We start from the raw sequence: 51,952 nt of genomic DNA, 5'->3' as shown, positions 1-51,952 counted from the left end.
TATTTTCATAATTTTATCAATAGAGACGAGTGAATATTCCTTAATCTCTAGTTCGAATTTTAAATAGAATTAATATTATTCGAATATTATATCCATATAATGAAATGTAATATGAAATCTGATTTTCTGATTAGTGACTTGTTCGTATTTTATAAATATTTTAACGAACTTTTCTTGTCAATAACTAAAATTCGCTTTCAACTTCGAAATGGTACTGGAATGTAACCAGTATTTACTGGATAAATTTTCTACCTTGTTATCTTCTCGTTAACAAGTTTCCATAATAATATAAATTCCAGTTATTCACTTAATTATGAAAATGGAATTTAACTTTTATTACTTGATATATACATAAATATATTTTATGTAACGCGCGATTTAATAGAGTATATATGCATTATTTATAAAAATATTATAGATACATATGAATTTTTAAAATATTCTTTCAATATTTTAACATTCTATATTGAATAATATTCTTTTGAAATATATAGAATTTTGTAAAATCCAATTCATGTATATATAGTTAAAAATAGAAGCGAAGATTTTATCTGTCCACTTTTTTTTATTAAATCTGCTTCCTGGTATTTCATTCAATTTGATATATATATATATATATTTAAATCAATTTTTTGAATATTTTATATGAATATAATATTAAAAATTAATTCAAATTGAGAAGGGAAAATATTTAAAATTTAGTTTAATATAGAGTCAGAATTCATTTTTAATGTTAAATTGTTTTTTCATTACTTTTACTGCAATAAAAATAAGTTTCTGAAACCCTATTTTTATGTATTTAAATTTGTTAATTGTCGACAAAAATTTTTGTTTTATTTTAAGACAGCTTTTATAACTTTAACAAAAAAAATTTCCTCCACGAGGCGAGGAAGCAAAGTATTAAAAGAATATTAAAATATTTGAAAATATTTGTAATATGGTTTAAAATTCTTTAAAGTAAAATATAAAAAAGATTTTATTGATAATTTATAAGTAAACATCTCATATATGTGAAGAACAAATTTACATTGTTAGAAAATGGTGTTTGTTCATTTGTATTTTCTTTGGTTTATTCAAACCAAAAATATATTCGAGGTTTCTCTTCTTGGTGACATCTTAAGTAGTTTAGGTCAATCTGACCTACTTCCTCTATTCCGTCTGTGTATGGTTGACTGCTTTTGTTTGTTCTACTGTTAGCTTGGTCGGGTAACGTCTAGGGACGTGACAAATTAGTAAATTGGAAGTCTTTACTCAAGAACTGTATATAAAATTCTTTTAAAATTACCCCCCCAAAAAAAGTAACCAATCCCATTAATTTTTCATTAAATATTTTTACCACTGGAAAATAGAATTAAATTCTCATTAGTTTGTTACAATATATATATACACACACGTGATATTGAATTTAATTATAATCAATGAATTTCATGATGTAATGTGCGTTAAATTTTCTGAAATTACTATATACAAGTGGAATAGTCATGTTTTATTTGCTTACTCCGCAATTCTCCAACAAGTTGAGTTTTAGTTGTACACCATTTCAAGGAATTACTGTTTCAGTTTGATATTCGAAATTAATTAATTTAATAGTTTAGATACTTGGACGAATTTCATATTGATTTTGTTGTATTTTTATTACTGGGAAGAAATTTTATTTTATTTATTTTAAATTATTACTTTATATTTATCTTTTACAAAAAATTAAATAAAGATAAATTTTTAATGGAAACTGAGAAAAACAGAGAGAAATTATAATTTATTTATTTTTGTTCTGAATTTTTTTAAAGAAGAAATTTTATTTTATTTATTTATTTCAAAGTATTTATTATTATTATTTTCTTTAATTATCTTTTACAAAAATTTAAATAAAGAAAAATTTTAAACAAAAACTGAAAAAAATAGAAACAAATTATAATTTATTTCTTTTTGTTCTCAATTTTTTAAAATAAGCTTTGTTTTAAATATACTAAAAATGGAATAATGAAAATGTTGTCACGGCAGTTTATTTTCCATTTTTTATCGTAAATAAACCACTGGGTTTTTTATTCATTAAAAATAAAATAATATTATTGTACCTACAATTTTAAATAACGAAATTCAGTTTTTTTTTTAATCCCAGAATAAATGAGATTTGTCAATTTTTTTTTATATACATTTATCCGAGCTGTATTTTTTTCAATTTTGTTTCACGTTGAAAGAAGTTAGTCACGAGGTAAAATATGCTAGAGGAAATTTTTTTTTTTTATTTTCACAAAAATATTTTACATACATATGCGCAACATTTATAACATTTGCCGAGATTTGATAAGATTGTAGTGTTTAAGGATTCACAATTTTATGTACAAAAAATTTTTTTTTTGCGTATATATATTTTTCAAGCGTAGATGCATTGAAAACTTTCAAGAACTGACAAAATGAAAGAAAAATTGTCAGAGATATCATATATATAAATATATATATATATATATATAGGGAAGGAAGATTATGTTACTTCCATCTGAACTCAATTTTCCCAGGAACTATATATTTTTCTGAGTATAGCAAACTTGATATTACAGAATGCACTTTAACAATTTTTCAATGAAAAAATTTTTTATATATGTAAAAATTTGAAGAATTTTTAATTTAACTATGGAATTGAAATTTTAATTAGATTTATGATTTTCAATTACTTTGATTTTGAAATAATTTAATTTTGTTTCAATTTCATTGTTTAATTATTTTGAATAATATGGAAATATATATTTTTCGTTATCTTTATTGTGTCTACAAGTTCGATAGTAAGTTTTGAAAATTCCCCTCGACACAAGTTATAATTTATTAGTTAAGAATTTAAATTTAAACGATTCAATTTGGATGTTTTCCAATTTGGAATAGGGCCAACTTACAAAAAGGGTGCCAGTGCTGAAAGTCTTATAAATTTTTGTAAAATTTTTGATTTTTCAAGCATTCAAATCCAATTGTTTTTGAAATTTTAATATTGTTATCTTCTTTTTTTTCCACCCATGTGAATATCATTTTGTGGATTTTTATTTTTAAACAAAAACATTTTTTTTTCAATTTAAAAGCTTTCAACGAGAATTTCACTAGAATTGATTCTATTTATTTTTGGCATGAAAAAGAATATCTATTATTTAAACTCGTTCTAATTTTATTTGTATTTTTTTTTACTCTTTATATATTTATTTGATCATTTATAAAAAATTACATTTTTTAAATTTACTATTTTTAATATTTATACTATTTTGTTTTACATTTCCTTAATGGATTTTTCATTTGTAATAATAATATTTATTTAATGAGATTTTACGAATAAAAATATTCCGAGAAAAGTATGTGTTATAATAAAATAATGTGTATTATTTATAAAGTTAAATTTAAAATGAAAAGAGTAAGGGAGAAAGTACAATTTTTAAAGGTAAAATTTCATGAAGGATGAATGTTGATGTCATTTGAGCTTTACGTAGCGTTTCAGGAAAAAATATCTACTGCCTCGAAGGCTTGTTTATATATATTTTTTTAATGTCAGGATTTTCATAATAATTTCTTTTTTTTTCTAACAAACAAAATGGCAAACGTTGAATAAAAAAAAAAAATATTTCATAAATATGTGAAAAAAAATTTCAGTAATTTTATATAAAAGAAAAAATAATTCACAAAAATATTTCTTTTAATCTTTGCGTTGCTTACAAGGATACATTTTTTGCGATCCTTCTTTATATGGAGTAGGAAAATAAATATTTTTTTTTAAAATCATAATTAACATTTAAGCTTTGTGGTTTAATGAGAACATTCTTTTCATGAGAGTCTAGTTAACAGGGGGTTTTCGTTTTTTTTTTCTTCTAAAGAGTGCTTCAAACTTGTCAAAACTTTCATATTGCATTTGAAATTTTATTTTCATTTCTATATTACATCTCGAAACAATTCGTAATTTTAATTTTTTCGTTCTTGATTTTTATTTGATTGAATTGTATATAATTTTTATTTAATCGAATTTTATATTTACTTATTTAATTAAAATTAAAATTAAAATTAAAATTAAAATTAAAATTAATTCCAATGAAAATAAAAAATAAAAATTCGATTAAATAAATGTTTTCTTATACATAGAAATTAATGTTTTTTGTAAGGTTCGTTTTTGCTATAAAAATAAAGAGCGTTGTTTTAGTTTTTCTATTCTACCAATTTATCCTTTTTTTTAATAAAATTATTGTCCTTTATTGATAAAGTCAGAGAGAGTTCTGAAAATAAAGGTGAAATTCTCTGGTAGTTAGGATAAGTGTAAAGCCGGTTAGGCTTTTTCATATCTCTTTATTGGAGGACTTGCGTGATAACCAATTACCATTTTCGTCGGTCTTAGGAAGGGTCCGACATTGACTGTACATTTTATCGTATATTCACTGCTTTTTATGCAAATTGCAAACGACGAGACTATAGAGAGATAGAGAGAGAGGGAGAGAGAAAAAAAAGTGAGTTGGTTAACTATAAAATTTGGTAGACGATTCGGTTACATAACTCGAGTTATATATTCTCAACGGTTTCTCATATTTATTATGATAATTTGAATTTTTGAGATTTTAAAACTAATTTTCTCCACCCACAGTATTCGCAGGCTTCGTATTTTAGACTAAAAATTATGCAAAAATTTTAAATTCTAATAAATTACTCAAATCAGACTTCAAAAAAAAAAATTTTTAATGAAATTTTAAGAATTTATTTAGAAATTTGGCCTATTTAATTAAAATTTTCCTTAGTTCGATTCTGAAATATTCGAAATAAATTTTCTTGGTAATATTGATATATAAATTTAATTAAAATAAAAAAAACGAATTTTTTTTTGGAATGTAAATCGACTGTATTCGAAAAAGACATTAGCGCATCTTTGCAAATTTAAATTGTATAGTGATAACTTTCAAAATCGACTGCTTTATTAAATTTCTTGTGAAAATCAATTATAAGGAACGCTATATCATTTTCAAAATGGTCCTTTATGTAGAGTTGAATTTTAGAAGGGTAGGAAGCATGAAAATTGGCAATTTATTTGTAATTTGATTTCTAGTTTATGTAAAGGTCGACTTTGAAAAGCCAATGTTTAATTCAAAATTTTTGGAATTATTTTTTAAATAATTTTTTTTTCACAAATAATAATAATAATTTTATAAATGTTTTTGTATTTTTAAAAAATAATAATTTAATATTTATCTTAATAGATTTTTTCTCATTTTCCATTATTAACTGTTATGGATTTTTAATTTTTAAAAATTGAGAAGAATTTTATACAATATCATAACACTTGTTTCGAATCGAAAGTAACGACTAGACGTATAAGATTGGACCAATATTGGGAGTGAACAGAGTATCTACATACCAAACTTGAACCAATATTGGTCCAACATTGGCGACTAATATTGACAACATATGGAAATTTCCCACTGGGCAAAATTGTTTTATAATTCTCCTTTGTAGTTTCAGTGTTAATATATATATATATGATGAACTTTCACCACATTTATCGGGTTTTCATATATGAAAATTTAAAATACTAAACTAGTTTCTATTTTGACTATATTTTTTTTCTCTTTCGTTTACAAATGAATTGTAGATATCTCAAAAAAAAAGAAATAAAAAAAATTGAAGTATTTCCTCGACATTTTTCCAATATTTTTATTTTCTAAGAATATTTGCATTTCGAATCATGAATGTGTATATGCATTTTAAAGCATCAATAATCGAGCAATGTCCAATATTGTTACAATGATGGAAATGTTGGGAAAATAGTTCATACATATAAACATGTTGCCTTTTATACATTTTATGGTGAAGTAAAGTTAAAAGGTTTCCTTTTCAAATCAAGAATCTGTAGATTTCAATTATAGTTAAAATTTTGATTTATTCGATATTTCGATTTAATGATATTTTTTTTCCTACTTTGAAATAAGAATTTCAATTTTCGTTTTGTAGAATTTTTGGGACGCATGATTATCCCATAAAAATTATTAGTTAAAAATTAAAAATTTACTTCCTGAGTAAATTCCTCCTTAGTTATTAATTTTATTTAATTAAAAGTCAATTTTAAACTGATTTCAAAAAGCAATATCTATTAATTCGATATAGTAACTTGTTATTAAATCGAGAGTATAATGAATAAATCCGTTTCTAACTAACGCATCAAATATAAATATCAAATTGAATTTCAAAATTCAAATGAACTTATGACATATCTATTATATTAAATTTTCTATATTGATGTCAATATGTCGTCAATATTAACAAAATTATTAATTCAGAGGAATAATATATGCAAATAAAATATCAAATGATAATAATAATTTTAATATCTATACCAAATTTGTTAATACACTGAAAAAAAATAAAAGTTTCAATTAATCAATTCTTTGACTATTATCAAATAAATATTTATTTATATTAAATATTAAAATATTAATTATTATTGTTAAATTAATTTCACATCCGTCATTTATTGTATTGTTAATTAATTTTTACGAGACCTTTAAACGGAAAACTAGTGTTTAAAATTTTTTAAAGAAATTTATTGTATTATTATTATTATTATTATTATTATTATTATTATTAATTACTGAAAATGAACCTGTTTAGAAAGACTAAAAATTTAGGTTATATTCTACACTGTGATATTTTCATATTGCTAGTACTACAGAATCTTATAAATTATATAAAATATTGAAAAAAGAAAAACAATGCATGAAGAAGAAATTCCTTGAATGTGATTAGTGCGACGTATTAGATTTAGTGGCTAAAAGCAAGTGTTTCATACTAGATGATGAATAATTGGGGAAAATATATGAGGAAACAGGGAATTAATATTTATCTATGTAATTATTTCTTTGTCCACGATAATTTACATTAATCTCGAACTCAAAGTGAACCTGACTGGGTTCAATTTGAAACATTTCACTAAAATAAATTTCAGTTTTTTCTGTGAAATAAATTTTTTTTTTTAAGTGTAATAATATTGATAAAATTATTTTGGTTTATTGATTAAATTTTCTAATGAGTTAAAATGTATTTAAGTTTGACAAAACTGTGGGGAAGAAATAGTTTATTATTATTATTTACGTACTTTATATAAGTTTTGCATTATACTTGTAAATTCATTTAGTTAATATTCAAGCCACGCTTTGATATTTCTATTTCCATGACAAACTTCCGGTAATAATGCATATTTCAGGAAAAAGTTTAAGTTTCGTATTTATTAATTTTACTATTCCTTAGAAATTTCATTTTATAATATTTTTTTAATTAATCACTATTTCTGAAATTTGTAAAAAAATTAACTTTTTTTTATAAAAAATTGATACAATTATATGCTAATTATAATTATGCATTCTATATCAGAAATTTACCTTTAAAAATGAGCTAAATCCCTCTAAAGCATTTTATTATTTTTACTATCAGTTTAGCGAGAAAAAAAGTATTATCTCTCTCTTTTGTATGTAACAAAATTGAGTTCTTTTTTTTTAAAGTATTAAAAACAGAAGATTCAAGAAGTTCTTTTTCTTGAAAACTCAATTTTTATGAAACAGTTTTTCCTTTTTTATAACGTTCTTGAACCTCGTTTATAGTACTTATAAAAATTTCCATATCAATAAATTCCCAATGTGAATATTATGTTTTTCTCTTGACGGGAAAATAATGTTTCAGGAAAAGGATCCTATTTCAATATAAATATTGAATATATTCTGTTTGTAAAAGAGTTTTTCAAAGTTAAATTATAGATGAATCGTATATATGTTCTCTTTTCTCTTAGGAATTAAATATGGAATTTCTTCTTCTTCTTCTTCTTTTTTTTTCCTTGTGACAATGTTTGAAATTTGCACATTTTATGAGAGTATTCATTTTGCATCAGTGTTAAGCGATAATTAATTATTCTCTGGTAGAATGATATAATTTTTCTTCATTCAACCCTTTTAATCTTCGCGAGGAGCTTTGGACTCGTCTACTTAATTTACTGCAAACTACACAAAAGAAGGGCTTTAACCCTAAAGTGGTATGCAAATTAAAAACACAGAAACTCCTAGAAACTGTCACTGTGATTGCTGGGGTAAAAATAAAGAAAAAAAAAGAGAAAGAAGAAGAAGAAGAAGGAAAGAGCCGCGCAGGAGGGACTTGAAATTGGGAGAACAGAGCTTGGTTATTATTAAATGGGGAAAAAGGAGACTGAAGAGAAATGTTAAGATTTCATCTTGGATTACATTTTTGAACAAAAGTTTCTATTCCTTTTTATATTAAATAATTTAAAAATATTTATACATTTTTTTCTTTTAATAACAAAAAAAAAAAATTATTAATTGAATAATTCATTGAATTTGTTGATCAATTTTGTATGTATTTTGAATATGAAATGTCGCGAATTGCGTTGAACATTAAAATTTATGTATTCTCGGGCTTTAGCCCCTAATTTTGAATCCCGGAAACGTGTACAAATCCTCTAAAGAACTTCCTCCAATTAGGAAACTTTCCACAACCAACCCTTCATTCCATTTCGTTTATTTGAATGCTTTTTGCGACGAATCTTTTGATATACATACATATATATATGAAAGCGTAAATGTGGTGGGCGCAAGGCTGTGAGATTCAATACTTGAAAAGCGTTCCGATCAAACTGCTGTTAGGTATATAGTGATAATTTGTCTGCCGTGGCAGAAAATCAATGTCGATCTGTCAGTGGCCAGGTTTCCTATCGTCTACGTCGTCCATAACTTGGGGAAAAGTATTCCCTTTGCCATTTCCCTTATCAAATTTTCCTTCTATCAATAATCTCTTCTTCTCAAGTCATTGAAAAGAAAAAAAAAAATTCTCTCCTGTGAGAAAAAAAAAAGTTATGGCCAATTTTCAACATAATTTCATTACTAATTTCGATTTCGATAAATTTTTTCTATATTATTAAAATTGAAAAAATTAGTTAGAAAAATATTTAAATTTCTATTTTCAATTGAAATAGTTAAATAAACATTTCAAGTTTTAAAAAAAATTCACTTTTATGTATACGTAATTTACAATTTACAAATTTTGTTTACTTTAAAATTTTTTTTTAAAGAAAATCTAAAAATATTTAACAACGTCTCTGAAAAACAATAAACAGAATGTAGAATGAAAACTTGAATTGTATAATGAGCGGTATTGAGAAAGCAATTTGTGGTATTGAAGCAATTCGTGACAAAAGTTTTAATTAAAAGGTCCTTTATTATTTACTTGGTGAATTTCTGTCTTTGTCATACAATGATGATAGTAAATTTGTTATTCTCAAGTTGACATTTCAACATCAGAGAATAATAAATTATGCGCAATTTATCACTGCCTCGTTATATTTGCCTAATGATATACGCATTTTGCTCAATTGAGTGAGTTTTTTGTGAATCTTTGCTCATGACTAGTTTTATTCACGTTAAATTGTGAGTAAACACTGCCGGTTACCTAATTAATTCCCATCGATCGATTCCTTTCACGTTTATATATATATAAATTTTCATGCAAACATTCATTTTTTCCCAATCTAAACATTTGATATATTGTATAACCAATAATGTTGCCTTCAATTTAATGTGGAAATATTTTCATTAATAACGAAAATTGCAAATGAATAGCGTTATACTTTTAATTATCACTTCATCTGTTTGCAATGCTCGATTTTTAATTATAAATCATACATACTTTTTTTTAATGAAAGAAAAAATATTTTTTTTTTAAATTTAAATAACTCATAATATGCAATGAGAAAAAATTATATTCAATTTAAATACGAATCTAATTTTAAATGATTTTTTTTTGTTTAATCCGAAAAAAATTCAAAATTCTGACGTTTTCTACAATTTTGGTATTTAGAATCGTGTTCAGCAGACAAAAATACATTGGAAACGACTACGATGTCAAAAATAATTAAAAATTATAATTTTGGGTCTCTATCCCCCACTTTTCTCAAAATATTATGGGGCATTCTACGTCAGTGGAAGACCCCTTCTGTCCAAAAATGGTTTTAACGGAAAAAGGTCTAATAGAGTTTAAAATTTAAGGAATTATGTCTACTTTTAAGTGCAAAGTAGCACAATTCAAAATGGCGGAATCAATATGGCGGACTATAGAAAAAAAATCAAAAAAAAGTATGCAAATATGCTTAAATAATTTTTCTTCGGAGATTTCTGGATCGATAAATACGAATTTAACATCAAAATTCAATATGGCGGATCTAATATGGCGGCTAAATTAGAAAATTCTTTAAATCTCGGCCGCTTTAATTGAGACTTGTTACTTGAGGGTTTTTGGGACCGCTGATTATGAATTTAAAGTTAGATTTTCAAAATTCAAAATGTCGGATCCAATATGGCTGATAAAGAAAAAAAAATTTTTCAAAAAACGAACGGATTTAATTAATATTTATTACTCGTTTTTTAATCCTATTTATATGTTTTAATATTTTTTCAGCGATTCTGAATATATTTAAGCATAAAGTTTGAGTAAGTTTCACGCAAAAAACAAGTATTATTTGAAAAAAGACACTTAGCAATATTTTATCCATTATTTTAAAAATATGACTTCGAATTCATAATAATTCAGTGACCCCAAAAAACTCCTAAGTAAAGACTTTAAAGCGAAATGGTTTGTTGTTTTAAAAAAAATTGTCCACCATTTTGAATTATCAAAATCTGACTTTCAATTCATAATCAGCGGCCACAAAAACCCCCAAATAACAAGTTTCAATTAAATCGGCCGTGATTTAAAGAATTTTCTAATTTGGTCGCCATATTGAATTTTGAAGTTAAATTCGTATTTATCGATCCAAAAAACTTACAAGAAAAATTATTTAAGCATATTTGCATATTTTCTTACATTTTTCTTTTAAATTACGTTTAATTTTCAAACGTTTATTAAAATTTTCTACATATAGGAAAAAAAATGTATCTTAGAACTGAAGAATGCTAGTGACTTTAACAAGATATTATATGCTGATTGAGTATGTGGGGATGATAATGTGCTTGTTTAGCAAAATTACCCTCAAATTAGCGGAGTGAAAGCCATGTAGACCCCTTTTGATTATCTTGTATTCTCACTGGTGTTCATTCTCTTTCAGAATTTGAACAAAGGGGTCTGCTTGAAAGAGAGAAAGTGATGGCAGGCGAGAGATAGTGCATGGAAGAGGCTTTCTTTTTAGAGAGGGGGATGCGAATGATAAGAGGGTTGTGAAATGGAGGAGGGGGACTATATATATATATATATATATATATATATACACATACACAATATAAGGGTTAGGTATAGCTTTTCAGTCATGAGTAATAACCATTTATGTTTGTTCGGTTCTTAAACGTCATATCTCGAGATTTCAGCGACTCTTTGATATTATAGAGCTAATAATTTATTTCTTCAAAGGTTTTTGTTACGAGCCATGCCTTTTGTACATTATATTTCAAAAATCCTCTCTCCCATAGCTGCCGGGAATATTCCAACTTTTCATTATTATACAAGTCAAATACAGCTTTAGTACTCGGGCAATATGAAAATATCAAGAAATTATCAGAATTCATCTTTTTTTTTTTCTCATTTTAAAAAGTATACTAACAATTTATTTCTTTGATATTTTTAATGGGGAATTCGATGTGAGATTTTTATTCAAAAATCTTTTTTCTAATTGTAATTTCAGTTATAATTCAATTTAATTAAATTGCATATTGTTAAAGTGATTTTGAGTATTAAAATTGTCGTGAACAACAAAATTAATCCTTTTTCAAGGTTTTTAAGAATCGAATGTATAGGAGATGTAATTTTGTTATCGAAAAGTGTTGAAGAATTATAATAATCCCATAATAAATTATGAAAATTATCTCCTTTTTTTGGGGGGGGGAGGGCGTTTCTTTGTAACTTGTCGTTAAATATATTTGCAAAAGGAAGTTTAAAAAAATTAGGCCTTGAACGCAAGTTTCCTGAAAACTTGATTAAAGTATGGAGCGTGAGGGGTAGAGGGGGCCGAGCCATTTTCCTGAACTTATTTTAACTTGTTAGCCGCGCAACAGACAAATCACTTTGAAACTTTAATCAGTTGAAGAATATCGAGAAAGACCAGGAAAAAGTTTTTCGATATATCGTGATCTTTGAAAATAAAAATTCGCTTACAGTGAAACCCTGGTAAAAAGTTGTAGAAATTTTTAAATTGCTTTAGGGTCGTTAGTCGCAAGACTTTTAAATGTTGTGCGTTTGATCTTTTTCGCATTTCTCGTAATTTTAATTTTTTTTTTTTTCTCTCTTTTTCTTTAACCCTCATTTTTTTCCTCCCTGTTCCAACAGCAATTTTACTTGTTTATGGATTCACAAGAAAGAGACGTCGAGACTTGAAAAAGAAAAATAACGCGGAAGGGAAAAACTTTTTTTTACACGCGCAAAAACATTTAAAGTCAACAAATTAAATATACTTTCATTTAGCAGAGAGAAATTAGTGATATTAATTAATTATAACTAAATTATAGAGAACTGTTAATGTTTTTTTTTTTTTTTGATTTAATGAGAATTATTTGCTTTATAAAATTTTTTAATAAATCTTGGGTAGGGGAAAAATTAATAAGTTTAATCGTTGGATAAAAAGGGATCAGCCAATAGAGTAAATATGTGAATGAAGCTTTAAGATGCTGGGTTTATATATCGATCTTTTGACCTAGAAAATCCTCTTGAAAAATAGTCATTAATTTTATCTCGAAAAAAATTTTTTATGGATAATAAAAATTTTTTCTACACTTCTTAAATAGGAATTAAAAACAAAAACTATATTAAACTATTATAAGATTTTTTGTTTCTTTTTGTATATAATTTTGTTTTTAATATTTATAATTTCACTCGTAAGTTTAGTATGAGAAGTGTTAAAATTTTTCTCAAAAGAGAAGTTACTTACATAAAAATATTATTATAATGCATTTTTTTAATCGTGAATAATTTTTGTTTATAAATTATAATAATTAAAATAAAAAACTTTTTTTTAAGTCTATAAAAGTAGAAATGAGTAAATAAAAAAAAATTGCTAGAGTATTTTAAAAAAGTATAAAGTATATAGCATATTTTAAAGTAAATAATTAAAATTTACGTGGAATAAAGTGTCTGGGCGGCATCTATAATGAAGGGGGTGGTACACTTGGATGAATTTAAATGTCTGCATAAAATTTCTGCGTACCATGCGATACTGGCTTGAGATATTAATATGGCTATAATGCAAACTGTACATTAACGTCATTAAAACATCGTATCGCGCGATTCGCGTTAAGCGTTTGGATTTAACTTTATGAGACTGCGCGACGACGTGGGTTACTAATTAATAAGCACTTTCGAACAAAGGCATCCTGCGATAATTGAGAAATACGAGGTAGAATCTTACGCTGCCATTAGCACTAACGTGCAATACTAAAATTCCCTTGAAAAAATTTTTTTTTTTTTTTCTTATTAAATTACGATCAAATTTACCCACTCAATTTTTTTTCCCACTTCTCTTACTATATACCAATTAGGGAAAAAATGCTCACTTTTCTATCTTTAAGTAGAAAAAAATCATTTTTAAATAAACGTTTTTTTTTTATCTTATTTTTATTCTCTTCTTTTTTTTAAATGTTAAAGCAATAGAATTTTTTATGAAGTACATTTATTTTTTCAAGGATATAATAATTGTGTATTTTTTTAAGCTCGGAGAATGTTTCGGGACAAGAAAAATAAGGATAATTTCTTATATTGAAAAGTGTTTATTTTCTACTAAAATTTTTAGAAAAAATATTGGTGGGGCGTTTTATAATTTTTATAAATTACAATTTTTTTTTATATATAGTTATTTCTCTTGTAAATTATATAAAATATTGAAAAGAGAAAAAAAATTCGTTGATTATGATTAGTGCGTCGTATTGGATTTAGTGGCTAAAAGCAAGTGTTTCACACTAGATGATGAATAATAATTGGGGAAAATATATGAGGGAACAGGGAATTAATATTTTTCTAATTATTTGTTTGTCTACGATAATTTACAATTAAAGTTAACAAAATAGTATACTTTATAAGAAAATCTGGTTTCTTGAGTTTTTTCTTTGCAAATTTATGAATTTTTAAAAAAAGAAATTTTTTCAAAATAAGGTAAATTATGAAAATAACGTTGAAACGGAAAGCATACCTTGAATTTTAGTATACACTGAAAATTCTGAATGTTTGAATTTGAAGTTGCTGATGCTGATGCTAGTTTTACGTTCATGGAATTTTTATCTACAGGGCTCGGCGCAAAATATCTTTTATCGCACTTTATTATCGTTTCTGCATTTTACGTTTCACTGGGAAATGGTACTTGAGAGTTACAAATACCCGCATCTTGCGAAAATTTCCCTTTTTTGCATTTATTCCAATTATTATCCTATATTTTACTTTTATTTTACATTCAGAGAATAAACCCGCCTTTTTTATCTTTATTTTTCATTTTTTTTTTACATTTTATCTAATGTGTTTTTTCTGGACAAAGATTTGCCTAAAATTATTTCTTTTATCTTTTTGGAAAAATAAAATTTTTTTAAAATAAATTATTTTAAAATTCTTTTGATCTTTTTTTGTTTCTTTTTTAGTCAACTTCAATATATTTATAAATAAGGGAAAATAAAAAAATTAATTTGTGGTCAAACTAAACCGTTCGGTAGGTGTTAAAAGTTTCGAAATCGCGTGATTCTGTCAGGCGAAGAGACAAATTGGCCAAATCAAAATTTATCACGCTTATCAGACTTTTTATATCCACAAACGCAAATTATTACGTGATACACTGACATCGAATATCACCCTTGTGTTAATATTTTCCAGTAAATGTAGTTGTTGAAATAACAAAAATAATAATTAAAAAACAAAATAAATATACATTTCAGAGAGAAATTTACTAATTACAATATAATAATTTAAAAAACGAATACAAACGAAATTAAATATTTTCCCCATTTTTGAATAACATCGACTCTTTCAATAACATTTGAGGATTCCCTTTCATTATTTTTAATGGAATCTGGCTGGAAATTCCTCTAAAAAAAAAAAAATTTTTTCCCTCCTTTTACTGGAACCGTTGAATGAAGCTCGAATCCGCCTTTTGTAAAAACTCTTTTGTAAATAATGCACCGAAATGTTGAATTAATTCTTTTTTTTTTATTTTATTTTTTTGTTGAACGGATTCAACAAAGTCGTAAATAAACTCGGATATTCTGACCTCGGACTTTTGGTAATCCTGAAATGTAGGAGCGGGCGAATCGATCGTTGTAGGTGTTTGTACTCTCTAGCAATATTTATTTGATGCAATGTTGATTTTTTGCCTGCGGCATCATGGTTTTGAAAAAGGATTTTTGGCACACGTTTCAAATATTAGATAACTCTATAAATATCTCCTCAAGCATATGAATTTAAAAAAAAAAAAAAGAAAAAAAAACTCGGGCAAAAAATGAAAAACATGTAATGAAAAGTAAATATCCTTGCAGTATGCTCTCTTTTAGACAACATGAAATGGAACAAAAAAAAAAATTACAATTCATTTTTCTCTGGAAGCTAAGCATCTGAATACAAATATTTGGATAAAAATAAAAATATATTGTTTTTGAATAAAAAAATTTTTTTTTCAACACTTATTTTTGAAATATTTAGTGACTATTGGGTTTAATTTAATAAGAGACCGTTTTCACTGTGTGAATAAATTTCATCTTCCGAAAGGTTAAAGGCAGTAGATATATTCTGCGTCTGCGCAGAATGTTTGCTTCTGCGCAGGCGTAGAATATGTCTACTACCTCTAACCTCTCGGAAGATTAAATTTATTCACACGGTGGAAACGGGCTATATAAATGAAAAGTTGATTTCATCTAAATTTTCAAATTTGATTATGGGCAATTTTCATTAAAAAAAAAAAAAATTATACACATTTTGAGAATTATGCTTGTTCTTTTAGTTAAATTTTATTTTATTTATTTTATAAGAAATAAAAATATAACCTTTTTTTTATTTTTCTCTAATTGAATGTAATGAATAATATTTAATTTAGTCTTTTTTAAAAAAAAAAACATACTATTAAAATTATATTAAACAGAAAATTGTTATTAATTTTGTATTTACGGTTATCATTTACGTTTTGGATATAATTTACAAAATAATTGTGTAATACTTTGAGAGATTCATTATGAATTTATTGCAATGGTTATTTCGATAACTGAAATTTAAATTAAATACCATGTGTATATGAATGTTATTAACATATTTTCGATTTTAAATGATTATTATTATTATTTTCTCAAATATGTAATTAAATGAATGAATATTAATTTCAAGTATAGTATTTAATATTTTATATGATTCTAAATGTTATTATTAATTATTCACTTGAAAAAAGTAATTTTATTGATCATTTATTTATAACAAACAAAAATAATAAATTTTTTTTTGTTTGGCCTAATGACTTTGGTATATTTAATTAATAATTATCTTTTAAATAAATATATACCAAAGTCATTAGTCGAAACAAAACAAAAAATTTTTTATTTTCAACATTTTTTGGATTTTTAAATTTTTGTTAATATTAATACTTTTATTATTATTGTTATTTGTTATTATTATTATTATTTTTATTATTATTGTTATGTTTATTATTTTATTACTACTATTTTTTTAATTTATTAGGTATTATTATTATTATTATTATTATTATTATTATTATTATTATTATTATTATTATTATTATTATTATTATTGTTATAAAAAATGATAATTTAATCACTATAAAATTAGGGAGGGGAAATATAAATATTTTCTAAGCAAACATTGAGAGTACATGTTTCAATTTTGAAAATGTCCTTTTCACGGGTATCGAAATACAGAAACAATATTGAAACTGAAATAGTTCCAAAGTGAGTATAAATATTCATTTACGTGTATAGACTGAAGTATCTCTTTACACAATATAGTCCTATACTCCATCATAGGGGAGCAATAAAACATTGGCTTATCCATATTCGAACTGGACAGTTTGGACTTCATCAATTTCAATTACCTGCTTGCAACAGCCACCTTTCCTAATTCATTCTACATCACACGCCTCTCCTTTCATTAATCACTAATTACTTTCATTATACTTTGATATACATCAAACGACAAGCGTGTTTTTTTTATTAAAATTTGTTTTTTTATTTTTTTATTTTAATATTATAAAGAAATCAATGGAATATATAGAGGCCTTTTAACCTGTATATTCAAATTCAATAATTATCGAAGCTTCAATTCAATAAATCAATTATTGGCTAAAAGCCATTATATTCGTACTGGGGGATTCTTTTTTTTTAAATTAGCTTAACCAGATTACTAATGCTATTCAGATATATTCATTAAAAAAAGGGAGAAAAAAAATTTGTCAATTTCCAGGAATTTTCTTATTCGCGGTGGTAAAAAAGAATTATCGATATTTTTTGTAAGAACTTTAGACAAATCTCCTTCGAGTGATTCTGTGAATTATATGATTTATATTAGCCTATACACTGAAAAAATTTAATACCAAATAATTGGTTACTTGACTATTATCAAATAAATATTTATTTAAACCAAATTTATAATTTTTATTTGAATTAAATAAACTGTATTTGAATCAATAATTTCTGTATTTGAAACAGAAATTGTTTAACGGTGTTTAGCACCGTAACATAACCTCAAACTGAAAAATGAAGTTTTGAAAAATCTCGCAAACATGGAGGATCGAACCCAGGACCCTTAGGGGTGTAACTCGTGTACTCTGACCACAAAGCCACTTTGATTTTCAAACTAAAAAGTGATTTTTCACTGAATTAAAAATAGATTTAAAATTGAATAAAAATTACAATTGTTCACCAACTTTAAAGAAAAAAAATATATAAAAAATAAAATAATTATTATTTAACGTCAAATTTTTTTTGGGTAAAATCATTTATTTTGATAATTGTACAACTGAATCTTTCAAAATTTGATAAAATTAATTTTATTTGTTGTTAAAAACAACTTTTTAGTTTGAGGTTATGTTAATGGGCTAAGTACTCTTACCTTTAAATAATAATTATTTAATACAAATAAATATTTACTTGAACCAAATAATTTTTGAAACCAAATAATTGAATTAAATTTAATGTATTTGGATCAATAATTTCTGTATTTAAAAGAAATACGATTTAATATAATTATATTTAATACAAATTAATATTTTTTTGATAATAGTCAAGTAATAATCGTTTCTTTGATTCAAAGAAATTTTTGTTTTCAGTGTATAAATATTCATTTTTCTATTTTTTTATATTTATATTTTTATACTTTTTTATTTTTAAATATACTTTACTTATGGCACATTAGAATTGAATAAAAAGATTTTATTTCAGTGAAACATATTAATAGAGGTTTTTAAATAAAATTTTTTTAACGTTCCACTTTTTCATTTAAAAATGTAGCACGTATCGTGTTTATATTAATTTATTGAATAAATAATTCAAGCATATTCTATAGAGGGAAAATCAAATGTCGATCTCTCTCTCTCTCTCTCTCTCTCACTCTCGACATGAGATTCAGTGATCCAATTTCTTTTTAATGACTGACAGTTCTCGTGAAGCTGTAAAACGTCCAAGTGTTCATAAAATGGATAATAAACAACCAAGGGGTCAACGGGAACGGTGATCTCTGGAGATTAAAAATACATTTCCGAAGAAAGTTATTATTGGGGGATTTCATTAAATCTGAATTAATATAATTTATAACACGATAAGAAAACTCGTATATTTTAATATTACAATTTTTTTTTCACCATTAATATTTTAAAATGTTTTGTATTAGCAGGATAATAATTTTTTTTTTTTTTTATCGAACACGAAGCAATTTTAGTTTATTTTTAATTTTGCCTTTTATAGTTGGATATCCGTTAAATTTTTCATAATTTATTGATTTACTTTTTTTGCATGAATTTTATTTTAAGATTAGAGTATAGTTGAAATTAAAAAATTCATAGTGTTTAAATTTGAATTTGATAAAAATAACTAATGTGATGGCAAACAGTCAGTTACTGATTAAAATGGTAATATTTCGAGTAATTTTTTTTAGTTAAAAATAAATAAATTCACTTTTAGATTATTTTTGAATAACTAAAATTTCTGGTAATTCGATTAGTTTTGACTAATTTTTCAGTTTCTTTTCCCACTGAAAATTAGTTATTTTTTTACTAATAAATTAATAATTTTAATAGTATAATTAATAATAATAAAAAATACTAATAATTAGTAAAATAGTAACTAATTTTTACTGGTAAAAATAAGTGGAAAATTAGTTAGTTTGGACTAAATTTTCAATTATTTTTCCCCACTGAAAATTAGTTACTCTTTACTAATTATAAGTTATTTTTATTATTATTAAAATTATCATTAAAAACTAACTAAATTTCAGTGGGAAAAATAACTGGAAAATTAGTCAAAAAATAATCGAATTACTAGAAATTTTTTTATTAACATTTTTTACTAATTGCTTAAGGAAAAAGTCAGTTAAAATTTTACTAACAGTTATTTTTAACACAGATTTAGAAAATATAATTAAAATTACGAATCCAAAAAATTGTAACTTAAAAAATAAAATTGATAATTTATCAAATATCAAATTTTCACCGGTGGACAATACAAATATTTTGAAAAGAGAAAATTGAATTTTTTCGTTAAAAAGTCTAATTTTGCTTTATACTTGATAAAAGCGAAAAAAAAAGAAATGTGGGGAAGAGGCGTACTATGGTATTCTTTATACCCAACTTCCACTTTTACCACATCTTCAATGCAAAAATGTTTTCTCAGAAAACTGAGTTTCCTTTAAAAATGTAAATCTCACGAAACCTGCTGATCTGAAAAAAGTAGGTCAGAGGAGGTAAAAGACATGATCAGAAAGAATGATATTTTTGCTTTTTGACCATGAAAATGTCGCCTCTGGTCATGTAGTCAATGCATTAATGGAAGCTGAATACGATGAAACGCCATATACACAGATGAGTCTCTCTCTCTCTCTCTGTATCTGTGTAAATTCAGAAAGTTTGTGCTACAGAGGCCAACCGACGATCAATGCTATCGTGTCACTGACTTGCTACCACTACTAATAGATTTTACCTCTCTGAAATCTATTGAAACTTCTTCCAATACGCGTGTACTCTTGTCCTTTTAGACTAAACAACCCTCGGCGGCGTTTTATTTCTATCAATGTGGAATTCCTTTTGACCAATGGCATCCTTTTTTCATTCTCTCTCTCTCTTTCTCTCTGTGTGTGTACCATTAAATGAAGAAAAATTATCTCCTCTTTTTTTAAAAAAAAAAAAAACATTCAATTAACAAAAACCCTTTCGTATTGAAAAGAGAGTAAGAGAGAGTAGGAGAGAGAGAAATTTTTGTGCCCTGGAAAAAAAAGAAGCTATGCAGAAATATTTTCCCCTTGCTTTCATGGATCAAGCGAAGTGTAAAATTGCTAGCAAATGAAACCGCGCCGGATGTGCTCACTTACCCGTCTCGACTGTCACAAACTCGAGTCGTTAAAGTATCTCAAAATCTCGCAAGAATTCTGTTGATAGTGGGATAAAAGTGGTTAGATCTTTTTTCAAGGACTTTCCCCTCTCAAGAGCGTAGTTTTTATGTATTATATATAGTTAACTTAATAATAATCCATAAGGTATATACGTGTAGCGAAAAAAAAATTCGAAAATCATATTTCTATGTAAAATTTCACTTTGAAGTCTATAGAAATAATCTTATTTTATAACGGAAAATATTTTCTTATTAAAAAAAAAAAAATACTGAAGAAACTGATTCAAGAAAACTACACAGAGAAAAATGAATTGTAGGTACTAAATCTGGAAAAAGAAATTTTATTTGGTTGCTACAACAAATCTGTATTGTCGAATATAATTTTACAACAAAAAAATTGTTAGTTTTTTTTTTTTGGAAATTTTTGTTAAATCAAAATTTTATTGTTTCTTACAATTTTATTGTTTCGTTAAACCAACGAATATATTAGTATTACTAATTGTAAGGAATTTGTTAGTACAACAGTGTAGATTTGTTGTAGCAACTAAAACAAAATTTGTTAGTTCCAAATTTTGTAAGTACAATTTATTTTTATGTATATATACTATTTGATTCACTAATTTTTTTAATTCAATTTACTTTACACTAGTAAAATTTTCTTGGATCGAAAAAATATTTAATGAAATACGAACAAGTACAGAAAGTACTAAACAAAATGGTTTGAATTGACAATGGCAAAAAATTTTGGTTAATATACATGTAAACAAAATTTTTTTCTGCGTCAACAAAACTTGGGTAGTTTTTATTAAACCTTAGGAGTCACAACTAAACTTTGGTTGTCACAAGCAAATAAGAAAAATAAATAATTTTTGTTGTCTTAGTCAAAGTTTGCTTTTGCCAATTCAAGTTCGATTGGGGCAACAAAAATCCTTTATTTTTTTTTATTTAGTAGTGACAAACAAGGTTTAGTTTAGTGGAACCAAAATATTTTGCTGCAACAACAAAATTTTGGTTGTTCCAATCAAACTTTAGTGGACTTTAGTTAACAAAACCAAACTTTAGTTGATAGAACTAAACTTTGGTTGGCACAACCAAATAAGAAAAATAAATTTTTGTTGTCTTAATCAAAGTTTGGTTGTGCCAACTAGAGTTCAATTCATACAACAAAAATCCATTTCTTTGTTATTTCATTGTGAAAAACAACGTTTAATTTAGTGTATCCAAAATTTTTGCTGTTCCAATCAAATTTTAGTTGACGCAACCAAAATTTAGTTGACAACCGTACTCTAGTTGACGGAAACAAACTTTAGTTGTTACAACCAAATAAGAAAAATAGAGAATTTTTGTTGTCTTAAAATTTTGTTTGTGCCAACTAAAGTTTGATTGGAACAAAAAAATTCTTTATTTTTCTTATTTAGTTGTGATAATCAAAGTTCAGTTTAGTGCAATCAAATAATTTTACTGCATCAACAAAATTTTGGTCGTTTCAATCAAACTTTAGTTGACACAACCAAAATTTAGTTCACACAACCGAACTTTAGTTTACAGAATTAAATTTTGGTTGTCACAGCAAAATAAGAAAAACAGAGAATTTTTGTTGTCTCAAAATTTTGTTTGTGCCAACTAAAGTTTAATTGGAACAAAAAAATCCTTTATTTTTGTTATTCAGTTGTGGCAACCATAGTTTAGTTTAGTGCAACCAAATTTTTTTTGTTGCGTCAACAAAATTTAGTTGACATAACCAAAATTTAGTTAACCTAACAAAACTTTAGTTGACAAAACTAAACTTTGGTTGTCACAACCAAATAAGAAAAATAAAGAATTTTTGTTGTCTCAAAAGTTTGAAATAACCAAAAAATTTTGTTGCTGCAACAAATTTATTCCACATATGTTTTGTTGTCAACTCAAAACTTTTTTTCTCAATGTGCGTTTTTTTGATTCAATACCATTTTTTTTCATTGTAGAGGATAGAAAATAAAAATAATGAAAATTTGAATTAAATTTCCCTTTTACGTTAATTATATCAATTTCTAAGAAATAATTAGTTAAATAAAGCTTCTAATTAAAGTGTCGCGTGTATGTTATAATAGAGATAAAATGGAGACTAATGACTTTCTACTAACACGTCGTAACCCAACCCCCTTGACTAGGAACTAAAAGGTAAAGCGATAAAATCATAAAAATAAAACACGTGTTCCTTTGTACATCATTTATTATCGTACTGGTATTTTGACACTGGTTATTTTACGAAAGATAATATCTAGCCTCTTTATTAATGATTTTTTTCTGTTTCGTTTTTTTTTTTTTGTACAAGGAATTGTTGAAATTTCACCAAATTGTTAAAATCACAAATTAGATCAGCAATTCTGTACACTTTATGTCTTGTCGCAATATGAAAAAGTCTATTTTGCGATTCTGAATTCGTCACGCTATTATTGTCACTATACATATTTATATATATTGGAAAAATTTCAAAATAATCTTTCCAGATAATTCGCGTTAGTTTTTGTGATTGTTAAAGACTGATCTTTGATAAGAGTTTTTTTTTTTTTTGTCGATCCACGAGAATTTTAATTTGTATAAAATTACTATATTGAACTCGTTGATGATAATTGATTTGATCTGGACCGAAATTGTTTTGAACAAAGTGATCAAGCACGTATGAAAAAAGTCGGTCACCATCTTTCGATTGTTGAGGTGAGTGAGTGAACTTCAATGTTTTCTTGACGTTGATACTGATCACGACGACGAATCGGTGCACGACGTGATAAAACAACAGTGAGTGCCGCTGCGGCTCCAAGTGCAGCTCCAACCAATACAAGCATACCGGGATGTGCACCCACTGATAATGCATCAGTAACACGAGCACCTGAATCCGTTACTTGTCCACTCAATTCTTGCGCTACTGTATTCGATACGTCATTTGCTAAAGGCACGTATTCTTTAGTGCCGCCCATTTTGCCGTTGAGCTGACTATCCTTTTTCCGATGATGATCGTCCTCTTCCGGTGAACGTGACTCAAGTTCTGATATTTTCGTCTTACTGAGAACTTTATTGGAAGTTTTCACGTCTTCCTTTGTCGTGAGTCGCATGTTATTGTTCATGTAATGTTTCTCATTCTTTTGCTTCTTTGATTTTAGTTTGATATAACGATTTATTTTTGTAATTTCTGTCGAGTTGGTTAATGATTTTGGTTTTTCAAGATAGGAACTGATGAGCAATTGTGGCGTGGTGGAATCGAATAAAGAATTGGTTACAGCTTGTTGGGGAACAACAGTTGGAGAATGAGGGGAAATGGAATATGTTGAGTTGACAGTGGGTGGACTATCTGTAATTGAACTGGGAGGATTGGGCATGTGAGACAGATGGTAACCGGCCAGATGCAATGGTTCGGTGCAACGTGCCGGTTCATCCAATTCTCCGTGTTGTCTGATCCATTCTCCTAGCCAGTATAATTCCGTTGTGCAGTTCCAATCGTTTCCGGCAAGGCCGAGTAATCGTAATTGTGTAAGATCGTAAACAAGATCCGATTTGATGTTGGTGATGTTGATATAAGCCAAATTTAATTCGGTTAGGCTTTTGCATGCGGACAGGGCAGCGTCATCGGTGAGAAGTTGTGCGGCAAGTACAGGGCTGTGAGAAACGTCGAGGGTCGTCAATCTTTCAGGGGTTGGCACCGGAAAGGCCATGTCTCTTTGTTCCTGTTGCTCACGACTGAGGGAACTCAATCCCGACAAGTGAAGCCTCACCAAATTAGTTAGCCCACTGAAGGTATTAGCCGGTAATGCTTTAATCGGGTTATTCGATACACTCAACTCCTCTAGTGTCGGTAATTGGCTAAACGATCCCTCTTCGATCGACCCTATCCTATTGTCGTTGATTTTAAGGATTCGTAAATTGTACAATCCATCAAAGTCACCGAATCGAAGAGACGATATTGTGTTACGCTCGATGTGAAGTTCAGTTAAACTAGTCGGCAAACTGTGTGGCACAATTGCTAAAAGATTGCCGGATAAATTTAATACTTCCAAGACTTCTAAACGTCCAAGGGCATCGTCTTCCACTTCGTTTAACCGATTGTCTGATAAATCCAATAGTCTTAAAAGGGGATAACTGTCAAGATCACCGCCACGGATGGAAGTTAACTTATTACCGGCTAATCGTAGTGCTCTCACTGACCTCGTGAGTGCCGCTGGCACGCGAACCAATCCCGTGTGTGAGGCATCGACAGTCTCAAGACGTCGACCGGTACCCAAAAGAAGTGATACATCCCGTTCGCGAAGTGGATTTTCCGACAATCGCAAAATGGAGAGTCCTGGCAATGGTTGTAGAACACCAGATGCTGCTCGTGAAATACCATTTCGAGAAACGTCGAGCTCTCTTAATCTTCCAAGACTCTCAAACCACCTGGCACCAAGCACTCGCAATTGGTTACCGCTGAGATCTAACTTTTGCAACGATTCAAGTGGAGTTAAAGCATTGTCCGGCAGCGTGGTGAGTTTGTTGTCCGAGAGGTCGAGCACCTCAAGAACACTTAGTCCGCTAAACGCGTCCTCGGTCACGTTCCACAATCCATTGTTGCTGATCCTCAGCCATGTTAATCCCGTAAATGTCCTCAATTCCTCGTCACCAATGTCACTGATCTGATTGCCTGACAGGTCAAGGACCGTCACGTTGCACGCTTCACTTGCCCCCACATCACGCACCTGTACGAACATGTTATGAGACAAATTTAACTCGCGCACTTGATCGAGTCCACTCCACGTCACGTTCAACATCTTCAACGAGCAATTTGTCAAGACAATCTCCTCGATAATTAATGAATTTGGAAAATTGTCGAGAAACGTTCTTACCTCCATTTCGTCGGCATTTTCGAATTTCAATTTTTTTAAACTGCTGGGCAAATGATCCAGCGGCGTGGGAACATTGCCGGTGCATGTCATTTGTACAGTCAATGCTTCCGGATAGCATTGGCAATGATCGAGACATGCAAAGCCGCCACTTGCCATAAAGGCGAGAAGCAGCGTCAAAAACCACATCACTTTATAATGTTGAGATCTTCACATGATGACGGATAAGCGCCTCCCTCGCTTACATTAATTTCCGTCATTTGCCCGGCATTTGTTTTAAAAAAAAAAAAAAAAAAAAAGGGGCGATAATAATAATCCAACTAACCGTAAGAATTTCGAGACGGAACACCATTCACTGGGGGAAGGCTCAAGCAACACTGCGGTGCTCGTTTTGAAGCTGCGTTCGCCTTGGTTGTACGTCGTTGCCTATACCCCCCTTTTTTGGTATCGTATATTTGCCACCCTCTGTGTCTGTCCTATACCAACGCTGCTTTTCCTCTCGAACTCGATAAGGGGGTGCACACGCGGGCGCGCGCGCTTGCGCTTCCTGCAGTGAACCACCACCGATTTCACGAACTGCCACCGCTGCTTTCTTAAACTCGTTTCTCATCCGATAATTGCGACCGAAGCCCTGCAACTCTCAAACCCCCAGAGTTCACGTGTCAGGAGATGCAAGACTTTCGATCGAAGGACTGATTGAGCTCAACTCTATAGGTCGCTTTTGTTGATTGGGAGCATTGGCTCATTGGTGTCTCACTGGGTATTGTGTTTCGGTATCTTTCAAATGATTGAAGGTCAATTAGGAGGGGGTTCCCTTTTAACTGATCATTACATTTTGGAATGATTTTTTTTCTGTGGTTTAGTTTCTGTGTTTCATTAGTTCTCTCTAATGAAATAATTTCAGTTGACGAGTTAATTAGATAATTCAATTAATTTGGCAATCGAATTAATGATTAAGAGATGTTTTTCACTCATTATATCAGAAGTGAAAGACTAAAATTTACTCTTATTAAATAAAGACGGAAAATTTATATTTTCTTTTTTGTAGTTAAATCTCAAAATTTAAGATAACATTTCTGTCTGACCAAAACTTACTACTGATAATAAAATGACTAAATTTTAAACAAATTTTGAATAATTCTTTATCGGATGGAGCAAAAATTTTACTACTTCTTTTAAAATTGCAAAAAACGACGTTAAAAAATTTATAATTGGTCATAATTTGGTTTTTTGTATTTATAATAGAATCACAAAAACGGAGAAGAAATTAGCATATGTTTTGTACCGGGTGTTCCAAAAAAAAACGAATAACAGGCGGCTAGAAACAGGCGGCTAGCTTCAGTTTCATATCACAAAATTTTAAACTAGTATTGTCTAACTAAATTTACTACGGATGATAAAATAATAAAATTTTAAACCCTTCTGACTGACCAAAATTTATTTTTACTCTTTTTATGTTTATTTTGAAAATTTTAAGTTATGTTTGACTAAAAATTAATTAAAAATTACTAATTATTAGTAAAAAGTAATTTATTTTTCCACTGAAAATTAGTTATTTCTTTACTAATAATTTGTATTTTTTTTTACTAATTTTACTTTAGCTAATTTATTTATTTTTACTAATTTTACTTAGCTAATTTACTAATTTTAGCAATAAGTCAGTCAAGATTTTACTAAAAATTATTAATTTTCAACTCATTCAGATTTAGAGAGTATAATTGAATTAACAGAATATAGTAACTAAATAATACAATCGTAAATTGTACATAGTTTAATTGTAAGGTTCCTCGTATTTAATTAACGCAATCTAAAAATAATATTTCAGTAGGTAATTATTGATTTCCAATTTTCCCTAAACTTTATCAAATTACGTATTTAAATATTCGATATCCAAAATTTATTTTAGTATTCGAAAATACTAAAATTGTACAATTTCAAATGATATTTCATTAAAATTTCATGAATTTAATTGTCAATCAAATCCTCAGATTTTCATAATTAGTAAATTAATTAAACGGAAAAAATCTAAATTTTATTTCTTTAGTTAAAAGAGGGGAAAAAAATATTCTTAAAAATGCAGTTGCGTTTGTGTGTTTTTTTTTATTTTTCTATTTTTTCTATTCAAAATATGGAAAAGGAGTTCTTTTTTCTCATCCATTCTGTTTATTATATAACTTTCAGACAAATTCTTGGCATACGCATGTTTTCTATTCTTTGACAAAGTTTGAAATGAATGGAGTAGCTTCTAGAATAAACTTTTGAAAAAGGTCACCGCAAAAGTTTGTGTCTACACTTTTGTGTCGACAAGAGAGTTCCCTTTCTTTGTGTATAACATTGAAAAAAACTTGAAAAATATTTTCAACATTCCCGACTTAAAAAAATCCTTCTTTGTTGACTAATCAAAATTAAGATTTTGTTAATTAAATGAAAAAAAATGTTACTATAATTTTTAATTATAAATTTCTTTCTGTTTCAGGTAAGTTGCTGTTATTTGTCCATATACTTTTCAACCATAAAGGTAATTTGTTATTACTTAAATTTTTCAACATTTAAAAATATTTTACCAACATATTTAGAAAAAAAAAATTCATTTTTGTTTTTAATATCATAAATATTCATTTTTTTTACATAAAACGATAAATTTAAATTTTCAACAATTTTTTATTCCCCATACAAGAAGTGTTGGCGCATAGAAGCCAGTAATAAAAAAATATAAACATTAATTACGGTTACTGTGGTAATTATAATTTTAGTTTTAATAAGAAAGTAAATTTTGAAAACAAGTCGAAAAGGTGTGAGTTTTTCCCTCATGTGCAAGGTCCCTCATGTCATGTCATGTACGAACAATGAGCCAGAATTACTAGACGCAAAAAGTCACTCGTAAAGGCAAAAAAATATACCTTTCATGGTACACACTACTCTCCTTTCATGTATTTTTTAATTTTTAATTTGAAAAACATGAATGGAAGCAAGACTGTTCTTTTAATAGTTATTTACGTTTAGATAAAGCATGAACAAAAAAAAATTACATGTATACACAGCAAGAAAGTTAATTAAAATATTCACTAAATTCATTTTTTCTATACTTAAAAAAAAAAAATTTAATTTAAAAACTAAAATTAAAAAATCCAAAATTGACAGCCCGATCCGAGTAGAGGAACACCATTTTTATGACCATTAAAGCGATTTTCGTCAAAAAAAAATTTTCAAAAAAATTCAATTTTTCTTAGGCAGACTATTTTATTGCAATTTCTTGCACAAAATACACCTAAAAGTGTAGAAAAAAATTGACAGCCCGATCCGAGTAGGGGAACACCATTTTTATGACCATTAAAGCGATTTTCGTCAAAAAAAAATTTTCAAAAAAATTCAATTTTTCTTAGGCAGACTATTTTATTGCAATTTCTTGCACAAAATACACCTAAAAGTGTAGAAAAAAATTGACAGCCCGATCCGAGTAGGGGAACACCATTTTTATGACCATTAAAGCGATTTTCGTCAAAAAAAAATTTTCAAAAAAATTCAATTTTTCTTAGGCAGACTATTTTATTGCAATTTCTTGCACAAAATACACCTAAAAGTGTAGAAAAAAATTGACAGCCCGATCCGAGTAGAGGAACACCATTTTTATGACCATTAAAGCGATTTTCGTCAAAAAAAAATTTTCAAAAAAATTCAATTTTTCTTAGGCAGACTATTTTATTGCAATTTCTTGCACAAAATACACCTAAAAGTGTAGAAAAAAATTGACAGCCCGATCCGAGTAGGGGAACACCATTTTTATGACCATTAAAGCGATTTTCGTCAAAAAAAAATTTTCAAAAAAATTCAATTTTTCTTAGGCAGACTATTTTATTGCAATTTCTTGCACAAAATACACCTAAAAGTGTAGAAAAAAATTGACAGCCCGATCCGAGTAGGGGAACACCATTTTTATGACCATTAAAGCGATTTTCGTCAAAAAAAAATTTTCAAAAAAATTCAATTTTTCTTAGGCAGACTATTTTATTGCAATTTCTTGCACAAAATACACCTAAAAGTGTAGAAAAAAATTGACAGCCCGATCCGAGTAGAGGAACACCATTTTTATGACCATTAAAGCGATTTTCGTCAAAAAAAAATTTTCAAAAAAATTCAATTTTTCTTAGGCAGACTATTTTATTGCAATTTCTTGCACAAAATACACCTAAAAGTGTAGAAAAAAATTGACAGCCCGATCCGAGTAGAGGAACACCATTTTTATGACCATTAAAGCGATTTTCGTCAAAAAAAAATTTTCAAAAAAATTCAATTTTTCTTAGGCAGACTATTTTATTGCAATTTCTTGCACAAAATACACCTAAAAGTGTAGAAAAAAATTGACAGCCCGATCCGAGTAGAGGAACACCATTTTTATGACCATTAAAGCGATTTTCGTCAAAAAAAAATTTTCAAAAAAATTCAATTTTTCTTAGGCAGACTATTTTATTGCAATTTCTTGCACAAAATACACCTAAAAGTGTAGAAAAAAATTGACAGCCCGATCCGAGTAGAGGAACACCATTTTTATGACCATTAAAGCGATTTTCGTCAAAAAAAAATTTTCAAAAAAATTCAATTTTTCTTAGGCAGACTATTTTATTGCAATTTCTTGCACAAAATACACCTAAAAGTGTAGAAAAAAATTGACAGCCCGATCCGAGTAGAGGAACACCATTTTTATGACCATTAAAGCGATTTTCGTCAAAAAAAAATTTTCAAAAAAATTCAATTTTTCTTAGGCAGACTATTTTATTGCAATTTCTTGCACAAAATACACCTAAAAGTGTAGAAAAAAATTGACAGCCCGATCCGAGTAGAGGAACACCATTTTTATGACCATTAAAGCGATTTTCGTCAAAAAAAAATTTTCAAAAAAATTCAATTTTTCTTAGGCAGACTATTTTATTGCAATTTCTTGCACAAAATACACCTAAAAGTGTAGAAAAAAATTGACAGCCCGATCCGAGTAGAGGAACACCATTTTTATGACCATTAAAGCGATTTTCGTCAAAAAAAAATTTTCAAAAAAATTCAATTTTTCTTAGGCAGACTATTTTATTGCAATTTCTTGCACAAAATACACCTAAAAGTGTAGAAAAAAATTGACAGCCCGATCCGAGTAGAGGAACACCATTTTTATGACCATTAAAGCGATTTTCGTCAAAAAAAAATTTTCAAAAAAATTCAATTTTTCTTAGGCAGACTATTTTATTGCAATTTCTTGCACAAAATACACCTAAAAGTGTAGAAAAAAATTGACAGCCCGATCCGAGTAGAGGAACACCATTTTTATGACCATTAAAGCGATTTTCGTCAAAAAAAAATTTTCAAAAAAATTCAATTTTTCTTAGGCAGACTATTTTATTGCAATTTCTTGCACAAAATACACCTAAAAGTGTAGAAAAAAATTGACAGCCCGATCCGAGTAGAGGAACACCATTTTTATGACCATTAAAGCGATTTTCGTCAAAAAAAAATTTTCAAAAAAATTCAATTTTTCTTAGGCAGACTATTTTATTGCAATTTCTTGCACAAAATACACCTAAAAGTGTAGAAAAAAATTGACAGCCCGATCCGAGTAGAGGAACACCATTTTTATGACCATTAAAGCGATTTTCGTCAAAAAAAAATTTTCAAAAAAATTCAATTTTTCTTAGGCAGACTATTTTATTGCAATTTCTTGCACAAAATACACCTAAAAGTGTAGAAAAAAATTGACAGCCCGATCCGAGTAGAGGAACACCATTTTTATGACCATTAAAGCGATTTTCGTCAAAAAAAAATTTTCAAAAAAATTCAATTTTTCTTAGGCAGACTATTTTATTGCAATTTCTTGCACAAAATACACCTAAAAGTGTAGAAAAAAATTGACAGCCCGATCCGAGTAGAGGAACACCATTTTTATGACCATTAAAGCGATTTTCGTCAAAAAAAAATTTTCAAAAAAATTCAATTTTTCTTAGGCAGACTATTTTATTGCAATTTCTTGCACAAAATACACCTAAAAGTGTAGAAAAAAATTGACAGCCCGATCCGAGTAGAGGAACACCATTTTTATGACCATTAAAGCGATTTTCGTCAAAAAAAAATTTTCAAAAAAATTCAATTTTTCTTAGGCAGACTATTTTATTGCAATTTCTTGCACAAAATACACCTAAAAGTGTAGAAAAAAATTGACAGCCCGATCCGAGTAGAGGAACACCATTTTTATGACCATTAAAGCGATTTTCGTCAAAAAAAAATTTTCAAAAAAATTCAATTTTTCTTAGGCAGACTATTTTATTGCAATTTCTTGCACAAAATACACCTAAAAGTGTAGAAAAAAATTGACAGCCCGATCCGAGTAGAGGAACACCATTTTTATGACCATTAAAGCGATTTTCGTCAAAAAAAAATTTTCAAAAAAATTCAATTTTTCTTAGGCAGACTATTTTATTGCAATTTCTTGCACAAAATACACCTAAAAGTGTAGAAAAAAATTGACAGCCCGATCCGAGTAGAGGAACACCATTTTTATGACCATTAAAGCGATTTTCGTCAAAAAAAAATTTTCAAAAAAATTCAATTTTTCTTAGGCAGACTATTTTATTGCAATTTCTTGCACAAAATACACCTAAAAGTGTAGAAAAAAATTGACAGCCCGATCCGAGTAGAGGAACACCATTTTTATGACCATTAAAGCGATTTTCGTCAAAAAAAAATTTTCAAAAAAATTCAATTTTTCTTAGGCAGACTATTTTATTGCAATTTCTTGCACAAAATACACCTAAAAGTGTAGAAAAAAATTGACAGCCCGATCCGAGTAGAGGAACACCATTTTTATGACCATTAAAGCGATTTTCGTCAAAAAAAAATTTTCAAAAAAATTCAATTTTTCTTAGGCAGACTATTTTATTGCAATTTCTTGCACAAAATACACCTAAAAGTGTAGAAAAAAATTGACAGCCCGATCCGAGTAGAGGAACACCATTTTTATGACCATTAAAGCGATTTTCGTCAAAAAAAAATTTTCAAAAAAATTCAATTTTTCTTAGGCAGACTATTTTATTGCAATTTCTTGCACAAAATACACCTAAAAGTGTAGAAAAAAATTGACAGCCCGATCCGAGTAGAGGAACACCATTTTTATGACCATTAAAGCGATTTTCGTCAAAAAAAAATTTTCAAAAAAATTCAATTTTTCTTAGGCAGACTATTTTATTGCAATTTCTTGCACAAAATACACCTAAAAGTGTAGAAAAAAATTGACAGCCCGATCCGAGTAGAGGAACACCATTTTTATGACCATTAAAGCGATTTTCGTCAAAAAAAAATTTTCAAAAAAATTCAATTTTTCTTAGGCAGACTATTTTATTGCAATTTCTTGCACAAAATACACCTAAAAGTGTAGAAAAAAATTGACAGCCCGATCCGAGTAGAGGAACACCATTTTTATGACCATTAAAGCGATTTTCGTCAAAAAAAAATTTTCAAAAAAATTCAATTTTTCTTAGGCAGACTATTTTATTGCAATTTCTTGCACAAAATACACCTAAAAGTGTAGAAAAAAATTGACAGCCCGATCCGAGTAGAGGAACACCATTTTTATGACCATTAAAGCGATTTTCGTCAAAAAAAAATTTTCAAAAAAATTCAATTTTTCTTAGGCAGACTATTTTATTGCAATTTCTTGCACAAAATACACCTAAAAGTGTAGAAAAAAATTGACAGCCCGATCCGAGTAGAGGAACACCATTTTTATGACCATTAAAGCGATTTTCGTCAAAAAAAAATTTTCAAAAAAATTCAATTTTTCTTAGGCAGACTATTTTATTGCAATTTCTTGCACAAAATACACCTAAAAGTGTAGAAAAAAATTGACAGCCCGATCCGAGTAGAGGAACACCATTTTTATGACCATTAAAGCGATTTTCGTCAAAAAAAAATTTTCAAAAAAATTCAATTTTTCTTAGGCAGACTATTTTATTGCAATTTCTTGCACAAAATACACCTAAAAGTGTAGAAAAAAATTGACAGCCCGATCCGAGTAGAGGAACACCATTTTTATGACCATTAAAGCGATTTTCGTCAAAAAAAAATTTTCAAAAAAATTCAATTTTTCTTAGGCAGACTATTTTATTGCAATTTCTTGCACAAAATACACCTAAAAGTGTAGAAAAAAATTGACAGCCCGATCCGAGTAGAGGAACACCATTTTTATGACCATTAAAGCGATTTTCGTCAAAAAAAAATTTTCAAAAAAATTCAATTTTTCTTAGGCAGACTATTTTATTGCAATTTCTTGCACAAAATACACCTAAAAGTGTAGAAAAAAATTGACAGCCCGATCCGAGTAGAGGAACACCATTTTTATGACCATTAAAGCGATTTTCGTCAAAAAAAAATTTTCAAAAAAATTCAATTTTTCTTAGGCAGACTATTTTATTGCAATTTCTTGCACAAAATACACCTAAAAGTGTAGAAAAAAATTGACAGCCCGATCCGAGTAGAGGAACACCATTTTTATGACCATTAAAGCGATTTTCGTCAAAAAAAAATTTTCAAAAAAATTCAATTTTTCTTAGGCAGACTATTTTATTGCAATTTCTTGCACAAAATACACCTAAAAGTGTAGAAAAAAATTGACAGCCCGATCCGAGTAGAGGAACACCATTTTTATGACCATTAAAGCGATTTTCGTCAAAAAAAAATTTTCAAAAAAATTCAATTTTTCTTAGGCAGACTATTTTATTGCAATTTCTTGCACAAAATACACCTAAAAGTGTAGAAAAAAATTGACAGCCCGATCCGAGTAGAGGAACACCATTTTTATGACCATTAAAGCGATTTTCGTCAAAAAAAAATTTTCAAAAAAATTCAATTTTTCTTAGGCAGACTATTTTATTGCAATTTCTTGCACAAAATACACCTAAAAGTGTAGAAAAAAATTGACAGCCCGATCCGAGTAGAGGAACACCATTTTTATGACCATTAAAGCGATTTTCGTCAAAAAAAAATTTTCAAAAAAATTCAATTTTTCTTAGGCAGACTATTTTATTGCAATTTCTTGCACAAAATACACCTAAAAGTGTAGAAAAAAATTGACAGCCCGATCCGAGTAGAGGAACACCATTTTTATGACCATTAAAGCGATTTTCGTCAAAAAAAAATTTTCAAAAAAATTCAATTTTTCTTAGGCAGACTATTTTATTGCAATTTCTTGCACAAAATACACCTAAAAGTGTAGAAAAAAATTGACAGCCCGATCCGAGTAGAGGAACACCATTTTTATGACCATTAAAGCGATTTTCGTCAAAAAAAAATTTTCAAAAAAATTCAATTTTTCTTAGGCAGACTATTTTTTGCAATTTCTTGCACAAAATACACCTAAAAGTGTAGAAAAAAATTGACAGCCCGATCCGAGTAGAGGAACACCATTTTTATGACCATTAAAGCGATTTTCGTCAAAAAAAAATTTTCAAAAAAATTCAATTTTTCTTAGGCAGACTATTTTATTGCAATTTCTTGCACAAAATACACCTAAAAGTGTAGAAAAAAATTGACAGCCCGATCCGAGTAGAGGAACACCATTTTTATGACCATTAAAGCGATTTTCGTCAAAAAAAAATTTTCAAAAAAATTCAATTTTTCTTAGGCAGACTATTTTATTGCAATTTCTTGCACAAAATACACCTAAAAGTGTAGAAAAAAATTGACAGCCCGATCCGAGTAGAGGAACACCATTTTTATGACCATTAAAGCGATTTTCGTCAAAAAAAAATTTTCAAAAAAATTCAATTTTTCTTAGGCAGACTATTTTATTGCAATTTCTTGCACAAAATACACCTAAAAGTGTAGAAAAAAATTGACAGCCCGATCCGAGTAGAGGAACACCATTTTTATGACCATTAAAGCGATTTTCGTCAAAAAAAAATTTTCAAAAAAATTCAATTTTTCTTAGGCAGACTATTTTATTGCAATTTCTTGCACAAAATACACCTAAAAGTGTAGAAAAAAATTGACAGCCCGATCCGAGTAGAGGAACACCATTTTTATGACCATTAAAGCGATTTTCGTCAAAAAAAAATTTTCAAAAAAATTCAATTTTTCTTAGGCAGACTATTTTATTGCAATTTCTTGCACAAAATACACCTAAAAGTGTAGAAAAAAATTGACAGCCCGATCCGAGTAGAGGAACACCATTTTTATGACCATTAAAGCGATTTTCGTCAAAAAAAAATTTTCAAAAAAATTCAATTTTTCTTAGGCAGACTATTTTATTGCAATTTCTTGCACAAAATACACCTAAAAGTGTAGAAAAAAATTGACAGCCCGATCCGAGTAGAGGAACACCATTTTTATGACCATTAAAGCGATTTTCGTCAAAAAAAAATTTTCAAAAAAATTCAATTTTTCTTAGGCAGACTATTTTATTGCAATTTCTTGCACAAAATACACCTAAAAGTGTAGAAAAAAATTGACAGCCCGATCCGAGTAGAGGAACACCATTTTTATGACCATTAAAGCGATTTTCGTCAAAAAAAAATTTTCAAAAAAATTCAATTTTTCTTAGGCAGACTATTTTATTGCAATTTCTTGCACAAAATACACCTAAAAGTGTAGAAAAAAATTGACAGCCCGATCCGAGTAGAGGAACACCATTTTTATGACCATTAAAGCGATTTTCGTCAAAAAAAAATTTTCAAAAAAATTCAATTTTTCTTAGGCAGACTATTTTATTGCAATTTCTTGCACAAAATACACCTAAAAGTGTAGAAAAAAATTGACAGCCCGATCCGAGTAGAGGAACACCATTTTTATGACCATTAAAGCGATTTTCGTCAAAAAAAAATTTTCAAAAAAATTCAATTTTTCTTAGGCAGACTATTTTATTGCAATTTCTTGCACAAAATACACCTAAAAGTGTAGAAAAAAATTGACAGCCCGATCCGAGTAGAGGAACACCATTTTTATGACCATTAAAGCGATTTTCGTCAAAAAAAAATTTTCAAAAAAATTCAATTTTTCTTAGGCAGACTATTTTATTGCAATTTCTTGCACAAAATACACCTAAAAGTGTAGAAAAAAATTGACAGCCCGATCCGAGTAGAGGAACACCAATTTTATGACCATTAAAGCGATTTTCGTCAAAAAAAAATTTTCAAAAAAATTCAATTTTTCTTAGGCAGACTATTTTATTGCAATTTCTTGCACAAAATACACCTAAAAGTGTAGAAAAAAATTGACAGCCCGATCCGAGTAGAGGAACACCAATTTTATGACCATTAAAGCGATTTTCGTCAAAAAAAAATTTTCAAAAAAATTCAATTTTTCTTAGGCAGACTATTTTATTGCAATTTCTTGCACAAAATACACCTAAAAGTGTAGAAAAAAATTGACAGCCCGATCCGAGTAGAGGAACACCAATTTTATGACCATTAAAGCGATTTTCGTCAAAAAAAAATTTTCAAAAAAATTCAATTTTTCTTAGGCAGACTATTTTATTGCAATTTCTTGCACAAAATACACCTAAAAGTGTAGAAAAAAATTGACAGCCCGATCCGAGTAGAGGAACACCAATTTTATGACCATTAAAGCGATTTTCGTCAAAAAAAAATTTTCAAAAAAATTCAATTTTTCTTAGGCAGACTATTTTATTGCAATTTCTTGCACAAAATACACCTAAAAGTGTAGAAAAAAATTGACAGCCCGATCCGAGTAGAGGAACACCAATTTTATGACCATTAAAGCGATTTTCGTCAAAAAAAAATTTTCAAAAAAATTCAATTTTTCTTAGGCAGACTATTTTATTGCAATTTCTTGCACAAAATACACCTAAAAGTGTAGAAAAAAATTGACAGCCCGATCCGAGTAGAGGAACACCAATTTTATGACCATTAAAGCGATTTTCGTCAAAAAAAAATTTTCAAAAAAATTCAATTTTTCTTAGGCAGACTATTTTATTGCAATTTCTTGCACAAAATACACCTAAAAGTGTAGAAAAAAATTGACAGCCCGATCCGAGTAGAGGAACACCAATTTTATGACCATTAAAGCGATTTTCGTCAAAAAAAAATTTTCAAAAAAATTCAATTTTTCTTAGGCAGACTATTTTATTGCAATTTCTTGCACAAAATACACCTAAAAGTGTAGAAAAAAATTGACAGCCCGATCCGAGTAGAGGAACACCAATTTTATGACCATTAAAGCGATTTTCGTCAAAAAAAAATTTTCAAAAAAATTCAATTTTTCTTAGGCAGACTATTTTATTGCAATTTCTTGCACAAAATACACCTAAAAGTGTAGAAAAAAATTGACAGCCCGATCCGAGTAGAGGAACACCAATTTTATGACCATTAAAGCGATTTTCGTCAAAAAAAAATTTTCAAAAAAATTCAATTTTTCTTAGGCAGACTATTTTATTGCAATTTCTTGCACAAAATACACCTAAAAGTGTAGAAAAAAATTGACAGCCCGATCCGAGTAGAGGAACACCAATTTTATGACCATTAAAGCGATTTTCGTCAAAAAAAAATTTTCAAAAAAATTCAATTTTTCTTAGGCAGACTATTTTATTGCAATTTCTTGCACAAAATACACCTAAAAGTGTAGAAAAAAATTGACAGCCCGATCCGAGTAGAGGAACACCAATTTTATGACCATTAAAGCGATTTTCGTCAAAAAAAAATTTTCAAAAAAATTCAATTTTTCTTAGGCAGACTATTTTATTGCAATTTCTTGCACAAAATACACCTAAAAGTGTAGAAAAAAATTGACAGCCCGATCCGAGTAGAGGAACACCAATTTTATGACCATTAAAGCGATTTTCGTCAAAAAAAAATTTTCAAAAAAATTCAATTTTTCTTAGGCAGACTATTTTATTGCAATTTCTTGCACAAAATACACCTAAAAGTGTAGAAAAAAATTGACAGCCCGATCCGAGTAGAGGAACACCAATTTTATGACCATTAAAGCGATTTTCGTCAAAAAAAAATTTTCAAAAAAATTCAATTTTTCTTAGGCAGACTATTTTATTGCAATTTCTTGCACAAAATACACCTAAAAGTGTAGAAAAAAATTGACAGCCCGATCCGAGTAGAGGAACACCAATTTTATGACCATTAAAGCGATTTTCGTCAAAAAAAAATTTTCAAAAAAATTCAATTTTTCTTAGGCAGACTATTTTATTGCAATTTCTTGCACAAAATACACCTAAAAGTGTAGAAAAAAATTGACAGCCCGATCCGAGTAGAGGAACACCAATTTTATGACCATTAAAGCGATTTTCGTCAAAAAAAAATTTTCAAAAAAATTCAATTTTTCTTAGGCAGACTATTTTATTGCAATTTCTTGCACAAAATACACCTAAAAGTGTAGAAAAAAATTGACAGCCCGATCCGAGTAGAGGAACACCAATTTTATGACCATTAAAGCGATTTTCGTCAAAAAAAAATTTTCAAAAAAATTCAATTTTTCTTAGGCAGACTATTTTATTGCAATTTCTTGCACAAAATACACCTAAAAGTGTAGAAAAAAATTGACAGCCCGATCCGAGTAGAGGAACACCAATTTTATGACCATTAAAGCGATTTTCGTCAAAAAAAAATTTTCAAAAAAATTCAATTTTTCTTAGGCAGACTATTTTATTGCAATTTCTTGCACAAAATACACCTAAAAGTGTAGAAAAAAATTGACAGCCCGATCCGAGTAGAGGAACACCAATTTTATGACCATTAAAGCGATTTTCGTCAAAAAAAAATTTTCAAAAAAATTCAATTTTTCTTAGGCAGACTATTTTATTGCAATTTCTTGCACAAAATACACCTAAAAGTGTAGAAAAAAATTGACAGCCCGATCCGAGTAGAGGAACACCAATTTTATGACCATTAAAGCGATTTTCGTCAAAAAAAAATTTTCAAAAAAATTCAATTTTTCTTAGGCAGACTATTTTATTGCAATTTCTTGCACAAAATACACCTAAAAGTGTAGAAAAAAATTGACAGCCCGATCCGAGTAGAGGAACACCAATTTTATGACCATTAAAGCGATTTTCGTCAAAAAAAAATTTTCAAAAAAATTCAATTTTTCTTAGGCAGACTATTTTATTGCAATTTCTTGCACAAAATACACCTAAAAGTGTAGAAAAAAATTGACAGCCCGATCCGAGTAGAGGAACACCAATTTTATGACCATTAAAGCGATTTTCGTCAAAAAAAAATTTTCAAAAAAATTCAATTTTTCTTAGGCAGACTATTTTATTGCAATTTCTTGCACAAAATACACCTAAAAGTGTAGAAAAAAATTGACAGCCCGATCCGAGTAGAGGAACACCAATTTTATGACCATTAAAGCGATTTTCGTCAAAAAAAAATTTTCAAAAAAATTCAATTTTTCTTAGGCAGACTATTTTATTGCAATTTCTTGCACAAAATACACCTAAAAGTGTAGAAAAAAATTGACAGCCCGATCCGAGTAGAGGAACACCAATTTTATGACCATTAAAGCGATTTTCGTCAAAAAAAAATTTTCAAAAAAATTCAATTTTTCTTAGGCAGACTATTTTATTGCAATTTCTTGCACAAAATACACCTAAAAGTGTAGAAAAAAATTGACAGCCCGATCCGAGTAGAGGAACACCAATTTTATGACCATTAAAGCGATTTTCGTCAAAAAAAAATTTTCAAAAAAATTCAATTTTTCTTAGGCAGACTATTTTATTGCAATTTCTTGCACAAAATACACCTAAAAGTGTAGAAAAAAATTGACAGCCCGATCCGAGTAGAGGAACACCAATTTTATGACCATTAAAGCGATTTTCGTCAAAAAAAAATTTTCAAAAAAATTCAATTTTTCTTAGGCAGACTATTTTATTGCAATTTCTTGCACAAAATACACCTAAAAGTGTAGAAAAAAATTGACAGCCCGATCCGAGTAGAGGAACACCAATTTTATGACCATTAAAGCGATTTTCGTCAAAAAAAAATTTTCAAAAAAATTCAATTTTTCTTAGGCAGACTATTTTATTGCAATTTCTTGCACAAAATACACCTAAAAGTGTAGAAAAAAATTGACAGCCCGATCCGAGTAGAGGAACACCAATTTTATGACCATTAAAGCGATTTTCGTCAAAAAAAAATTTTCAAAAAAATTCAATTTTTCTTAGGCAGACTATTTTATTGCAATTTCTTGCACAAAATACACCTAAAAGTGTAGAAAAAAATTGACAGCCCGATCCGAGTAGAGGAACACCAATTTTATGACCATTAAAGCGATTTTCGTCAAAAAAAAATTTTCAAAAAAATTCAATTTTTCTTAGGCAGACTATTTTATTGCAATTTCTTGCACAAAATACACCTAAAAGTGTAGAAAAAAATTGACAGCCCGATCCGAGTAGAGGAACACCAATTTTATGACCATTAAAGCGATTTTCGTCAAAAAAAAATTTTCAAAAAAATTCAATTTTTCTTAGGCAGACTATTTTATTGCAATTTCTTGCACAAAATACACCTAAAAGTGTAGAAAAAAATTGACAGCCCGATCCGAGTAGAGGAACACCAATTTTATGACCATTAAAGCGATTTTCGTCAAAAAAAAATTTTCAAAAAAATTCAATTTTTCTTAGGCAGACTATTTTATTGCAATTTCTTGCACAAAATACACCTAAAAGTGTAGAAAAAAATTGACAGCCCGATCCGAGTAGAGGAACACCAATTTTATGACCATTAAAGCGATTTTCGTCAAAAAAAAATTTTCAAAAAAATTCAATTTTTCTTAGGCAGACTATTTTATTGCAATTTCTTGCACAAAATACACCTAAAAGTGTAGAAAAAAATTGACAGCCCGATCCGAGTAGAGGAACACCAATTTTATGACCATTAAAGCGATTTTCGTCAAAAAAAAATTTTCAAAAAAATTCAATTTTTCTTAGGCAGACTATTTTATTGCAATTTCTTGCACAAAATACACCTAAAAGTGTAGAAAAAAATTGACAGCCCGATCCGAGTAGAGGAACACCAATTTTATGACCATTAAAGCGATTTTCGTCAAAAAAAAATTTTCAAAAAAATTCAATTTTTCTTAGGCAGACTATTTTTTGCAATTTCTTGCACAAAATACACCTAAAAGTGTAGAAAAAAATTGACAGCCCGATCCGAGTAGAGGAACACCAATTTTATGACCATTAAAGCGATTTTCGTCAAAAAAAAATTTTCAAAAAAATTCAATTTTTCTTAGGCAGACTATTTTATTGCAATTTCTTGCACAAAATACACCTAAAAGTGTAGAAAAAAATTGACAGCCCGATCCGAGTAGAGGAACACCAATTTTATGACCATTAAAGCGATTTTCGTCAAAAAAAAATTTTCAAAAAAATTCAATTTTTCTTAGGCAGACTATTTTATTGCAATTTCTTGCACAAAATACACCTAAAAGTGTAGAAAAAAATTGACAGCCCGATCCGAGTAGAGGAACACCAATTTTATGACCATTAAAGCGATTTTCGTCAAAAAAAAATTTTCAAAAAAATTCAATTTTTCTTAGGCAGACTATTTTATTGCAATTTCTTGCACAAAATACACCTAAAAGTGTAGAAAAAAATTGACAGCCCGATCCGAGTAGAGGAACACCAATTTTATGACCATTAAAGCGATTTTCGTCAAAAAAAAATTTTCAAAAAAATTCAATTTTTCTTAGGCAGACTATTTTATTGCAATTTCTTGCACAAAATACACCTAAAAGTGTAGAAAAAAATTGACAGCCCGATCCGAGTAGAGGAACACCAATTTTATGACCATTAAAGCGATTTTCGTCAAAAAAAAATTTTCAAAAAAATTCAATTTTTCTTAGGCAGACTATTTTATTGCAATTTCTTGCACAAAATACACCTAAAAGTGTAGAAAAAAATTGACAGCCCGATCCGAGTAGAGGAACACCAATTTTATGACCATTAAAGCGATTTTCGTCAAAAAAAAATTTTCAAAAAAATTCAATTTTTCTTAGGCAGACTATTTTATTGCAATTTCTTGCACAAAATACACCTAAAAGTGTAGAAAAAAATTGACAGCCCGATCCGAGTAGAGGAACACCAATTTTATGACCATTAAAGCGATTTTCGTCAAAAAAAAATTTTCAAAAAAATTCAATTTTTCTTAGGCAGACTATTTTATTGCAATTTCTTGCACAAAATACACCTAAAAGTGTAGAAAAAAATTGACAGCCCGATCCGAGTAGAGGAACACCAATTTTATGACCATTAAAGCGATTTTCGTCAAAAAAAAATTTTCAAAAAAATTCAATTTTTCTTAGGCAGACTATTTTATTGCAATTTCTTGCACAAAATACACCTAAAAGTGTAGAAAAAAATTGACAGCCCGATCCGAGTAGAGGAACACCAATTTTATGACCATTAAAGCGATTTTCGTCAAAAAAAAATTTTCAAAAAAATTCAATTTTTCTTAGGCAGACTATTTTATTGCAATTTCTTGCACAAAATACACCTAAAAGTGTAGAAAAAAATTGACAGCCCGATCCGAGTAGAGGAACACCAATTTTATGACCATTAAAGCGATTTTCGTCAAAAAAAAATTTTCAAAAAAATTCAATTTTTCTTAGGCAGACTATTTTATTGCAATTTCTTGCACAAAATACACCTAAAAGTGTAGAAAAAAATTGACAGCCCGATCCGAGTAGAGGAACACCAATTTTATGACCATTAAAGCGATTTTCGTCAAAAAAAAATTTTCAAAAAAATTCAATTTTTCTTAGGCAGACTATTTTATTGCAATTTCTTGCACAAAATACACCTAAAAGTGTAGAAAAAAATTGACAGCCCGATCCGAGTAGAGGAACACCAATTTTATGACCATTAAAGCGATTTTCGTCAAAAAAAAATTTTCAAAAAAATTCAATTTTTCTTAGGCAGACTATTTTATTGCAATTTCTTGCACAAAATACACCTAAAAGTGTAGAAAAAAATTGACAGCCCGATCCGAGTAGAGGAACACCAATTTTATGACCATTAAAGCGATTTTCGTCAAAAAAAAATTTTCAAAAAAATTCAATTTTTCTTAGGCAGACTATTTTATTGCAATTTCTTGCACAAAATACACCTAAAAGTGTAGAAAAAAATTGACAGCCCGATCCGAGTAGAGGAACACCAATTTTATGACCATTAAAGCGATTTTCGTCAAAAAAAAATTTTCAAAAAAATTCAATTTTTCTTAGGCAGACTATTTTATTGCAATTTCTTGCACAAAATACACCTAAAAGTGTAGAAAAAAATTGACAGCCCGATCCGAGTAGAGGAACACCAATTTTATGACCATTAAAGCGATTTTCGTCAAAAAAAAATTTTCAAAAAAATTCAATTTTTCTTAGGCAGACTATTTTATTGCAATTTCTTGCACAAAATACACCTAAAAGTGTAGAAAAAAATTGACAGCCCGATCCGAGTAGAGGAACACCAATTTTATGACCATTAAAGCGATTTTCGTCAAAAAAAAATTTTCAAAAAAATTCAATTTTTCTTAGGCAGACTATTTTATTGCAATTTCTTGCACAAAATACACCTAAAAGTGTAGAAAAAAATTGACAGCCCGATCCGAGTAGAGGAACACCAATTTTATGACCATTAAAGCGATTTTCGTCAAAAAAAAATTTTCAAAAAAATTCAATTTTTCTTAGGCAGACTATTTTATTGCAATTTCTTGCACAAAATACACCTAAAAGTGTAGAAAAAAATTGACAGCCCGATCCGAGTAGAGGAACACCAATTTTATGACCATTAAAGCGATTTTCGTCAAAAAAAAATTTTCAAAAAAATTCAATTTTTCTTAGGCAGACTATTTTATTGCAATTTCTTGCACAAAATACACCTAAAAGTGTAGAAAAAAATTGACAGCCCGATCCGAGTAGAGGAACACCAATTTTATGACCATTAAAGCGATTTTCGTCAAAAAAAAATTTTCAAAAAAATTCAATTTTTCTTAGGCAGACTATTTTATTGCAATTTCTTGCACAAAATACACCTAAAAGTGTAGAAAAAAATTGACAGCCCGATCCGAGTAGAGGAACACCAATTTTATGACCATTAAAGCGATTTTCGTCAAAAAAAAATTTTCAAAAAAATTCAATTTTTCTTAGGCAGACTATTTTATTGCAATTTCTTGCACAAAATACACCTAAAAGTGTAGAAAAAAATTGACAGCCCGATCCGAGTAGAGGAACACCAATTTTATGACCATTAAAGCGATTTTCGTCAAAAAAAAATTTTCAAAAAAATTCAATTTTTCTTAGGCAGACTATTTTATTGCAATTTCTTGCACAAAATACACCTAAAAGTGTAGAAAAAAATTGACAGCCCGATCCGAGTAGAGGAACACCAATTTTATGACCATTAAAGCGATTTTCGTCAAAAAAAAATTTTCAAAAAAATTCAATTTTTCTTAGGCAGACTATTTTATTGCAATTTCTTGCACAAAATACACCTAAAAGTGTAGAAAAAAATTGACAGCCCGATCCGAGTAGAGGAACACCAATTTTATGACCATTAAAGCGATTTTCGTCAAAAAAAAATTTTCAAAAAAATTCAATTTTTCTTAGGCAGACTATTTTATTGCAATTTCTTGCACAAAATACACCTAAAAGTGTAGAAAAAAATTGACAGCCCGATCCGAGTAGAGGAACACCAATTTTATGACCATTAAAGCGATTTTCGTCAAAAAAAAATTTTCAAAAAAATTCAATTTTTCTTAGGCAGACTATTTTATTGCAATTTCTTGCACAAAATACACCTAAAAGTGTAGAAAAAAATTGACAGCCCGATCCGAGTAGAGGAACACCAATTTTATGACCATTAAAGCGATTTTCGTCAAAAAAAAATTTTCAAAAAAATTCAATTTTTCTTAGGCAGACTATTTTATTGCAATTTCTTGCACAAAATACACCTAAAAGTGTAGAAAAAAATTGACAGCCCGATCCGAGTAGAGGAACACCAATTTTATGACCATTAAAGCGATTTTCGTCAAAAAAAAATTTTCAAAAAAATTCAATTTTTCTTAGGCAGACTATTTTATTGCAATTTCTTGCACAAAATACACCTAAAAGTGTAGAAAAAAATTGACAGCCCGATCCGAGTAGAGGAACACCAATTTTATGACCATTAAAGCGATTTTCGTCAAAAAAAAATTTTCAAAAAAATTCAATTTTTCTTAGGCAGACTATTTTATTGCAATTTCTTGCACAAAATACACCTAAAAGTGTAGAAAAAAATTGACAGCCCGATCCGAGTAGAGGAACACCAATTTTATGACCATTAAAGCGATTTTCGTCAAAAAAAAATTTTCAAAAAAATTCAATTTTTCTTAGGCAGACTATTTTATTGCAATTTCTTGCACAAAATACACCTAAAAGTGTAGAAAAAAATTGACAGCCCGATCCGAGTAGAGGAACACCAATTTTATGACCATTAAAGCGATTTTCGTCAAAAAAAAATTTTCAAAAAAATTCAATTTTTCTTAGGCAGACTATTTTATTGCAATTTCTTGCACAAAATACACCTAAAAGTGTAGAAAAAAATTGACAGCCCGATCCGAGTAGAGGAACACCAATTTTATGACCATTAAAGCGATTTTCGTCAAAAAAAAATTTTCAAAAAAATTCAATTTTTCTTAGGCAGACTATTTTATTGCAATTTCTTGCACAAAATACACCTAAAAGTGTAGAAAAAAATTGACAGCCCGATCCGAGTAGAGGAACACCAATTTTATGACCATTAAAGCGATTTTCGTCAAAAAAAAATTTTCAAAAAAATTCAATTTTTCTTAGGCAGACTATTTTATTGCAATTTCTTGCACAAAATACACCTAAAAGTGTAGAAAAAAATTGACAGCCCGATCCGAGTAGAGGAACACCAATTTTATGACCATTAAAGCGATTTTCGTCAAAAAAAAATTTTCAAAAAAATTCAATTTTTCTTAGGCAGACTATTTTATTGCAATTTCTTGCACAAAATACACCTAAAAGTGTAGAAAAAAATTGACAGCCCGATCCGAGTAGAGGAACACCAATTTTATGACCATTAAAGCGATTTTCGTCAAAAAAAAATTTTCAAAAAATTCAATTTTTCTTAGGCAGACTATTTTATTGCAATTTCTTGCACAAAATACACCTAAAAGTGTAGAAAAAAATTGACAGCCCGATCCGAGTAGAGGAACACCAATTTTATGACCATTAAAGCGATTTTCGTCAAAAAAAAATTTTCCAAAAAATTCAATTTTTCTTAGGCAGACTATTTTATTGCAATTTCTTGCACAAAATACACCTAAAAGTGTAGAAAAAAATTGACAGCCCGATCCGAGTAGAGGAACACCAATTTTATGACCATTAAAGCGATTTTCGTCAAAAAAAAATTTTCAAAAAAATTCAATTTTTCTTAGGCAGACTATTTTATTGCAATTTCTTGCACAAAATACACCTAAAAGTGTGTAAAAAAATTGACAGCCCGATCCGAGTAGAGGAACACCAATTTTATGACCATTAAAGCGATTTTCGTCAAAAAAAAATTTTCAAAAAAATTCAATTTTTCTTAGGCAGACTATTTTATTGCAATTTCTTGCACAAAATACACCTAAAAGTGTAGAAAAAAATTGACAGCCCGATCCGAGTAGAGGAACACCAATTTTATGACCATTAAAGCGATTTTCGTCAAAAAAAAATTTTCAAAAAAATTCAATTTTTCTTAGGCAGACTATTTTATTGCAATTTCTTGCACAAAATACACCTAAAAGTGTAGAAAAAAATTGACAGCCCGATCCGAGTAGAGGAACACCATTTTATGACCATTAAAGCGATTTTCGTCAAAAAAAAATTTTCAAAAAAATTCAATTTTTCTTAGGCAGACTATTTTATTGCAATTTCTTGCACAAAATACACCTAAAAGTGTAGAAAAAAATTGACAGCCCGATCCGAGTAGAGGAACACCAATTTTATGACCATTAAAGCGATTTTCGTCAAAAAAAAATTTTCAAAAAAATTCAATTTTTCTTAGGCAGACTATTTTATTGCAATTTCTTGCACAAAATACACCTAAAAGTGTAGAAAAAAATTGACAGCCCGATCCGAGTAGAGGAACACCAATTTTATGACCATTAAAGCGATTTTCGTCAAAAAAAAATTTTCAAAAAAATTCAATTTTTCTTAGGCAGACTATTTTATTGCAATTTCTTGCACAAAATACACCTAAAAGTGTAGAAAAAAATTGACAGCCCGATCCGAGTAGAGGAACACCAATTTTATGACCATTAAAGCGATTTTCGTCAAAAAAAAATTTTCAAAAAAATTCAATTTTTCTTAGGCAGACTATTTTATTGCAATTTCTTGCACAAAATACACCTAAAAGTGTAGAAAAAAATTGACAGCCCGATCCGAGTAGAGGAACACCAATTTTATGACCATTAAAGCGATTTTCGTCAAAAAAAAATTTTCAAAAAAATTCAATTTTTCTTAGGCAGACTATTTTATTGCAATTTCTTGCACAAAATACACCTAAAAGTGTAGAAAAAAATTGACAGCCCGATCCGAGTAGAGGAACACCATTTTTATGACCATTAAAGCGATTTTCGTCAAAAAAAAATTTTCAAAAAAATTCAATTTTTCTTAGGCAGACTATTTTATTGCAATTTCTTGCACAAAATACACCTAAAAGTGTAGAAAAAAATTGACAGCCCGATCCGAGTAGAGGAACACCAATTTTATGACCATTAAAGCGATTTTCGTCAAAAAAAAATTTTCAAAAAAATTCAATTTTTCTTAGGCAGACTATTTTATTGCAATTTCTTGCACAAAATACACCTAAAAGTGTAGAAAAAAATTGACAGCCCGATCCGAGTAGAGGAACACCAATTTTATGACCATTAAAGCGATTTTCGTCAAAAAAAAATTTTCAAAAAAATTCAATTTTTCTTAGGCAGACTATTTTATTGCAATTTCTTGCACAAAATACACCTAAAAGTGTAGAAAAAAATTGACAGCCCGATCCGAGTAGAGGAACACCAATTTTATGACCATTAAAGCGATTTTCGTCAAAAAAAAATTTTCAAAAAAATTCAATTTTTCTTAGGCAGACTATTTTATTGCAATTTCTTGCACAAAATACACCTAAAAGTGTAGAAAAAAATTGACAGCCCGATCCGAGTAGAGGAACACCAATTTTATGACCATTAAAGCGATTTTCGTCAAAAAAAATTTTCCAAAAAATTCAATTTTTCTTAGGCAGACTATTTTATTGCAATTTCTTGCACAAAATACACCTAAAAGTGTAGAAAAAAATTGACAGCCCGATCCGAGTAGAGGAACACCAATTTTATGACCATTAAAGCGATTTTCGTCAAAAAAAAATTTTCAAAAAAATTCAATTTTTCTTAGGCAGACTATTTTATTGCAATTTCTTGCACAAAATACACCTAAAAGTGTAGAAAAAAATTGACAGCCCGATCCGAGTAGAGGAACACCAATTTTATGACCATTAAAGCGATTTTCGTCAAAAAAAAATTTTCAAAAAAATTCAATTTTTCTTAGGCAGACTATTTTATTGCAATTTCTTGCACAAAATACACCTAAAAGTGTAGAAAAAAATTGACAGCCCGATCCGAGTAGAGGAACACCAATTTTATGACCATTAAAGCGATTTTCGTCAAAAAAAAATTTTCAAAAAAATTCAATTTTTCTTAGGCAGACTATTTTATTGCAATTTCTTGCACAAAATACACCTAAAAGTGTAGAAAAAAATTGACAGCCCGATCCGAGTAGAGGAACACCAATTTTATGACCATTAAAGCGATTTTCGTCAAAAAAAAATTTTCAAAAAAATTCAATTTTTCTTAGGCAGACTATTTTATTGCAATTTCTTGCACAAAATACACCTAAAAGTGTAGAAAAAAATTGACAGCCCGATCCGAGTAGAGGAACACCAATTTTATGACCATTAAAGCGATTTTCGTCAAAAAAAAATTTTCAAAAAAATTCAATTTTTCTTAGGCAGACTATTTTATTGCAATTTCTTGCACAAAATACACCTAAAAGTGTAGAAAAAAATTGACAGCCCGATCCGAGTAGAGGAACACCAATTTTATGACCATTAAAGCGATTTTCGTCAAAAAAAATTTTCAAAAAAATTCAATTTTTCTTAGGCAGACTATTTTATTGCAATTTCTTGCACAAAATACACCTAAAAGTGTAGAAAAAAATTGACAGCCCGATCCGAGTAGAGGAACACCAATTTTATGACCATTAAAGCGATTTTCGTCAAAAAAAAATTTTCAAAAAAATTCAATTTTTCTTAGGCAGACTATTTTATTGCAATTTCTTGCACAAAATACACCTAAAAGTGTAGAAAAAAATTGACAGCCCGATCCGAGTAGAGGAACACCAATTTTATGACCATTAAAGCGATTTTCGTCAAAAAAAAATTTTCAAAAAAATTCAATTTTTCTTAGGCAGACTATTTTATTGCAATTTCTTGCACAAAATACACCTAAAAGTGTAGAAAAAAATTGACAGCCCGATCCGAGTAGAGGAACACCAATTTTATGACCATTAAAGCGATTTTCGTCAAAAAAAAATTTTCAAAAAAATTCAATTTTTCTTAGGCAGACTATTTTATTGCAATTTCTTGCACAAAATACACCTAAAAGTGTAGAAAAAAATTGACAGCCCGATCCGAGTAGAGGAACACCAATTTTATGACCATTAAAGCGATTTTCGTCAAAAAAAATTTTCAAAAAAATTCAATTTTTCTTAGGCAGACTATTTTATTGCAATTTCTTGCACAAAATACACCTAAAAGTGTAGAAAAAAATTGACAGCCCGATCCGAGTAGAGGAACACCAATTTTATGACCATTAAAGCGATTTTCGTCAAAAAAAAATTTTCAAAAAAATTCAATTTTTCTTAGGCAGACTATTTTATTGCAATTTCTTGCACAAAATACACCTAAAAGTGTAGAAAAAAATTGACAGCCCGATCCGAGTAGAGGAACACCAATTTTATGACCATTAAAGCGATTTTCGTCAAAAAAAAATTTTCAAAAAAATTCAATTTTTCTTAGGCAGACTATTTTATTGCAATTTCTTGCACAAAATACACCTAAAAGTGTAGAAAAAAATTGACAGCCCGATCCGAGTAGAGGAACACCAATTTTATGACCATTAAAGCGATTTTCGTCAAAAAAAAATTTTCAAAAAAATTCAATTTTTCTTAGGCAGACTATTTTATTGCAATTTCTTGCACAAAATACACCTAAAAGTGTAGAAAAAAATTGACAGCCCGATCCGAGTAGAGGAACACCAATTTTATGACCATTAAAGCGATTTTCGTCAAAAAAAAATTTTCAAAAAAATTCAATTTTTCTTAGGCAGACTATTTTATTGCAATTTCTTGCACAAAATACACCTAAAAGTGTAGAAAAAAATTGACAGCCCGATCCGAGTAGAGGAACACCATTTTTATGACCATTAAAGCGATTTTCGTCAAAAAAAAATTTTCAAAAAAATTCAATTTTTCTTAGGCAGACTATTTTATTGCAATTTCTTGCACAAAATACACCTAAAAGTGTAGAAAAAAATTGACAGCCCGATCCGAGTAGAGGAACACCATTTTTATGACCATTAAAGCGATTTTCGTCAAAAAAAAATTTTCAAAAAAATTCAATTTTTCTTAGGCAGACTATTTTATTGCAATTTCTTGCACAAAATACACCTAAAAGTGTAGAAAAAAATTGACAGCCCGATCCGAGTAGAGGAACACCATTTTTATGACCATTAAAGCGATTTTCGTCAAAAAAAAATTTTCAAAAAAATTCAATTTTTCTTAGGCAGACTATTTTATTGCAATTTCTTGCACAAAATACACCTAAAAGTGTAGAAAAAAATTGACAGCCCGATCCGAGTAGAGGAACACCATTTTTATGACCATTAAAGCGATTTTCGTCAAAAAAAAATTTTCAAAAAAATTCAATTTTTCTTAGGCAGACTATTTTATTGCAATTTCTTGCACAAAATACACCTAAAAGTGTAGAAAAAAATTGACAGCCCGATCCGAGTAGAGGAACACCAATTTTATGACCATTAAAGCGATTTTCGTCAAAAAAAAATTTTCAAAAAAATTCAATTTTTCTTAGGCAGACTATTTTATTGCAATTTCTTGCACAAAATACACCTAAAAGTGTAGAAAAAAATTGACAGCCCGATCCGAGTAGAGGAACACCATTTTATGACCATTAAAGCGATTTTCGTCAAAAAAAAATTTTCAAAAAATTCAATTTTTCTTAGGCAGACTATTTTATTGCAATTTCTTGCACAAAATACACCTAAAATGTAGAAAAAAATTGACAGCCCGATCCGAGTAGAGGAACACCAATTTTATGACCATTAAAGCGATTTTCGTCAAAAAAAAATTTTCCAAAAAAATTCAATTTTTCTTAGGCAGACTATTTTATTGCAATTTCTTGCACAAAATACACCTAAAAGTGTAGAAAAAAATTGACAGCCC

General features: G+C 28.5%; 1 protein-coding gene across 1 annotated transcript; it reads right to left on the bottom strand.

Annotated features, from left to right (window-relative positions):
- Positions 1 to 22,938: 22,938 nt before the first annotated feature.
- Positions 22,939 to 25,785, bottom strand: LOC127278547 (insulin-like growth factor-binding protein complex acid labile subunit). Its single transcript, XM_051300307.1, has one exon. It carries the CDS (start codon positions 25,595 to 25,597, stop codon positions 23,234 to 23,236), a length of 2,364 nt encoding a protein of 787 aa, XP_051156264.1. The 5' UTR covers positions 25,598 to 25,785; the 3' UTR covers positions 22,939 to 23,233.
- Positions 25,786 to 51,952: the final 26,167 nt, after the last annotated feature.

This window comes from Leptopilina boulardi, unplaced genomic scaffold (genome assembly GCF_019393585.1).
Source record: "Leptopilina boulardi isolate dan_hultmark-lab unplaced genomic scaffold, ZJU_Lbou_2.1 LbouV2_207, whole genome shotgun sequence".
Classification (NCBI taxonomy): domain Eukaryota; kingdom Metazoa; phylum Arthropoda; class Insecta; order Hymenoptera; family Figitidae; genus Leptopilina; species Leptopilina boulardi.
Note: the sequence above shows the minus strand (reverse complement) of the source record. Positions and strands in the feature narration are given on the sequence as shown.

Coding starts and splice junctions, on each gene's coding strand:
- LOC127278547 (XM_051300307.1), bottom strand. CDS start 25,597: ATGTGGTTTTTGACGCTGCTTCTCGCCTTTATGGCAAGTGGCGGCTTT.